General features: G+C 41.3%; 1 protein-coding gene across 1 annotated transcript; it reads left to right on the forward strand.

Annotated features, from left to right (window-relative positions):
- Window positions 1-244: 244 nt before the first annotated feature.
- Window positions 245-28,450, forward strand: LOC139700577 (glutaredoxin-1-like). The gene is made up of 4 exons (XM_071599107.1): window positions 245-371; window positions 9,682-9,795; window positions 9,884-9,988; window positions 28,167-28,450. Exons 2-4 carry the CDS (start codon window positions 9,700-9,702, stop codon window positions 28,260-28,262), a joined length of 297 nt encoding a protein of 98 aa, XP_071455208.1. The 5' UTR covers window positions 245-371; window positions 9,682-9,699; the 3' UTR covers window positions 28,263-28,450.
- The last annotated feature ends 43,639 nt before the right edge of the window (window positions 28,451-72,089 follow it).

The following is a 72,089-nucleotide window of genomic DNA, read 5'->3' on the forward strand; positions in this document are numbered from 1 at the left end:
TTGCAGAAGTTTTCGTTCCTGCGAGCATCGATTCAGTCATTTCCTGATGTCTGAGAATCGTTTTGGTAAGAAAATTAAATAATTGAAAAATGAGGGATATATGGAAGACGGTATTAAACGAATAAGATACATTTAAGAAGGAATATGAGCGACGGCGCCATAATGTGACGCCAGCGTTATCTATCAACCAAAATATAACGACGTAGTAGTTTCATTGTAAAACAACTCCCTCTTCGAACGGGGATCATAAAGAAAATGTGGTTGAAGGTCTAACACGGTAGGTAGCATTGTTGAGGAATTGTCCCTGCTCTGCACAAGCGTGAAAACTCGTGTACGCCGGAGAAGTACTTTATCAACCACTCATCTCTCAAGTAAGGACCTAGTAATATATATAGCTCATTTTACGCTGTTTTAATGTAACGTGCCAACGCGTGGTAGAAAATGTGTTATTGGGTATTTTTAAGTTTAAATTGAGCGTTCTATTCTCACATAAGCCTGTGAATTTCATTAAAACAACTGAAAGTATAAGCATTATTTGATTTGACAGGGGGTCTTAGTTCTTGCATGGTAAGGTAGATTATGATATTAACGTTAAAGGACTCACAAGGGTAAGATCAATCCACTTAAGCTACCCGGCACGCTCAAATTCCGGGGATAAGTGATCCCCACACTTGGCTAAGCTTTGATAGCCACAATTGTATTTTATTTTCCATATCAGATAGTATACATCACGATTCTTTCGCAGAAGGTAGGGTAGCATTTTGAATTCGTGAAATATTTTCACTTGACTAAGAAATAGACCGCATGGTTGGCTGATGGATGTGCATTTCGTTGGGATAACTTCTAATGTGCGCGTATGTTGATTAAAATAGATAACTAAACGTTCACCATAGTGTCCCATTCCTTTTTCCTGCCAATGGATCAGCAAGGTGAGAATCTTTACTTATTTACGGCCATAACACCTTGTGCGAGTACTATTCATTAGTGCTAGTAATAAGTGTTTCTGACTTTTAACATGCCTCAAACATTCTGATGTAAGTTCGTAGTTTTTTTGACTTCCAATTTAATATGTGGCCCAAACTGTCGAGATAATTCCAGAAGACAATAGAACTACAATGGCAATAATTCACGTAAGCACATTGTTGTCAACATATTGTATGGTGAATGACGTGGCCATGTTACTTAACCCTTCAGTGTTGTCAGACGTGATTTTGAAACCATTCACATGTCGTGTTCGACGTACTTCATCCGGAGATAATGCTTTACATTGATATCTATTGCAAGTATGTTGCGATTTAATTTAAACATTGTTATATGTATAATCCTTATCCCGTTCCTATCCCGTCCCGTAAATCTATTTTCATGTGAATTAGTATATGTACGCCATTTGGCGGGTTTTCGTGTTTGTATGTGTATTTGGCTAGTGTGGCTCGTCTCTTCTGCTATGCGTTCCACGAAACGCACTGTTCCTATCCTTTATGATGTTGTATGATTGCTTTCCTATTGTCCTTTCCCATTGTCTTTCGTGTATTGCTCCTATTGTGGGTGAAACAGCTCCCTAACTCCATCTCTTGGCCAAAGAATCGGGGCACTTCGTTTCAGAAATCTCAGATTTTAGTACAAATTACGTTTCCTCGATAGCTCAAGTGTTTTTAGTGATAATATACTGAGACTCGTAGTTCCTTTCTTCTCTTCCTTGAGAAAGGTGGCTCCACCACCGAAAACGAAAACGTGTGACTTTCTTTTCTTTTTTGTGTAACTGTGCTTTGTTCGCTAGTGATGACTTTATATACATAATTATCAAGTCCAGAAGACTTTCATTTTAAATTTTCATGTTTAATAAACAGTAAACTCAGTAATCAACCCGAAGGTTGGTTTGGTTGGTGATGGTAGAGTTCACTCAGTTCTAAGCCCGACAGCCTGTGAAATTAACTCATCAGGGTAGGGGGGGCAGTTCCTTTCCCTGTGCCGGTTATGGTTTCCGAGGTAGATCTAGAACCCCGGCCCTCCGGTCTGTAGTCCACCGCTCTCCCCCTGGACTACCGCTACCGACATTATAAAGCAGTTGAGTTCTGCAGGAGACAAGGGTTAGTCATCACCAACACTTGGTTTAGACACCACAAAAGACGCAGGTATACATGGAAAATGCCAGGTGACTCAGAAAGATATCAGCTAGATTATATCCTGGTTGGACACAGGTTTAGGAACAGTGTGATAAATTCGCACAGCTTCCCGGCAGCGGATGCGGACTCTGACCACAATTTAGTTGTTATGAAATGTAGCGTCCGTTTCAAAAAGATAAGGCGGGGGCAGCGAGTTAGAAAATGGAATGTGGAAGCATTAAATGGTTTGAAAAGGAAGGAATACAAATAGGCGGTAGAGGAAATCATGGAGGATGGTAAAGAGCTAAGTACTATCGAAGAAAAATGGGAAAGTTTCAAGAAAGGGTTGTCTAAAGCCGCAAAAGACACTATTGGAACCATAAACGCTAAAGGACTAGGAAACCATGGATCACGGATGAGATGATTACAAAGATGGGTGAGCGGCGAAAATGGAAGAATGTAAATACAGAATTAGGCAAAATGAAGTACAAAGAATTAAACAATAAATTGAGGCGGGCGACAAATAAAGCAAAAGAAGCATGGTGGAAGATGCAGTGCGAGGATATGGAAAGTCTGCAGAGGAAGGGTGAAATCGGTGCGCTGTACAGCAAAGTTAAATTGTTATTGGGAAGTAAGAAAGGAAGATCAATGCTAACAGTTAGAGATAAGGCGGGTAAGGTAATAGTTGACGCAGGAAAGATCCAAGAGAGATGGAAGGAGTATATAGAAGAACTGTATAGTAAAGAACTTAGACCAACAAAGTTAGACGTTGAAAAAGAATATGACGTAGAGGAAGATAGCTTAGGTCCAGGAATACTCTACGATGAGATGGAAAGGGCATTAAGGAAGATGAAGCTAAATAAGGCCGTGGGGGTGGATAACATTCCTGCGGAACTACTGAAATGTTTAGGAAAATGTGGGAGGAAGAGGCTATATGGGCTGATTCGTAGTATTTATGAGGAAGGGATTTTAGTTTACTTAGGGGATGATCAGTTTGGGTTTAGGAAGGGGAGAGGTACGCGTGATGCCATTGCAGTAATGAGATTATTAATCGAGAGGAATATAGAACACAACCAGGAGGTATTTGCCTTTTTCGTAGATTTCGAAAAAGCGTTTGATAGAGTGAATTGGGAAAAACTAATGAGTATATTGCAGAAAATAGGAATAGATTGGAGGGAAAGGAGGCTAATCCGCAACCTGTACATGTCTCAGACTGCTCAGGTGCAAGTGGGGAACGGGGAGTCCGGTTGGGCAGTGTTAGGAAGAGGTGTAAGGCAGGGTTGCCCATTATCACCGTTGCTGTTCAACCTGTTTGCAGAGGAAATGATCAAAGAGGCATGGGAAGAACTCGAGGTAGGAATGAAAGTGGGCGGGGAATTCGTAAAATCAGTTAGGTTTGCTGATGACCAAGCTTTAGTTTGTCAGTCAGCCAAGGGGTTGCAAGCATTGCTGAATGAATTGGAAATTCAGTGCGACAGGTATGGGATGAAAATCAATATTAATAAAACAAAGGTTATGCAAGTTTCTAGAAAGAAAAAGGCTAAGCTAAACATTAAAATAGGAGGGCAAAAACTAGAGCAGGTAGAACAGTTTATGTATCTCGGAAGTGTTTTGGACCAAGATGGTCAAAGCAGTAGGGACGTAAGGAGAAGAATTGCGCTAGGCAAAGAGGCTTTCACAAGGAGGAGGGAGTTGATGACAGAGACTTTGAGTAAGGATGTTAAGAAAAGACCCGTAAAAACTTTGATATGGAGCGTAGCTATGTACGGTGCGGAAACGTGGTCATTGAAGCAGGAGGATAGACGTAGATTGGAGGCTTTTGAAATGTGGGTGTGGAGAAGAATGGAGAAGGTGAAATGGACAGAGAAGAAAACAAATGAGGAAGTACTTGGTATGGTGGGCGAAGAGAGGGGTTTGTTGGGAGCAATCCTATGGAGGCAGGAAAAGTGGATGAAGGGGGTATTGACCGGCAGTGGGATGTTGAAGACTGTAATTGAGGGGAGAATGTTAGGCAAACGAGGAAAGGGAAGGAACAGGATAGGGATGTTAGACGGGATGAAGGGAGGAAGAAAGTACTCAGAGCTGAAGAGGGACCTGATGTAGAGTGGGATTTTGTGTTTTGCTGGGGGTCACAAATTGTTGAATTAGTAATTTTGTCCATCCAAAAACCTACCTTAACCAGTAGATTACCTGATAAAAAAAATAAATATATGCATTAAAAAAATTTATATATATATATTTAGTAGTTTGTTGCTTTAAGTACGTATTATTTAAAGAAGGCTTCTTAATGACTGGTATTGTTCGTTATCATTTGTCAAATTAACATTTGCAATAATGGTTTTGGTTACCAGTGAAAAACAAGCACGTCTATCCATTCCTTCTCTCTTATAATCACTGCTTTCTTCAAAGTGCATATGCATTCAACAGTCAAGGAGTGCATTTGGTAAGTTTTCACTGCCCTGAATCTAATTAGTATTCTTTTTTTGGATACTAATCATAGGTATGTGATTTTCACCGATCTGAAAGAGGAATTAGCTTCACTACCAATCCCATGGAAATCTTAGTGACAACCATGAGTGGGAAATGGCAGTTAGTCAATTAAGTGATGGTAGTCTTGCTAAGGCAGTGAATTGGAGCATAAGTTGTCCCTTTGAAAATAAGGTTTATAATTAGTGAGAAATTGGCATGAAGTACTTAGGTAATGATAAATATGAGGATGAAATGTTTAATTCCATCTGGGTGGTCTCGAAATATTGCATTGAGCATTGTCAAAATTGTTTTGGTGGACTTTAAAAAGAGGCATATAATTGGATTGACATTGTATTTTCAATTATTTCTTTGTGCTAATTTTTTTCAACAATCATAGATGAAACAAATCAATGCACAGTGCATTGTGGTACTGTGATATCATCAAATAAAATTAACTAACATTCCTGGAAATCAGTGACACAGGCAGAAATGTACATAGTATTAAATTTATTTATTTATGCTAATGGCATTGTTCATAAGACCGCTTTCTGTTAATATTTTAGCACAAGAAGAGCCATATTGATATGAGGTTTTGGTGAGATTATTTGCAAATTTATGTATTTTACATGTAGCAAAATAAAGACCTAGGATACATAAGCTTTTTCTGCCAATATCTCCCATAAAGAAAAAATTTCAGATGCTGTATTTACCAAGTTTTTCTATTGATGAGCATTTCACATTGTAGTAGTAAGTAGTTTTAGGGGAGGTGACCGACTGCTAAGATCATTTGTGCCATTAGGGATGGATAGGAAAGGAAGGGTGGAGAAAAACCTGTCGTCAGCATTAGCCTACTCTTATCAAAAGGTGCCAAGGGGTACGCAGTTAAACATCCCATCTGATGGACGTCGTGCTCACTCAAAGTGCTCTCCACAAAGCACCTCAAGTAGAGATTGGGATACCACTGAAAAATATCTGCCGCCTCAGGGATTTAAACCAGGACCCTCTCGGTGGGAAGCCTGTACGGTAGCCTCCGCACCATTCTGATCTGTATAGTAGGGTCTCTTATCATTAAAATAGTTTTTTCCCCTGAAATCATCTAAATTTGGCTTCAAAACTTCAAGCTGTTGGAAAGGAGTAGTGAATATTTGTTGTCATTCTCGGTCTAAACTAGCGAGGGCACCATTTTATAGTAAACATTTAAAAGCCCTTGCTAAGTTAAAATGTGCAAATTGTTTAAAATTACTGTAACCCCCGCTGAATCTAGGATGAAAATAGTGGCTAAAAAAGTATTGTAGAACTCATCTTCTCACAAAAATATCTGAAAAATTGCAGGCATTATTTTCCTGGAACGATGCAACTAAATCAAGAGAACATTCTCCAAAGAGATAAAATCAAAGAAAAAAGCCTCAAATTAGAAGTCATTGCATAGCATTGACGTCTGATGGTGGTGATTCAATGCAGTGACAAGAAAATTGTTACAATGGTTTCCATGTTTTATAGTAATGAAACTATTTCTGTTCAAAAAAGTTCAAGGAGATGGCTAAGCCAAACTGTTTGTTGAACTATAGTCATTGATCACATAAGATGGCATAAATCTCAAAGATCAGATGCTGCTGACATCTACTAAATAATCTCACAGTAAATGGTAAATGAAGTTTGCAAATGCACTGAATTCAAAGATGATTAGTTTCATGATTTTCTACCGAGAAAATGCTGGCATTAACACTAATCTAGTGTTTGTATTTTTCCGTTTCCTTAACACATTCATATTTCTAATCATCTTGTCCATAGTCCATAGTTGCCTTGTCCTTTTCTTATTTACAGTTCCTATCTTTTCGTATGCGACCCTCATTAACCCTTCTGTGATATGGTCCCAGTTTTTATCTACAGTACCCAGCTCTCTTTTCTCATTCATGATTTTCTTGGCAGCCCACTGATACTCATTCCATATCAGTCCAGTTAATACTTGTACATTACATTTCCTAATCCATCTTCCCTGTTTTATCTTTTTGAATTGAATGCTGCAATTCATAAATACTAAATTAGAATGAGTCTGCATCTGCTGTAAATTGATCTTGCTGTTCCTAAATCTGTGCCTAACTGTAATATAGTTGACCTGATACCTTTTTGAATCCTCTGGCAATTTTCATGCATGCATACACCTTTGTGGTGGCTAAACTAAGTGCTGGTGCTAAACATATTCTGGAAATACCAAACATATAAAGGCATTATAATTAAAACCTAATATAAGGGTAATCAGGAATTGATTAATGAAGGCTCTTCATTGCAACAATTTCAGAGTGTAAAAATCATTCGCCTTGACTGGGATTCGAACCCAGATCCCTCAATATCCGGTCGAGTGCTTTAGCCACTTAAGCTACCGAGGCGTCCTCTTAAAGTCTGAAATTTTGGCAATTTTAAGAGGACGCCTCGGTAGCTTAAGTGGCTAAAGCACTCGACCGGATATTGAGGGATCTGGGTTCGAATCCCAGTCAAGGCGAATGATTTTTACACTCTGAAATTGTTGCATTGAAATGCACATTAGCGGATGACTCCGTTAAAAGTTACTGTTGCGGCATCTCCCGTGGTTTCTTTGGAAGGCTCTTCATATTGGTGCTGTAAAATTATGAATAAAACAGCTCTATGTGTAGTGAATGAATTTTGAATATTTTGTTTTCACCTTTGGATTTGTGAAGTCATCTGTTAAAATTTGGCATACAAACTAGTCTGCAATATGTTAAGACTGAAATAATGTTGGCAGGTTCAGAATTATGTTATAGGTGTGTTGTTTGCTAAATGTTGGGTTGTTCATTGCTCGCCTATAGCATGGGGTTTATGATTGTTTAAGAAATTCTAGAATGGTTAACATTGTAACATTACTTAAGTTGTTCATAGACTGAATACGATTACTATTGATGGTAGGTATTATATTAGTGCAATCTATTAAAGTTCCCCACTGGGTCAAACTGCATTTCTTACAAAGTTTCGATGTATGAGTCATACTTAGTCTTCAGGGCTAGATGTTGTGGTTGTCAATTTATCCAGTATATATACACTGCAGCATGGATTTAGGTGCTTTCAGGTGTGTCTGGTTCCCACCTTTTTCTATCTTCATGGATACTCTTCAGCTTGGGTTTCTAATAATCATTGAGAAAGTATTCTAAGTATCAGTTAAATTATATTTTCGTAAAGCTGCATTTCAATGACCTCCTTCATGAGCCTTTTCCAAAATTTGTCCATGCAGCGGAGAATTTTTATATGGCCCAAAAAATGGCATGGTCGAAGGATTGCTGTGTTCAGCTTTGGTAGGTTTGCCAGGCTGGCCAAGTCTGAAGTGCCCAGTGAAGTTTCTTGCTTCTCATGGTAATCATCCTTCCCATCTCTCCCATACCATATCCCTCTGACAGCTCCTGACCCCAGGCCCCAAGGTAATATGCTAGGCAAATTGACAACCGCAACATCACTGATGAAGACCTTGAACAGAATTTAATAAGAGCATTTGCTGGGAAATTATCTTTTTTGTAGTTACCTAATAACAAAGACAAAAATTCTTGCAATTTTCCACTTATAAGATTTATTTTAGACTCAGTTTTTCATGGCATCTTTGTTCAGTGCAATTTTTAGTTATGCAATTTTTCTAGTCCTATTTTTCTGGTACTGTTTTTCAATTCTAGTGAGGATACAGGTCATGAGATAGTGGGGAAATCAGTGAGCTACATATATGCATTAGAAGTAAATATACATTTGTAATTCTTGAGTTTTTCAGCTTAAAGTGGGGACAAATTGAGTAGCTTCAGGCGTGATGTGGTGGAAGTCGAACATAATGAATAACCGAAACACTTTTCCACTTGATAAAAATTTTTTTTTTAATTTTACGACTGGGTTTTTATGTATTGCATCATCATCAGGTGATGAGGATGTAATGCATCAAAATGGTGTAATACATCATCGGTGACCACCTGATGATGATGTAATATATAGAAACCCGGTTGTAAAATAACAAAAAAATTTATTAAGTGGAAAAGTGCTTCAATCTGTTATTCATTAAAGTGGGGACATTGAAAGTAAAACTTTGATAGGTTTTAATAGATGTGGCCTGCATTATTCTTATATTTAAGAAACATTGTAGTTGTAATATGCATGTGCCTGAGGGATTCTCATTATTTCTTACGAGGGCGGTTCAATAAGTACCCGTGTTAGAAATGAAGAAACCATTTTTCCAAAAACATTTTCTTTATTTTTCAACATAGCCCCCTTTTAGAAAGATACACTTCTCCCAACATTCTGGCCATTTTTTTAACCCCTCCAAAAAATAGGATTTGTCGAACTCTCCAAAATACGCCTCTGTCTCGGTGATAACTTCCTCGTTTGGGCTAAATTTTTTTTCCCGTGAGCCATTTCTTCATGTTAGGGAATAAGAAAAAGTTGCAGGGAGCCAGATCGGGTAAATACGGGGGAGCGGCAGCAATTCATAATGTAGTTCATGCAATTTGACAGCCGGATCAGCTTGTTGTCCACCGTGAGCAATCGCGGCACCCATCGGGCCGACAATTTTTCATCGCCAACTTATTATGTAAAATATTAATTGCTGTTCAGGTCGACACACCCACGGCCTCTGCTACTTCGCGCATTTTTGATCATTGATCATAGAGAATCATGGCGTGGACTTTTTGAATGATTTCCTCCGTAACCACGTCTGCCGGGTGTCCTGGCCGCTCCTCATCAAAAACAGATGTTCGCCCAAGTTTAAATTCGTTGAACCAATATCTAACTGTGGTCATAGATGGTGAAGTGTCCCCACAAACAGCATCCAACTTTGCTTTTATCTCCTCGCATTTCTTCCCATCCAAAAACAAAAAGCGAATTACCGAACAATGCTGCTCTTTTTCCATCTTAGCGAAAATCACGAAACACGTCTTACTCGAATGGCTGCCAAATCCAAACTAACTTTTAAATCAGTCTGAAATTATTTCACAGTCGTTTGATAGATGGCAGCACACAATGATAACATAAACTTCCCTCAGGAACACCCTTTGTTGTCAAACACGGGTACTTATTGAACTGCCCTTGTATAAATGTCTCGATTTTAATCCTTTTTTCTGTTTGGCAGAATATACAGCATAAGGTGATGGCTGCTGAGAAATTTGTAGAGGAGAAGATTCAAGGAGATAAAGTAGTTTTGTTCTCAAAATCAACATGCCCATACTGTGATCAAGCGAAGGATGTAGGTTTGAAATTATATATACAAATAATAACAAACACTTCTGAAGTGATTTGTTTTTGAAATTATTTTCTTTTTTCGTTCTTCATAGTTATTCACTTCGCTGGGATACAAATATACTGCATATGAATTGGATACGATGCCGAATTGTTCTGATATTCAAGATTATTTGAAGGAAAAAACTGGGGCACGAACGGTAAGTTCATATGTATTTTTGAATGATACAATGTTAATGGTTATTCTTGCATGAAATAAAATTATGGTGATGGTTCATTTCATGAAGTTAAAAGAAAATGATAGTAAAGGGGAGCTCTTGAAGAGCATGCGATGGTTTCTAACCAAAGTTCATAACTTGTTCCTGGGTAAAAATGAGATAACTGGGTAATTTTGGAAGAACTGAAATTTTCCATGCAATCCTAGATGCATGCTGTAGCTTCAATTTAGACATCTTAAAATTCTAAGCATTTTTATCTTGCTGTGAATTTGAATGTCTAAGTCTTTCATTTTCTTGAAAATGACATTGTTTACATATTTGTATGAGAAATGGAAGCACTTGTAGTTGAATAAGATGTTTATTCCTTGAATCCTTGCTCTACCTATCAAGTGGAGAATGCATAAAATTATTAACCCAGTAGTACTATTATTACTAATTAATCTACTGGTTAAGGAAGGTTTAGATGGACACAACTATTAAATAAATTTTTTGTAACTCCTAACAAGACACAATCTAGCCACTTACTTTACATCAAGTCCTTCTTCATCTCTGTGTTCTTCCTTCCTCCCGCCCAACATCCCTATCCTGCTCCTGCCCATTCCACATTTGCCTAACATTCTCCTTTCCATCACAGTCTTCAACATATCCCACTGCCTATCAACATGCCCTTCATTCATATAATAAATCTACTTTTCCCAGAGAATGCACACTACTTTCATAGTGGACCTTGTAGAGTTGATTTATTTTTCAAAGTAATGTATTGTTTAAGGTAGATTTTGGAAGGACTCAGCTACCAAATAAATATTTTGTTACTCCTAACAAAAAACAATCCAGCAATCTACTCTACATAAAGTCCTTCTTCATCTCTGTGTACTTACTTCATCCCGTCTAACATCCCTATCCTCTCCCTGCCCTTTCTACATTTGCCTAACATTCTCCCTTCTATCACAGTCTGCAACATCCCACTGCTGTTCAACACGCCCTTCATTCATTTTTCTTGCCTCCTGAGGATTTCTCCCAACAAATCCCTCTCCTCGCCTACCAAATGTAGTACTTCCTCGTTTATATTTCTTTTGGTCCATTTCACCTTCTTTATCCTTCTCCACTACCACATTTCAAAAGCCTCCATTCTGCATCTATCCACCTGCTTCAATGACCATATTCCCATGCCGTACATAACGACGCTCCATGTCAAAGTTTTGATGAGTCTTTTCTTAATATCCTTACTCAATATCCCTGTCATCAACTCCCTCCTCCTTGTGAAATCCTCTTTGCTAGTGCATTTCTTCTCCTTACGTCCCTACTACTTTGACCGTGTTGGTCCAAAACACTTCCGAGATACGTAAACTGTTCTAGCTGCTTAATTTTTTGCCCTCCTATTTTAATAATTAGCCTTTAGCTTAGCCTTTTTCTTTCTAGAAAATCACATAGCCTTAGTTTTATTTATTTTGATTCTCATCACATATCTATTGCATTGAATTTCCAATTCACTCAGCACTGCTTGCAACCCCTTGGCTGGCTGACACACTAGAGCTTCAATGCAACAATTTCAGAGTGTAAAAATCATTCGCCTTGACTGGGATTCGAACCCAGATCCCTCAATATCCGGTCGAGTGCTTTAGCCACTTAAGCTACCGAGGCGTCCTCTTAAACTCTGAAATTTTGGGGCTTTTAAAGGAACAAGATGTTGTGACGAAATACCGTACATACAATGTCACAGGCATTCGTGGCTAAGTGGCTAAAGCACTCGACCGGATATTGAGGGATCTGGGTTCGAATCCCAGTCAAGGCGAATGATTTTTACACTCTGAAATTGTTGCATTGAAATGCACATTAGCGGATGACTCCGTTAAAAGTTACTGTTGCGGCATCTCCCGCAGTTTCTTTGGAACACTAGAGCTTGGTCATCAGCTACCTAACTCATTCTATGAATTCTCCTCGGGACTTTCTTTCCTACCTCCAGTTCTTCCCAAGCCTCTTTAATCATTTCCTTCACACATACTTTGAACAGCACTGGTGACAATGGACAACCCTGTCTAATACCTCTTCCTATCATTGCCAATCCAGACTGTTCTCCACTCCCACCTGAGCATTCTGAGGCATGTACAGGTTGCAGATTAGCGTCCTGTCCCTCCAATCTATTCCTATTTTCTGCCATATACTCTTTAGTTTTCCCAATTCACTCTATGAAATGCTTTTTCAGAATCTACGAAACAGGCAAATACCTCCTGGTTGTGTTCTATATTCCTCTCGATTAATGATCTCATTACTGCAATAGCATTGCGTGTTCCTCTCCCCTTTCTAAATCCAAACTGATCTTCCCTTAAGTAATCATTTGCTTAGCTCTCTATTCCCTTGTTGATGACCCTGAGAACCACTTCAACTGCATGGGAAATCAAACATGTTGTTCTCTAGTCCTCACATGATGTAGCCTTCATATATTTCAGAGTAGGAACTAACCCTAGTCTCACAAAATCTTCCAGTTAGATTCATTCCTCATTGATGCTACAAATCAGTCCATGTAGACTCTTCCTCCCACATTTTCCCAAACATTTCAGTAGTTCCGCAGGAATTTAGTCTACCCCCATGGCCTTATTTGATTTCATCTCCCTTAAAGCTCTTACTATCTCATAGTCGAGTATACTTAGAACTAAGCTATCTTTCTCCACGTCATGTTCTCTTTCTATGTATAACCTTGTTGGTTTAAGTTCTTTAACATAAAGGTCTGCTTTATATTTCTTCCATCTCACTTGGATATTTTCTGTTTCAACTATTATCTTACCCGCCTTATTGCTTAACTGTTAGCATAGATCTTCCCTTCTTACTTCCCAACAGTGATTTAACCTTGCTGTATAGGGCACTAATTTCACCCTTCTTTTGCAAACTTTCCATATCCTCGCACTGCGTCTTCCACTGTGCTTCTTTGCTTTATTTGTTGCCCATCTTAATTTATTATTAAACTCTTTGTAATTCCTTTTGCCTAACTCTGTGTTTACATTCTTCCATTTTGTTTTTCTCATCTATCTTTCTAATCATCTCATTGGTGATCCATGGTTTTCTTGTCCTTTTTCCATTAACGGTTCCTATAGTTTCATTTGTGGCTATCGATATCCCTTTCTTGTTACTTCCCATTTTTCCTCGATAGTACTCAGCTCTTTATTGTCATCCATGATTTTCTCTACAGCCTGCTGATACTCCTTCCTTGTCATTCCCTTAAATGCTTCTTCATTCCTTTTCCTAATACCCTGCCCCTGCCATATCTTTTTGAAGTTGGACCCTTCACTTCATAACAGCAAAATTGTGGTCAGAGTCCTTATCTGCTCCCGGAAATCTGCGAAGTGAACACATTGTTTCTGAATCTGTGCCTAGCCACAATATAATCTAACTGATACCTTTCTGAGCCACCTGGCATTTTCCATGCATGCGTATGTCTTTTGTGGTGTCTAAACCAAGGGGTGCTTATGACTAACCCCTTTCTCCTGCAGAACTCAATTGCTTCCTCCCCGTGGACATTCCTCGAGCTTAAACCATAGTTCCATACCTCTTCACCGTATCTTCCTTTGGGTACAATGGCATTCCAATGTTTCCCTGCAGGAATACTTGTGATTATGTGCTATAACAGGTTGTATATCCTATGGTCTTCTTCCTCCTTATGATTGCTTGGTGGCATGTATACCTGAACAATGACCAAGTTCATCTGTTCTGCTTTTTTCTCTACTAGTAATATTCTATCCATTACCTGTTCTATGTTGACTACGCTTCTTCCTACCACTTTATTTAATACTATGGCAACCCCTCGTTGGCTCTCATCCCCGCCGCTGTATATTACTCTATAACCATCACTTAGTCTCATCACAGTATTTGTTGCTATCCTGCCATCCCACTTCTCATGAACCTGAAATATGTTTCCTCTTTCCACATATGGATTGATTTTTTAAAATTATCCTGTCCTAAACATCGTCCTAACATTCCAAGTTCCTATTCTAACTGATTTGGTCTTCTTCTTCTGCGTCTTCTGTCCTGCTGCTGTTGGTTTTCCTTAGCAAGGGTTTCATGAGATGATGACAGCGGAAGCCTTGCGTGTCCTGCTGCCGGGCACGACATCTGATTGGGCCAAATCCCATAGTTCCAGGACTCATTTTCTATATTGTCAATCATTGGTTTCTTGGGAATGATAATAGTGGTGGTTTCCTGTTGCCTTCCTCAATAGTGTTTTTACCGTGACACCATCACTCAATGGCCGTCCCACTGGGGTCAGACGCCATTGCAGCCGCCTCACTGAAGAACAGATGCTGCGTGGACTACCTTTCGTCTGGGTCCTAACCTTCGACCTATCTGGCATGGGTGACCCTACCAGGTGCAATTACTATTACTCCCGCCAGAACAGCTCTAGGGAACTAGTCATTGGAACGCACAAGCCCTTCCACCACGTCAAGGTTGTAGTCCGGGGAGGGGGTAAATACGAATATAAAATAAAAAATTCCTTCGACCTATCTGGCATCGGTGACCCTACCAGGAGTAATAATCATTACCCACACCAGCACAGCTCTAGGGGTCATCGGAACAGACAAACCCTTCCACCATGTTAAGGTTGTAGTCCATGGGAGGGCCAGTAGTACTGCTTGTTTAAAGTCATTTCTTAAATGAAACTTACTGTTGCTCTATGCCCATATTGGTACCAACTATGGGTCATAATAGAAACATATAAAGCATGTACGATGGTTGCTATTTATATTTGCAGCTAAATAATGAAAAGACAGCAATTTATTTTTGAAAATGGCTGTATTATTTTTCTAATAATTTTCCTTGATAATCAATGTAAGAGGGTGGTCCCAGAAGTACCCGACCCAACAAAGAAAACACAAAACTTTGGGGGGAAAAAAATATTAATTTTCAACAATCTCCTATCAGCTCTATGCAGTTTTCCCAGCAATGTTCAATAAGTTCTATACCCTTTGTATAATAAGAATTGTCTTTCACCTCAAAATAGCCATTAACTGCCGACATCACTTCACGGTTGTAAAATCTTTGACCACATAGCTATTTTTTCAAGTTTGCAAACAGGAATTAATCCGAGGGGGCTAAATCTGGTAGCAATCATCAGGTAGCAATGCAAACTTTAATTCATAAATTTTGGCCATTGAAATAACTGATTTGTGAGCTGGTGCATTGTCTTGATGAAACAACACCTTCCTAGCCAAATGCGTCCACTTTTGCTTGATTTCTTCGCTTAAACATTGCAATAATTATGCATAATTCTCACCATTGATAGTTTTTCCTTTTTAATATAGTCAATGAAAATTATCCCACGTGCATCCCAAAAAACCAACGCCATGTCTTTGCCTGCAGATGAAACGGTCTTGCTTTCTTTAGAACCGGTTCTCCCTTTTAAATCCATTGTTTTGGTAGTTCTTCTGTCTCTGGTGTGAAGTAGTGGACCCATGTTTCATCCATGGTTATGAAACAGTGCAAAAGTTCTGCTTTGTTGCTGTGAAACTTTGCAAAACAAACAATTGAAACATCTTCACGAAACATTAAATAATATGCATTTATCATTATCAGATAAGTGGCCTACCTCAAATGTTCGCGGAAAATATGATCTGTGTTTCATCCTACAAGCAACTGGTGGATCACATCCTAATTGTTTCAATAGTGTTGTGACCCTGCTACCTTGTTCGTAACAACATTTCACCAGCTCAGCTGCTCTTTGTTGCCCTTGATTTAGTTCTATAACTAAGCCTACCTCGTTAGGATGCCATATGCTTGCAACATGTGCAAGGTGTGGCCTAGCTAAGGTAATATAACAGAGCTCTTTTGACCTCTCATTACATTGCCCAAATATTCTTTTTTTGAATCCTTTTATTTGATGTTCATCTGATTTCGCGAATGTGTTTTCCCCAGGGCATGTCAGTAATTAACGTAATACACAAATTTTACCAATTTTACGTCTGTTATGATGGTTTTTTGTGTGCTGTAATTGTTTTTGGGTGAAATGCTTTTCCTCCAAAAGTTCCTCGAAACACAATTCTTAAAATTTAATTCTGAATCCCATATCTCGCACACATTTTCGATCACATATAGGTCAATGGATAATGATTCTTTATCTTCATGATTGGATATGTCCCTATATATTACTGCATCATCATCAAAGGAGCAAAAATTACTAGAAACCTAAGAACTGTTGTCCATAATGTATAAGAGGACCAATGGCGGACCCATAGCTCTTCCTTGTAGAACTGCTGATGTAATCCTTACTGTGTCGGGTTATAATCCATCTATTACAACCCTTTGCGTGCGGCCTGTTGATAATTGATGAATCCAATCTATTACACATTATCTCTCCTCCATCTGAGGAAAGATAAGTCTGCAATAGAGCTTGTCGTTGGAACTGGCCACCCTATGATGGGGTATAGCCATTTGGAGAAAGAAAACCAAAGTCCACCAGGTAAATATAAAATTGACTTAGTTAAAGCACTTTTCTTTTCCACAATAAATGTTTATTGTAAACCGCTTTTTGGTGCGCTATAGAACCTCAACTGAGAAATGTGACCAAACAAGTATTTCTACATATACTTACACAATGAGCGTAGGCAAGAAGAAGGAAGTATTTTATGTCGAGTGATTTGACTGGGAGGCGTGTTCTTCTTCTCATTGTGTTCACACACAAGGGTCAAGTTAGGTGCTTGATTCCTTTGTGTCACCTATGCTGCGAAATATTGGTCATGATGAACCAATGAAGCAAATAACACTGTAACAGCAGTGCGACACAATATTTTTTTTAATGACTACCAACACCTTCCTGCCACCAATTTTAATCCTCGTCAAATGTTTATAAGGGCCCTTATATTTCAATCGCAGAACTCTCCGTTGAATATGAAATTACCACTGAAAATTGTTCCGCAAATAATAATTTATTATCTTAAACACACATTGATTTGTGATATATCATGGACGAATAGGAAAAGACCTCATTATAATTTTAGATAATTAATCACTTGTGTAGTTGTAATAATGTGTATAAAGCTTCTACAAATTATATTACTTCACCATTTAACCTTAGTGCTGCAAGAAGAAAAGAAATTAGATTAGAATAAATGAATGTAGTTAAAAGGTGAAAGGGCATTTAGTCAATTTTCCTGGTCTTATTATATTCAGTTAATGCATTAAACAGAACCAGTTGATGAGAAATACTATGTTTGAGTCTATGATCGGTGAAGTAAATAGCCGAGAAATAAAGGTACAGTTTCTTTGTCTAACTGTTGACATCGTATCTAGTGCCATCCTAAGTGTCACTGGAGGGCTCTGATCCATTTGAAGCCCCTCCCGTTAACGCTTTGCATCACCTAATTTCTCCTCGCACAACTTCTCTTTCATACAGCTGTGCAGGTGAGGTTGCTTTGGTGGGATTGCCACTACATTTAGGCGTTTTCCCCACCTACTGCCCAAAGCTGGTGTATTAGAGGGGTCAAGAGGTTGGATTGGAAGTTAGGAGTAGGCGATGTTATTCCATGGTTAAAAGCAATGGACTGTAGGGGTGAGGTACATCACGTCGCCTCTGAGGGTGGTAAAGGAGCGTTAAAGTGACCACAAACTGAATTATTATGGCAACTCATGTTCTGCGTGACATATTATAACAGTAAATAACAAAAAATAGAACAATTGTACATGAATTCAAATAATTGCACTGACTTAACCTGTGTCTTTTGTCAGCCCAACCATCAGACAAACATGTGGTTCCTAAATGAAACTATTTAACCCAGGAGAATGTATCTGGCAGTATGGCAATATACGCTAATTCTGGCACCACGCTGCACCTACATTTTAAATGGAGACGTTGCACTAAGGTTACCAGGTTTTCCTGTATATATTTAAAAGAATTTCAAAGCATTTATATATGATTCATGGGAAAGAAATCATGAAGGACAAAAAATAATTTAATTTGTTTTTTAATAAAAATGTTCACTTCAAATTCCCTCTCCCCGTAACACTTGTTTAGTTTTCCAGGGAGTTCCAAGGGCGGTCTAGTGGTTGAGAAGCTATTTTTTGGGCGAGAGAGGATTTTGGGGAAAACGTCAGTTCTCTTTCCCCAATTCCAGGCAGTATTGGTTCCATATCGATATAATTGCTGATTCAAGGTATTCAAGTCCACCTTACACTATTGAAAAATACCAAACAACAAAAGAAACAAGAAAAGGGATGCAAATTTGTTCTTAGTTCAAAAAGTAATACAGAATTACGGTTGATAACGCTCATGATAAATAGCTTGAGTGAGAGGTGTGGTAATTCAGTAGGTAGAGCACTGGGCCACTGACCAAAGGATCTGAGTTGGATTCGGAGTGAATTCATTGAGTACCCTCAGCTTCACCTAAATGGTTTGACTTTTTGGGTACCAGATCTTCTTGGGCAATTGAAGGTGGCTTAGGGATACGATCTGTCTGCACCTACTCTGAAATGTGAATTTCATATGCCATTGAGTCAAGAAGTAGATGCATATCCAATCAAATCAACCATTGGGTTATTTCCCATGGTTTTAATATAACCGGAAGTCAATCGCTAAATAGAAGCCAAGGCTGGTGGCATTCTTTGTGAATTTATAATGAGCTCTCTTGATGTATTGCAGATCTTACCTGCGCCAAATTTTAAGAAACATTTAAAAACTACAATATAATAGCTTGAACTATTTTTAAATATCTCAAAATCTCTATAAATTCAATAGTAAAGGGTGCTTTTGGTTGAAAGAAATATGATTAATCCATCAAATGCTTTTTTCTCAATTTCTTGAAAGCTAAGTCATTCAGTAACACCGAAAATTAAAACTCTTTTATTGAGTTAATAAATAAATTTATGTTTATAGTGATGGATAAGTCAATATTTCGGGAAGCCCTTTTTATTGCGATTTGGTAAAAATTCTTTTAAATCTTGAAAATGATATTTATGGCATTTTTATTAGTGATGGAGATTTTTCTGTCTTGGGTGTGACTTAGCTGAACACTCAATTGAAACATCTTCACGACACTGGTTTTGCCTGAGTGTGAGCAAATGTGGCAACCACATTGCACACAGCTTTCTCATGTCCAAGTTTTCAGTTAATAAGTAGAACCTAGGCTTCGACTTACAAAGTCATGATGAGTCACCTGATGATGACTTTGTAAGTCAAAACCTAGGTCTTGTATATGCTCTTAATGGCGCATACACCCTCACAAATTCAATCACCATCCTTGATCATCATCCTTCGCCAGATCGCACCCCCTGTAACTTTTTCCTGTTCCCAAAATGCAAAAATGTGATGAGGGGACAGCACAGGGAAAATGTGGACACAATAAAGCAAGAAATGACGAGGAAACTAAAATGCCTAACTGCTGAGGACTTCTAAGGGTGCTTTTTAAACAGTGGAAAAGAAGATGGAATAAGTACATAGCAACAAATGGAGAGTACTTTGAAGGGGGACAAAATTGATGTAGACCGAATTTAGCAAAATAAAGTTTTTATGGTCTCAGTTTGCCCTTGGACAGACCTTGTATACCTGAACAATGACCAAGTTTGTCGGTTCTGCTTTTATCTCTTCTAGTAATATTCTATTGGTTGCTTGTTCTATGTTTACTATGCTTCTTCATTTAATATTATGGCAACCCCTCGTTGGCTCTTGTCTCCGCTGCTATATATTATTCTATTTCTATCACTCCAGTAATTCCCACTTCCTTCTATCTTACCTCGGATAACCCTAAAATATCTATATTTCCTCTTCCCATCTCTCACTTAATACTCTTTAATTTTTCGTGTTCTAAACATCATCCTCACATTCCAAGTACCTATTCTAACTAAATTGGTCTTCTTCTTTTGCGTCTTCTGTCATGCTGTGGCTGGTTTTCCTTTGCAAGGGTATTGTGAAAAGATGAATATGGAAGCCATGCCCCCTTGGGCATGACACACGGCCGGTTTAGCCGAGTCCCGTTGTTGCCATGACTTATATTCTCCATATGTTCATCATTGTTTTCTGGGGAATGATAATTATGGTGGTTTCCCGTTGCCTTCCTCAATAGTGTTTTTAATGTGACACCATCACTCAATGGCACCCAAATAAAGACCTCTTATCTATCTATCTATCTATCTATCTAATGGCGGTCCCACTGGGCCCCCCTTTGCAGCTGCCTCACTGAGGAACAGACGCTACGTGGACTACATTTTGCCAGGTTCCTAACCTTCGACCTATCTGGCATGGGTGACCTTACCAGGAGCAATTATCATTGTTCCCACTAGCACATCTCTAGTGGTCATTGGAACGTACAAGTCTTTCCACCTTGTCATGGTCGTAGTCCATGGGATGGGTACAGTACATATATTTGGTATTTTTAATTACAGTATTTCTCAGCTCATAAGATGCACCCTGATTTTATTTAGGTCATAATTAATGTAAAATACTTGGAGCAGACATAAAATATCCAATTAGTTTGATGTTAATACTTAATGCGAAGAAAATTTAATTGTTACATTGAAGATTAATGGATACATAGATATCAAAGTTTATTTGCTGTTGAATCCCGGGAATTCATCATTTGTTTATTGTAGGAGATGCAATGTATGTATATTGGGGTGACATTCCCATTAGCCCTTGGCATATTAAGTTTAGCAGCACGGCATGTGAGATGTAACTAAATGGGCTACAGAGTACACATTTATAAATTGTTTGGTAATTTTTTAGTAAGTACTTTCAATTAAATATTAAACCTCAGTTGTTTTCTACCAACTCAAAACAGAAATACTATAGACATATGTAATAATGGCAACTATTTCCTATGCCTGATGTGAGGAAAAAAATACTTGATAGTTTTTTCTGGGGAATTCAGCTTGCGCTAGTAGGTCAAAATTGTTTTTTCTGGGAAATTCAGCTTGCGCGAGTAGGTTAAAATTATAAGAGCACATTTTGAAGTAAAAAAAGTGCATCTTATGGGCAGGGAAATACGGTAATCTCTTAAGACCTGGCAAATTATAATATTCATCCATAGGGAGTGTTTACCTTCAATATATAAGAGGGTCTGTTAAGTTTAAAACTATTACAGCTATTTTGTTTTCATTTATGGTAAGGTATGCAGTCCAGTTTAGACAAGAAATTTCCATTTATCTGGTTTATGAATTACATAAATGAAATGGGGGATCGAGATGCGGTGGCTATCGTACTGGCTTCCCACCCAGAGGGCCCGGGTTCAAATCCTGGCGGTGTTGAATATTTTTCAGAGGTATCTCGATACCTTCTTGAGGTGCTTTGTGGAGGGAACTTCGAGTGAGTACGCCGTTCGTCGGATGGGACATTAAGCTGAGGACCACTTGGCGCCTTTTGTAAAGAGTAGGCTAATGCCGACGCGGGGTTTCTCTCCACCCTTCATCCTTTCCTGTCCATCCCCTAGGGTGTGTAAATGATCTCAGCTGTCGGTCACCTCCCCTAAACACTACTACTACTACATAAATGAAATGCTTCTGTTCCAAAAAATGGAAGATTCAAAGGGAGGAACTCCTTAGAAAGCAAATTGCTGCACTGTAATGGGAAGTTATGGTAAAAAAACTTTGTACTGTAACTTCTTACCATTCCATACTGTCTGAATGACAAACAAAAACTTGATAACTTGTATGGTTGACTTCATCGGTTATTTTCATGCCTACCCCTAGTTCGTCCAATGTCTTTCCTCAAAATATTTATTATTTATTTATCGACTAATTAGGTCGAGGTTTAGACTTATAGTCCCTTCTTCCACATAACCTTCAGACATTACATTGAAGTCAATTATGTGCAACCAATTCCTAGATGGAGGAAAATCCCCTGAGGAGGGGAATGGAACCTGCGACCTCTGGGTTGGCAGGCAAGGTTATTACCCTGCCACCACTGGGGCCCTTAATATATGGTGGAAAAAGTAAGGGAGACGTGGGATGGACTAGGGGTAGATTTGTAAGAAGACAGAGAATGTAATAAGCCACTTTTATATCAATACTACACCTATCCTGATTGATATAGCTACTAGCTAGAATGATCTTCAGGGAAAATTGTACTGCTATTAGAAACTATAATTCACCAACTGATTTGGGAAGACCACCCCTCCTCCTACCTTGGACAATGTACCACAAGACTCAATATCCGCATTAACAATGACCTCCTACGGCCACCATATACAAACAACCTCACTACCAGCTCTCGAATATGCCCCTCTCAGCAATTTTCCTTTCAATCATTGTCTTTAACAGTTTAAGTATCGCCTTCCTCCACCCCTCAGACATACCTCAACAGTTCAAACCCCTTGACTGTTTAGTTATGTTTTTAACCAGAGTTTATATCTGTGGTGATTTAAGATGATTTCAAAACACAAGATATGAAGACACTATTAAGGACTGGGGCACAAAGGAATTTCGAAAAAGGAAAACAGTTCAGGAGAGATGGAAGGAAGAACAGACCAGAAGTTAATTTTCATGAGTAAAAATATCTCGCAGCTGGAAACTGAACTGAAAACCTATCACATGGCCGATGAATTCTCTATTACTGAATTAACCCTCTTAGTGCGGTGGGGATTCCAGGGCTACTAGTGAGAAGTGCGAAGGGTAATTTAAGAAAATGTATCACCTTAGGAAAAAAACATTATGAAGTTATTTGTTTAGATATCCATTTGCAGTTTTTTTATTTTAAAATAAAATATTGTAGTTATTAATGATGTTATACATTTACATCATCTGATAAATAAATGTAATTATTACAGTATTATAGATTTGAAGAATATTTTTTTAGCAATAATATTTCGATTTTTAGACACAATACTAATATTTTTTTTAACATTTTTCAATAAAACTACCATATTTAAATATGAGAAAGAATTAAATAGACATATAGAAAAAATTATAAATAAAGAAAAACCAGTGAATTGTAAATTTTTTTGTCAGCCTCTGCATAGTTTGAATTTTTTGAAAAGGCTGGTCAGAGTCAAATTGGGACTTTTCCCCTTTCCTTGAGACTGCAGCAATGTGCTTACAATCTAAAGGCAGAAAAAAAACGAAGTTCTAACTCACAGAGAACTGCTGACAATGTAGTCCAATACACAGGGCGAAAATGATTAGATAGGATGGATGGCAAGAGAAACCAAAATGATTACAAAGCAGTGCTCTCATTTCCATCATATCAACAAAGTCTGAATAAGCAGTTATATATCAACACCACCACACTATAACACATTCAAGAGATTACAGATGAAAACAGATTAGTAGCCTTTCAGTGGCTTTTCATAGTAGAAAGACCACTCGGAAAAAAAAACGAGCAGAGAATTAGGCTGAGCTTCCTGACATGTACAAAACTGAGCATAAAATTATTGTAAGAATTATACTTTTTGAAAAGCATTTAAAATTGCTAATAAAAATTTAAAAAATGTGTTATATAATTGTATGGAATTCACCCTATCGATAGCACAAAAACCATAAATTATTAAAGAAAAAACCATAAGTTACAGCAATTTAAACAATAGCCTAAGAAGGAGCCGATATATCGGCCCGCCGCACTAAGAGGGTTAATGTGACATCGAGTTACTATGGAAATACTAATGAGTAATAATTTAGAAAGTGCCAATGTTCATGTCATATGCTCGCCTGTGCTGCTATGACACACTCTCGTGAGAGGGTTTATCGGGGAAGAAAAGTGAAGGAGAAAGGTTCGATGAAACAATTCATGTCCACCTAGGAACTCACACACAGAGACATGCAAGGGCAACACAGAAAGATGTAAGATGGCAACTTGTGCCAAATAATATATTATTATTGGTAGCCTGTCGTTTATGGTAGGTTTTGGGGAACACAGGCTATACAACAGTACAGCGATTATTCCCTTGCTTCTCCAACTAAACACAATCTGCCATCCAATACTTCTTTTATATTAAACCTCGCTTCATATTTATATATTTGATTATTTTTATGTATATTAAACCTCTCTTCAATTTGGCATATTGTCTTCCTCCCTTCATTCTAGCATGCCTGTCCTATTCCTACGCCTTGCTCAGTTGCCCAATTTTCCCCTATCAGGGTCTTCAACATCCAATTGCTGATCAATGTGCTCTGCTACTTTGTATCTCTCCTGCCTCCTTAGGATTTTTCCCAGCAATCCTTTCCCCTCCTTCACCATTACTAGCACTACTTCGTTTGTTTTCCTTTCTGCCCATTTCAGCTTATACATCCTTCTCCATACCCTCATTTCAAAAGCCTCCAATCTACACTGATCGTCCTGCTTCAATAATCATGTTTCTGCTGTGTACATAACTATATCAAAGTTTTTAAGGGCCTTTTCGTAACATCCTTGATATCCCTGTCATCTATTATTTCCTCCTTGTGAAAGCATCTTTGCCTAATGTAATTTTTCTCCTTATGTCCATATTACTTGCTGACCTTGATACTGGCAGACCATTTTTGGCTGAAATACTTCACAGATACTTAAACTATCTCACCTGCTCATTTTTTGCCTCCTATTTTAACGTTAACTCAGCCTTTCTCTTTCTGGAAAACTGCATAACATTTGTTTTATTAATATTGATTCTCATCCAATTTCTATCGCACTGAATTTCCAATTCACTCAGCTATGCTTGCAATCCCTTGGTTGACTAACTAGAACTTGGTCATCAGCCAACCTAACTGATTTTAAGAATTCCCCGCCGACTTTAATTCCCAACTCCAGATCTTCCCATGCCTATTTAATCATTTCCTCCACATACTACCTTGATCAAAAAGTTCCCGGAATAACCACCGTGTGGCGCTCCCATCGTTCCGATTTGAGTTCTGTTTTTTTTTGTTAAATTGGTACATCTGTTGTTGATATTCCCTTTAAATCTTAGTGTCATAACTTGACATTTGCAAAAGTTACGTAGCCAAGAGTACATCTATCTCTGTGGGTGTTGGCGATTTTTAACAATTTCAGAAATGGATTTAAATTTGCAACAACGAACTTGTATTAAATTTTGCGTAAAAAACGGATTTAGTGGCGCACGGACGTTGGAAATGTTGGAAAAGTGTTTCGGCAACGATTCTCTAAAAAAAACGGTCGTTTACCAGTGGCACGAGCGGTTCAGAAGTGGTCGTGAGTCAATCGAAGATGATGAACGCAGTGGCAGACCATCGACATCGAAAGTCGGTGAAAAAATTGATAAAGTAAAAGAAATGTTGGTCAATAACCGCAAATTAACCATCAGAGAAATAGCGGAGGACTTGAACATTGCCTATGGATCCGCCCAAGACATTGTGGTTAATGATTTGGGTTTCCGTCGTGTAGCAGCAAAGTTGGTGCCGAAAGACCTCAATTTCATGCAAAAAAGAGACCGTGTTGACGTCGCAAAAGACATGATTTGCGAGGCTGAATCCGATCCCACATTCATCAAAAGGATCATTACTGGAGACGAGACGTGGGTTTATGAGTACGACACGCAATCCAGACATCAGGCAAGTGAATGGCGTTCACCAAATGAGCCGAGACCAAAAAAACCACGTCGTTTTGAGTCAAAAAAGAAGGCAATGCTGACGGTTTTCATGGATTACAACGGTGTAGTGCATCATGAATTTTTGCCAGAAGGCCAGACAGTAAACAAAGAGTATTATTTGGGCGTTATGAGACGTTTGCGTGAAGCAATTCGCCGAAAGAGACCAGAAATGTGGGCAGAAAACTCGTGGATTTTGCACCATGATAACGCACCGTCGCACAGTGCTATCATTATTCGTAATTTTTTGACGAAAAATGCAACAAATACCATCCAACAGCCACCGAATTCACCTGATTTGGCTCCCTGCGACTTCTTTCTGTTCAATCGAGTTAAAAAACCATTACGGGGAACGCGTTTTAGCAGCCGAGAGGAAGTAATGGAAAAATCGCAGGAAGCACTGATGGACATACCGAAAACCGACCGTAACTTTTGCAAATGTCAAGTTATGACACTAAGATTTAAAGGGAATATCAACAACAGATGTACCAATTTAACAAAAAAAACAGAACTCAAATCGGAACGATGGGAGCGCCACACGGTGGTTATTCCGGGAACTTTTTGATCAAGGTAGTATATGTTGAATAGCACATGATATTGGACAGCCCTGTCTTACTCCTCTTCTTAATACTGCCCGTCGGAAATCTCCATCCCCCAGTCACACCTGAGAAGTCTGCATCATGCCCAGGTGGTGGATTAGTGTCCTATCCCTTCAATCTATTCCTACTTTCTTTTTTATTTATTTATTTGGCATTAGTCTGAAAACAGCACTTTTTGGCCTTTGCTTTGGACTATTAGCAATTATAACAATTGAAATTACAAACACCCAAGCCCTAGGTGAAGGAAAACCCACCAAGGTGGGAATCTAATCTGTGACCTTAGGGTTGGCAGACAAGAGTGTTACCCAACCATCACCGGGATCAGCAGTCTGCAATATATTCATTAGTTTTCCTAATTCTCTGAATTAAATACCTTTTGGAAATCTTTGAAATAGTTAAATACGTCCTGATTGTATTCTATTTGTATTCCTCTTTATTCTTCTTAAATGTCCTCATTACCTGATGGCATTGTGCATTCCTCTCCTCTTCCTGAACACAAACTGATTATCTCCGAAAGAATCATTTTCCCTAATCTCTACCCTCTTGTTGATGATGATTCTGAGAACCACTTTGACTGCTTGCATAATCAAACTTATTGTTTTGTAGTCCTCACATTATATAGCTTTTACCTTATTGGGAATTGGAACTAACACTGATCTCACGAAGTCTTCCGGCCAGATTCTTTCCTCATAGATGTTATGAATCAGTCCATATGGATTCTTCCACCTGCATTTTCTTAAGTCTTTAAGTAGTTCCATAGGAATTTTGTCTACCCTATAAACCTTACCTGATTTCATTTCCCTCAAATGCCCTTCCTATCATATCATCGAGTAAACCTGGAGCTAAGCTATGTTCATCAATGTCATATTCTCCTTATATTTGTAAGTTGCCTTCCTAAGTTCTTTGTCATACAGCTCTTCTATATACTCCTTCTGTTCCTCTTTTATCTTTTCTGTTTCAACAATTATTTTACCTGACTTATCTCTATTGACACATCTTCCCCTATTACTTCCCGATAGTGTTTTAACCTTCTTGTATAGCGCACCACTTTCATCCTTTTTCTGTAAACTTTCCATATCCTCCCGCTGCATTTTCCTCCGTTTCTTTTGCTCTCTCTGTTACCATCTCAATTTATTATTTAGTATAAATTAATCTAAAATTTATTAATGGATTCCATGCATGAAAAATAAGTTATATGAAAGGTTTATTGAAAGAAAGTTACATATACATTGTTTAGGAGATACAAGATTTAGTAAAAAAGTTGGAAATTACAAGTTGAATTGAAGTCAGCATTCACTATGGTTAAATGATATCCGTTCACCAAATTGATGAAGCAAGAAACAATTAGGCCTGTTTTCATACTGATCTTATATTTAGAGCCAATAATTCCTCATAAAAGCTAACCTTGGGGTGTTAAGGGAATTGGAGAAATGATTCTTGTCACGTTCATGGTTTTAAAACTAATAATTATTGGTGAACAACCATGGGTGGATGAATTGCTGACATGTATTGTTTAATCTATTTTGTTTATTTTGCAATTTTAGAATTGATACACACTAATGTTTTTGCATTCCGTATATATGGAAAACACCCAGGAATTAAATTATAATTCATGGCAATTCCTAAATTTGAGAAATTATAGTAATTAACTTTTTACAAATGCTCAGTGTTTTTAATCATATATATTCTGGATCTACTTTATTGCTGAGACTTATTTGGGTATTCTAGTTAACCAATATTTCATTGGAAAATAGTATGTTTCTGTTCAATGGTGTTTGTTTTAATTTTCTGGTCTGGGTACACATTAGGCTATAGTTGAATTTTCAATCCCTTATGGTTGTTATCATAACTCTTGGCCTGATACCTTGAAGTTCACAAGTATTGAATTCATAATGTTTGTAGGTGGCAAGTAGTACTATCCTTGATAAAAAATGGTAGTTAATCCAATGTAATTTGCTGGATGCTCATTTTAATGATTGCTAATCTTTTCTTGGTCGATTGAACTTAAAAGTATATTGTTTTTACTTATCTTTTTCGAATATTGAAGTTGAATTATGCCCAGTGATATTATTTTTACAGGTGCCTCGAGTTTTTATTGGTGGCAAATGTATTGGAGGTGCATCAGATACGAAGCAGCTGCATAATGCTGGGAAATTAAAGGCCTTACTTGAATAAATATGCAGTTGAATGGCAAAAATGTATTGGGTTCTTTTGGGGGGCAATGACAGTTAAATGCTTGCTGACATGTTGCTTATAGGAACATTTATTGTATTGTATCTGTCAATATAAGTGTTTGGCAGGTTGAAAAATCTTTCGGTTATCTTTGCATTTTTGAACTAAAATAAATTACATATTCATGCTTTTGTCTGCCTAAATATATTGATTAGGTCTACTTAAGGTAATATTTATGTAATGGGTCCTGTTTTTTGTCAGAATGTTTGAATACCCTTGAATCCATTGAAATGTTATTTCAACATTACTTGAGTGAAGCAAGTAATTTATTACTTTCCTTCATTTGTCAAAGCTGGATATTTGTTGAAACCTAATCCATAGTTTATTGGTTAATTATGTGGTTCAATGTTAATAATGGAATAAGGATAACATGCCGGCATACCCATTCACATAGAAGGTCCAAAGTGTACTGATCTATATCTTTGCTGCAATGCACTGCACAACCACTGCCTGTTGTTGCTGGTGGCATTTGGGATTGGTGCTAACTGACACTACCAAAATTTTATCTTCCATTACGCTATTGACTATGGATATTTATTTAATATCGTTCATTATTAATTTAATAATCCCATTATTTTCTCTTAGGCTTTACTCCAGGTGTGTGCATTCAAATTGTTAAATGAATTTCCTGAGTAAAAGTATGTTAATACTGTAAAAATTAAGTATTCTGTTGAAATGGTCATGCTTAAATCTTCAAAGAGTGCAATTATTGGATAAAATTTTTAGATATTACTCACCATTTTGGCAAAATATGTGAGAGACAAGACAGTGTAAGAGCGGGAGAAAAATTTAGGAAAAAGGCTTTTGTGATGTTATTGAAGTGAGTTGAATAATGGTTGTCATTTTGTTTGATGGCTGATATCATCCTCAGTGTGTTAAGGATGATGGCAAAGTAAATCATTCAGTAAAATCATTACCTGATGGAAATCGTTTGAGGCCTTCATTACCAGCATTCGTTAGAAAAGTATGAAATTTTTAAGCCAAGGAAAATTTTGTGTTTGATGTGGTATTCTAATAACAATGTTGATCTCCACTTCAAATGCTATAGAACTGTGTGCTGTGAGAAGAATCTGACAATTGTTTAGCAATAATGTTATGCAGAAGCTGCTGGAATGCATATGGTTTGGAGGTTGGAAAAGTATGGCGGAATCAATTCTATGTCAAATTAAGTGGTAGTGAAAAAGGGTAATTTTTGAAAATGTCGAAGTATTGCAGCCAAGGAGATAAGGGATTATGTAATCCTACTGATGTAACCTGTAATGAATGGACAGATTATCCTGGTACTTCACACTTATTTGGAAGGGGATTAGCTGGGATGGTAAGAGGGTGAAGAATACTCTCATAGTATCTCTGATTTTTGTAGGAAGCAACTACAGGGTGTGGAGAAAATCCTGAAAGCAAATACATAGTTCAGTGAGGGTGTTGTCAGAGCCTAGTGTTTGTGAGTGGCTGTACTAATGGGTGCACAATCTATGAAGGTATTTGTTGTGCTTGGGAGGCCTGGAACTGGGAGATTGGGATCCTGTTGTTTGAGTTACTACGGAATGAAATAGTGTGGTGTAAGCTAAGTGGTCACTGGGCCTTATCCCGTCCTGTCCTGTAAGCAAGCAATTTGAGGCAATGACTGCCATATGGTTTAGCTGAGAATGCATGCAAGATCACCTACTTGCTGTCATCTGATGCACTCTAGCAGTTATCAGACCTTGAATAGTAGTATATATTCCATAAAAACACTGGAATTATCAAAAATCTAGCAAAACTTTTCAGACCATAGGAGTTAAAAGGGATGAGAACAAAGGGAAAATGAGGAATTGAATGAATATCCAATAGATTCTTGTGCCTCTTTGGAATCAAAACTCCATCAGTGTAAGGCGAAGGTTCTAAGCTTCTGATGCAATCTGAAAATGGAATGGGGAACTTTGTAATTAGTGCTGTCTGTGAAATGCTTTAAGAAACATGATTAATAAAGAAATATTAAATGTACGGGACTACTGATAAGGATGCATTAATTGGGATCAGGATCACAGTAGGCTGATTGATTGAGCTTTAAGGATTGCCCATTTTTCTGGGGCTGTGTGGGTTAGTGGTATCAAGAAAATGGGATGCGCAAGGATGGGCGTGGGTCATTTCCCTCTTTCTTGGGGCAGATTCGTCGGAGGAACATCTGTGCTTTGCTGGGAGATGGGATGGAGGAGAAAGTCTGAAAAGCATTGACACGAAGCTGAGTCTCCCACTCTGCATGGGGCGATTGGGCTCTGAGAGAGGTTAGTTTTTCGCTCAAGGGAGCAGTGAATTCGAAGGATATGGGATATGTGGCTGCAAAGGCAGTGTGGTCCAGGGACGTGAACTTAGGAGGGGTTTGGACCTTAAGAAGTCAATTGTTCAAAGATCAAGCGTAGGCCCAAGTAGGGGTTATCTAGTGGAGCAAGGTTGGAGCTTGAATGCTTGCATTGGTGGAAACAGGTTACAAGATTTTTTCCACTGGTGCTGCTTTCTCTCGTTGCAGCGTGAATTCGCCCAAAGACAGGGAAAACCTTTAATATCATCAATTGCATAACTGAAAGCCAAAATGGATGTGCGCTGTATTCTTTTTCCACATTGCTGACAATTCGTTCAGCTTGAGGCAGTTAAGTGTGGGAAAATGAACTAATAATTAAGTGTTCGTCTTGTTTAATAACAATAGAATGTGGGTGGGACCAGGAGTGCTTTAGTTATAATCAAGGAAAAAGAAATTGTACTCATGCAAATCTTAATTTGAGAAAAACTTTTTTCTTTCACTGTTTATTGGATCATTTGTTTGACTAGACACGAAGGAAATATTGGCCTAACAAGAAGTAATCGCGATGCGGAGAAGGTAAAACGCATTTAACATCGTTCAAAACCTAAATTTTATTGGTAGAATATCTCGAAGGAAATAATAATTTCTTCTAATAATTGTCCGTGTTGTAATTTTGGCTTCAATTTGGTGATTAACGTAGTATATGTATTTAAACTTTTTCTTGTTGTATACAGTAGGTATTTAGTTTATCCTTTGGTGGTAATTGGTATTATTTACCTAAGGCTGGTATTGCCTGTGTGTGTTCATTTATTAATAGTGTAATGAGATTTTGAAAGATGTCTGATCAAAGTTTATAATATGGATTTATATACTATAATTAATTGTCTAGATATTAGTTTTGTAAGCAGCAGTGAAAATTTGGTTCACGTTTTCATTAATTTGTGTAGTTTTTCTTGGTTGCAGAGTAGTTAAGTATTTTTGAATTTCGATTTACCTTAATCTAATTAGGTAGCGCAGGGTTTTGTGGCCAACTGCATCATCCATGGTCCGTCCCCACCTGCGGGTAGGATGATGGAGAACACTGCCGCAGTATCCCTGCTTGTGAGAGGTGACTAAAAGGGCGGGAAGGAAGCCTAGAAAACAAACTCTGTACTAGAAATATCAGCTAGCTTGTGCGCCTGGGAATGGTTCGCTGGCATGTTTGCCTTATGCAGACTTAGGCTTAAAATTCACTTTAAACCTGCAAACTGTAGTTAGCCTATTTAATTTTATTCTGTGGCATTCACATTGCTTCAATTTTAATATTAAAACCGTTTGGTTAGTTTTATGTTTCTTAAAAACATATTAGTTGTGGCAGCTGCTTAATGACCTCAATATTAGGCAAACAAGCTAATGTGGGTACTAATATATGGGCATGCTTGGGGAAATTTCATCTCGAGGTGATGCCGAAATTACTTTAAAATATCTGTCAAAGAAGGAGAAAAAATGTTATTGTGACTTTCAAACAACCCCGCCATGGTTGGTACTGCTTGTATTTCACACTTTCTAGTACATGGGACTATGGCGTATCATTATGGTGTCGATCTTGGAATCAACTTTCCCTAAATGCAGGTGGCTAAGTTTGCACCCTGTATGTCCAATAAGCTCAGACAACTTTAAGATGACATTCTACCGTCATGCTCTGGAAGTTCCGAGACAAGGCCTGGGAAAACAATTTCATCCCTCTCCTAGAAGGACGGATCCATATGGAAACTCTCCTGAGCCCAGAGAGCGGGTAGAAAATCCACAACTCCGTTCTCAGCCAATTGCATCATCGCCATAATAGATGACAAATGCAGCCTTTTCGCGGACATCATGGAGGAAAAACTCACAAACACAAACAGCTCTCCGCACCAAACGGAAGCCAGCGTATGCTGGAAAAGGAGCCTTTGCCTGCCAGCGTACATGGCCCACTCTCTAAGGAGGAATTAACAGCAATTTAATTTGCGCACGACTAGCTCATTTTACTTTTCCATGTAAGCCATTTCAGCCAACATATCTAAAAACCAAAATGCTTAAAGCTTACATTCGACCTCTGCACAAGAACATCGCAGTACAAATAACATTCGCAGACAATATTTATCATGTGCCATAGTAGTTTAAATAACTAACCGAGTCAATTCTGGCATGACAGCTTACACATAAAAAGATAGATATAGAATGCTGCAATTATACACTACGTGAAGTTCTACGCCAAGCCCTAGTCCCTTCATTGTAATAATCAGCCTTTTATTCTCCACTTTAGAGAATACTTTTACAGTACTATGCTAAAATCCTTTTATATTTGAATTATAAAAGGAGGTGGAGTAACTGTTTAATTTCCTCCTGCCTTGATTTGAAACATTTTTTGTTATTTGATTAATATACCTGAGTAGCAATTACTTATTGGTGGATCCGTCAAGAAATCCCTAAGAAGATCGATAGGAACTTGGAAAAATCAGAAATATGGAGTGAGACAAGAAAGTTAGTGTAGGAGCATTTTTCCCTTCGGGTTAGCGCTTCGGCTGAGGGCTCTTACACTTGATTCACTTGGGAACTTGGCGGGTGAGGCTAAATCAGCCCCTCCATCTGACCGTCAGGTTGTGCCAAATTATTAGATAACCCCAAGGTCGTCCTGACTCTGCAACCTTGGAAAGAGGCCTTGCGCCTCATAGCACTCCCTGGAAACCGAGTGGGTCCACTACATAGGGAACTAGGTGGTAGGATAGGGAAAGCTAGGCAAAGACCGACTGTGCCCTAGCGGCTTGCCGCCTGGATCGGTCGGATTGCTGTCGCTTCCACCATTGTCACCCCATCCTCCGTTAGGGAAAATGAGTCACCCCGAAATCAACGGCGTGAGTAGCAAACTCCCAGAAAACTACGAGAAACCTATCTTGAAGCTTAACATGGCTCTCCAAACGCTGCTTTCAGTGCTGCCGAAACAAGTTGGAACAACCCGTTCCCCCGTAGCTAATTGTCGTTCAGATGTCTGATCACCTCCTTTACGACCCAAGGTTGAATGCCCTGTAACTCATCCATTAAAGGAAGAATCCTTTCTTGCCTAACGGGGCTACTTCACAGGCTTATGAAAACACAACCTCCAGAACAAAACATTTTGTAAATGGGCTTTATGTTCGGAGACGATAATTATGATATGGGGCGTCCCAATTCGTGAAGACCACTCGACTGGTATTCTCCAGAACATATAGTAATCCTTATATATCCCAACTTTCAACTGAAAGAGTACAAAGATACTCTTGGATTGTCTCGGTAAGCATTGAAGCGTGCTGAATTAGAAGTTTCTGATCCTGTGAACGCTTCATTCCTTTTTCGTCGCTCTTGAAGGAGCAACAGCCGTTGACGCAGACAACGGAGTCGTTACTGTCGACCCTATTCGTGGACTCGGGCTAATTCGTCTTTTAGATCTTGAGCCCTGCAGTTACTTTTCTCTTAGGACGATAGGGATTCCTTCTCCTGGTTGGTGAACGTCCTTTGAAGGTTTCAAACCTTACGCTCTAAAAATAAATATTGTTTCTTTCTTCTATCCATTCTACTGATTTTATGAATGCGTTATTACCTCTGGTTCACGGGCGAATTATCTGATCCTGGATCTTTGCAAAATGCATGATTGGAAAAAATACTTATTCTATTTTGCCTGGAAAAGGGGCGAGACATTTTCTAACACTGTGTGGCACAAAACTCAGATAAGTTAATAGGTGGGTGCCAGTCGGTATAACATTTTCCTTAAAAGTCGTTTGGACTTTTAAAGTTTATTGAAAATGTTCGTAAGATCTTCACGTTCCAAGTCTGAATATTTGGGGATTGATAAACCCTTGCAGGGCCTCTTGTGCTCTGAGACAGTAAAGTAATTGGTGGGGAGGATTCATAGATCCTGGTGCTTTTGGCGGCTGAGTGTATTTACTTCAGCGAAGATATCTCCAGTGGCGCAATGTTTTTTGAAAGGGGGCCGGAGCGGATGTGGGTGGAAGCGTCGGCTGGAGTAGGGATTGCAAGAGTTTGGAGCTCTGGTTTGCATTTCCCGGGGGCGCATTTTCTCTGGAGGAAGATGGAGATTCATAGCTCCATGAGTAAAAATATCCTAGAATTTTATGTCCGTCACAACCATCGCTGATCGCATCGTTGTAGTCTCTAATTTGAACCCATAAGAAACTTTGGAGGCTAGCGTGTTGGGTCATTGTGAATATATATATTTGTGACAATCAAGTGCGTGATAAATTATGTGACAGATGTATACTTTTCTAGACAAGGAAGGAGAGAAAGTGACATGTAGTTCACGATCCGCTGTCATCCTGGGTACATGAATCCAGGGAGGTAACGGGAATTCACAGGATTCTGTATTGAGGTTCGTTTTCCCTCGAGGGGAAGAGTGTGGAGACAATTTCTTGACATTGTTGTCCCAAAAAATGAAAGGTTTGAGTGTCGAGGTGGGCGGAAAATGTCTTTGGACCGTGTAATTAATTTTGTTAATGAAACGTTATCCCAACCGGGAATCAAGGAGCCATATAGGCGGGTTGGTTTTGCTTAGAGGTTGGTTTGAGGCCCGGAAATTGAGAAGGATTCCAGAATGGGCACAATGTAAAATTTTGTAAGGGTGTTTTATGTTCGGAGACGATAATTATGATATGGAGAGTCGTAATTCGTGAAGTCCCCTCGACTGGTATTCTGCAGAACATTCTCTATACTTTCAACTGAAAGAGTACAAAGATGCTCTTGGATTGTCTCGGTAAGCATTGAAGCGTGCTGAATTAGAAGTTTCTGATCCTGTGAACGCTTCATTCCTTTTTCGTCGCTGTTGAAGGAGCAACAGCCGTTGACGCAAGCAACGGAGTCGTTATTGTCGACCCTATTCGTGGACTCGGGCTAATTCGTCTTTTAGATCTTGAGCCTTGCAGTTACTTTTCTCTTAGGACGATAGGGATTCCTTCTCCTGGTTGGTGAACGTCCTTTGAAGGTTTCAAACCTTACGCTCTAAAAATAAATATTGTTTCTTTCTTCTATCCATTCTACTGATTTTATGAATGCGTTATTACCTCTGGTTCACGGGCGAATTATCTGATCCTGGATCTGTGCAAAATTGCATGATTAGAAAAAATAATTATTCTATTTTACCTAGAAAAGGGGCGAGACATTTTCTAACACTGTGTGGCACAAAACTCAGATAAGTTAATAGGTGGGTGCCAGTCGGTATAACATTTTCCTTAAAAGTCGTTTGGACTTTCAAAGTTTATTGAAAATGTTCGTAAGATGTTCACGTTCCAGGTCTGAATATTTGGGGATTGATAAACCCTTGCAGGGCCCCTTGTGCTCTGAGACAGCACAAAGTAATTGGTGGGGGAGGATTCATAGATCCTGGTGGTTTTGGCGGCTGGTAGTATTTACTTCAGCGAAGATATCTCCAGTGGCGCAATGTTTTTTGAAAGGGGGCCGGAGCGGATGTGGGTGGAAGCGTCGGCTGGAGTAGGGATTGCAAGAGTTTTGAGCTCTGGTTTGCATTTCCCGGGGGCGCATTTTCTCTGGAGGAAGATGGAGATTCATAGCTCCATGAGTAAAAATATCCTAGAATTTTATGTACGTCACAACCATCGCTGATCGCATCGTTGTAGTCTCTAATTTGAAGCCATAAGTAACTTTGGAGGCTAGCGTGTTGGGTCATTGTGAATATATTTTTGTGACCATCAAGTGCGTGATAAATTATGTGACAGATGTATACTTTTCTAGACAAGGAAGGAGAGAAAGTGACATGTAGTTCACGATCCGCTGTCATCCTGGGTACATGAATCCAGGGAGGTAACGGGAATTCACAGGATTCTGTATTGAGGTTCGTTTTCCCTCGAGGGGAAGAGTGTGGAGACAATTTCTTGACATTGTTGTCCCAAAAAATGAAAGGTTTGAGTGTCGAGGTGGGCGGAAAATGTCTTTGGACCGTGTAATTAATTTTGTTAATGAAACGTTATCCCAACCGGGAATCAAGGAGCCATATAGGCGGTTTGGTTTTGCTTAGAGGTTGGTTTGAGGCCCGGAAATTGAGAAGGATTCCAGAATGGGCACAATGTAAAATTTTGTAAGGGTGTTTTATGTTCGGAGACGATAATTATGATATGGAGAGTCGTAATTCGTGAAGACCCCTCGCCTGGTATTCTCCAGAACATTCTCTCAACTTTCAACTGAAAGAGTTCAAAGATGCTCTTGGATTGTCTCGGTAAGCATTGAAGCGTGCTGAATTAGAAGTTTCTGATCCTGTGAACGCTTCATTCCTTTTTCGTCGCTCTTGAAGGAGCAACAGCCGTTGACGCAGACAACGGAGTCGTTATTGTCGACCCTATTCGTGGACTCGGGCTAATTCGTCTTTTAGATCTTTAGCCCTGCAATTACTTTTCTCTTAGGACGTTAGCCATTCCTTCTCCTGGTTGGTGAACGTGCTTTGGAGGTTTCAAACCTTACGCTCCTAAAATATTTATTGTTTCTTTCTTCTATCCATTCTACCGATTTTATGAATGCGTTATTACCTCTGGTTCGCGGGCGAATTATCTGATCCTGGATCTTTGCTAAATGCATGATTGGAAAAAATAATTTTTCTATTTTGCCTGGAAAAGGGGCGAGACATTTTCTAACACTGTGTGGCACAAAACTCAGATAAGTTAATAGGTTGGTGCCAGTCGGTATAACATTTTCCTTAAAAGTCGTTTGGACTTTAAAGGTTTATTGAAAATGTTCGTAAGATCTTCACGTTCCAGGTCTGAATATTTGGGGATTGATAAACCCTTGCAGGGCCCCTTGTGCTCTGAGACAGCACAAAGTAATTGGTGGGGGAGGATTCATAGATCCTGGTGGTTTTGGCGGCTGGTAGTATTTACTTCAGCGAAGATATCTCCAGTGGCGCAATGTTTTTTGAAAGGGGGCCGGAGCGGATGTGGGTGGAAGCGTCGGCTGGAGTAGGGATTGCAAGAGTTTGGAGCTCTGGTTTGCATTTCCCGGGGGCCCATTTTCTCTGGAGGAAGATGGAGATTCATAGCTCCATGAGTAAAAATATCCTAGAATTTTATGTCCGTCACAACCATCGCTGATCGCATCGTTGTAGTCTCTAATTTGAAGCCATAAGTAACTTTGGAGGCTAGCGTGTTGGGTCATTGTGAATATATTTTTGTGACCATCAAGTGCGTGATAAATTATGTGACAGATGTATACTTTTCTAGACAGGGAAGGAGAGAAAGTGACATGTAGTTCACGATCCGCTGTCATCCTGGGTACATGAATCCAGGGAGGTAACGGGAATTCACAGGATTCTGTATTGAGGTTCGTTTTCCCTCGAGGGGAAGAGTGTGGAGACAATTTCTTGACATTGTTGTCCCAAAAAATGAAAGGTTTGAGTGTCGAGGTGGGCGGAAAATGTCTTTGGACCGTGTAATTAATTTTGTTAATGAAACGTTATCCCAACCGGGAATCAAGGAGCCATATAGGCGGGTTGGTTTTGCTTAGAGGTTGGTTTGAGGCCCGGAAATTGAGAAGGATTCCAGAATGGGCACAATGTAAAATTTTGTAAGGGTGTTTTATGTTCGGAGACGATAATTATGATATGGAGAGTCGTAATTCGTGAAGACCCCTCGCCTGGTATTCTCCAGAACATTCTCTCAACTTTCAACTGAAAGAGTTCAAAGATGCTCTTGGATTGTCTCGGTAAGCATTGAAGCGTGCTGAATTAGAAGTTTCTGATCCTGTGAACGCTTCATTCCTTTTTCGTCGCTCTTGAAGGAGCAACAGCCGTTGACGCAGACAACGGAGTCGTTACTGTCGACCCTATTCGTGGACTCGGGCTAATTCGTCTTTTAGATCTTTAGCCCTGCAATTACTTTTCTCTTAGGACGTTAGCCATTCCTTCTCCTGGTTGGTGAACGTGCTTTGGAGGTTTCAAACCTTACGCTCGTAAAATATTTATTGTTTCTTTCTTCTATCCATTCTACCAATTTTATGAATGCGTTATTACCTGTGGTTCACGGGCGAATTATCTGATCCTGGATCTTTGCTAAATGCATGATTGGAAAAAATAATTTTTCTATTTTTCCTGGAAAAGGGGCGAGACATTTTCTAACACTGTGTGGCACAAAACTCAGATAAGTTAAAAGGTGGGTGCCAGTCGGTATAACATTTTCCTTAAAAGTCGTTTGGACCTTTAAAGTTTATTGAAAATGTTCGTAAGATGTTCACGTTCCAGGTCTGAATATTTTGGGATTGATAAACCCTTGCAGGGCCCCTTGTGCTCAGAGACAGCACAAAGTAATTGGTGGGGGAGGATTCATAGATCCTGGTGGTTTTGGCGGCTGGTAGTATTTACTTCAGCGAAGATATCTCCAGTGGCGCAATGTTTTTTGAAAGGGGGCCGGAGCGGATGTGGGTGGAAGCGTCGGCTGGAGTAGGGATTGCAAGAGTTTTGAGCTCTGGTTTGCATTTCCCGGGGGCGCATTTTCTCTGGAGGAAGATGGAGATTCATAGCTCCATGAGTAAAAATATCCTAGAATTTTATGTACGTCACAACCATCGCTGATCGCATCGTTGTAGTCTCTAATTTGAAGCCATAAGTAACTTTGGAGGCTAGCGTGTTGGGTCATTGTGAATATATTTTTGTGACTATCAAGTGCGTGATAAATTATGTGACAGATGTATACTTTTCTAGACAAGGAAGGAGAGAAAGTGACATGTAGTTCACGATCCGCTGTCATCCTGGGTACATGAATCCAGGGAGGTAACGGGAATTCACAGGATTCTGTATTGAGGTTCGTTTTCCCTCGAGGGGAAGAGTGTGGAGACAATTTCTTGACATTGTTGTCCCAAAAAATGAAAGGTTTGAGTGTCGAGGTGGGCGGAAAATGTCTTTGGACCGTGTAATTAATTTTGTTAATGAAACGTTATCCCAACCGGGAATCAAGGAGCCATATAGGCGGTTTGGTTTTGCTTAGAGGTTGGTTTGAGGCCCGGAAATTGAGAAGGATTCCAGAATGGGCACAATGTAAAATTTTGTAAGGGTGTTTTATGTTCGGAGACGATAATTATGATATGGAGAGTCGTAATTCGTGAAGACCCCTCGACTGGTAGTTCAGAACATTCTCTTACTTTCAAATGAAAGAGTTCAAAGATGCTCTTGGATTGTCTCGGTAAGCATTGAAGCGTGCTGAATTAGAAGTTTCTGATCCTGTGAACGCTTCATTCCTTTTTCGTCGCTCTTGAAGGAGCAACAGCCGTTGACGCAGACAACGGAGTCGTTATTGTCGACCCTATTCGTGGACTCGGGCTAATTCGTCTTTTAGATCTTTAGCCCTGCAATTACTTTTCTCTTAGGACGTTAGCCATTCCTTCTCCTGGTTGGTGAACGTGCTTTGGAGGTTTCAAACCTTACGCTCCTAAAATATTTATTGTTTCTTTCTTCTATCCATTCTACCGATTTTATGAATGCGTTATTACCTCTGGTTCGCGGGCGAATTATCTGATCCTGGATCTTTGCTAAATGCATGATTGGAAAAAATAATTTTTCTATTTTGCCTGGAAAAGGGGCGAGACATTTTCTAACACTGTGTGGCACAAAACTCAGATAAGTTAATAGGTTGGTGCCAGTCGGTATAACATTTTCCTTAAAAGTCGTTTGGACCTTCAAAGTTTATTGAAAATGTTCGTAAGATCTTCACGTTCCAGGTCTGAATATTTGGGGATTGATAAACCCTTGCAGGGCCCCTTGTGCTCAGAGACAGCACAAAGTAATTGGTGGGGGAGGATTCATAGATCCTGGTGGTTTTGGCGGCTGGTAGTATTTACTTCAGCGAAGATATCTCCAGTGGCGCAATGTTTTTTGAAAGGGGGCCGGAGCGGATGTGGGTGGAAGCGTCGGCTGGAGTAGGGATTGCAAGAGTTTGGAGCTCTGGTTTGCATTTCCCGGGGGCGCATTTTCTCTGGAGGAAGATGGAGATTCATAGCTCCATGAGTAAAAATATCCTAGAATTTTATGTCCGTCACAACCATCGCTGATCGCATCGTTGTAGTCTCTAATTTGAAGCCATAAGTAACTTTGGAGGCTAGCGTGTTGGGTCATTGTGAATATATTTTTGTGACCATCAAGTGCGTGATAAATTATGTGACAGATGTATACTTTTCTAGACAGGGAAGGAGAGAAAGTGACATGTAGTTCACGATCCGCTGTCATCCTGGGTACATGAATCCAGGGAGGTAACGGGAATTCACAGGATTCTGTATTGAGGTTCGTTTTCCCTCGAGGGGAAGAGTGTGGAGACAATTTCTTGACATTGTTGTCCCAAAAAATGAAAGGTTTGAGTGTCGAGGTGGGCGGAAAATGTCTTTGGACCGTGTAATTAATTTTGTTAATGAAACGTTATCCCAACCGGGAATCACGGAGCCATATAGGCGGTTTGGTTTTGCTTAGAGGTTGGTTTGAGGCCCGGAAATTGAGAAGGATTCCAGAATGGGCACAATGTAAAATTTTGTAAGGGTGTTTTATGTTCGGAGACGATAATTATGATATGGAGAGTCGTAATTCGTGAAGTCCCCTCGACTGGTATTCTCCAGAACATTCTCTCAACTTTCAACTGAAAGAGTTCAAAGATGCTCTTGGATTGTCTCGGTAAGCATTGAAGCGTGCTGAATTAGAAGTTTCTGATCCTGTGAACGCTTCATTCCTTTTTCGTCGCTCTTGAAGGAGCAACAGCCGTTGACGCAGACAACGGAGTCGTTATTGTCGACCCTATTCGTGGACTCGGGCTAATTCGTCTTTTAGATCTTTAGCCCTGCAATTACTTTTCTCTTAGGACGTTAGCCATTCCTTCTCCTGGTTGGTGAACGTGCTTTGGAGGTTTCAAACCTTACGCTCCTAAAATATTTATTGTTTCTTTATTCTATCCATTCTACCGATTTTATGAATGCGTTATTACCTCTGGTTCGCGGGCGAATTATCTGATCCTGGATCTTTGCTAAATGCATGATTTGAAAAAATAATTTTTCTATTTTGCCTGGAAAAGGGGCGAGACATTTTCTAACACTGTGTGGCACAAAACTCAGATAAGTTAATAGGTTGGTGCCAGTCGGTATAACATTTTCCTTAAAAGTAGTTTGGACTTTCAAAGTTTATTGAAAATGTTCGTAAGATGTTCACGTTCCAGGTCTGAATATTTGGGGATTGATAAACCCTTGCAGGGCCCCTTGTGCTCTGAGACAGCACAAAGTAATTGGTGGGGGAGGATTCATAGATCCTGGTGGTTTTGGCGGCTGGTAGTATTTACTTCAGCGAAGATATCTCCAGTGGCGCAATGTTTTTTGAAAGGGGACCGGAGCGGATGTAGGTGGAAGCGTCGGCTGGAGTAGGGATTGCAAGAGTTGGAGGAAGATGGAGATTCATAACTCCATGAGTAAAAATATCCTAGAATTTTATGTCCGTCACAACCATCGCTGATCGCATCGTTGTAGTCTCTAATTTGAAGCCATAAGTAACTTTGGAGGCTAGCGTGTTGGGTCATTGTGAATATATTTTTGTGACCATCAAGTGCGTGATAAATTATGTGACAGATGTATACTTTTCTAGACAAGGAAGGAGAGAAAGTGACATGTAGTTCACGATCCGCTGTCATCCTGGGTACATGAATCCAGGGAGGTAACGGGAATTCACATGATTCTGTATTGAGGTTCGTTTTCCCTCGAGGGGAAGAGTGTGGAGACAATTTCTTGACATTGTTGTCCCAAAAAATGAAAGGTTTGAGTGTCGAGGTGGGCGGAAAATGTCTTTGGACCGTGTAATTAATTTTGTTAATGAAACGTTATCCCAACCGGGAATCAAGGAGCCATATAGGCGGGTTGGTTTTGATTAGAGGTTGGTTTGAGGCCAGGAAATTGAGAAGGATTCCAGAATGGCCACAATGTAAAATTTTGTAAGGGTGTTTTATGTTCGGAGACGATAATTATGATATGGAGAGTCGTAATTCGTGAAGACCCCTCGACTGGTAGTTAAGAACATTCTCTTACTTTCAAATGAAAGAGTACCGAGATGCTCTTGGATTGTCTCGGTAAGCATTGAAGCGTGCTGAATTAGAAGTTTCTGATCCTGTGAACGCTTCATTCCTTTTTCGTCGCTCTTGAAGGAGCAACAGCCGTTGACGCAGACAACGGAGTCGTTATTGTCGACCCTATTCGTGGACTCGGGCTAATTCGTCTTTTAGATCTTGAGCCCTGCAGTTACTTTTCTCTTAGGACGTTAGCCATTCCTTCTCCTGGTTGGTGAACGTCCTTTGAAGGTTTCAAACCTTACGCTCTTAAAATAAATATTAATTCTTTCTTCTCTCCATTCTACTGATTTTATGAATGCGTTATTACCTCTGGTTCCCGGGCGAATTATCTGATCCTGGATCTTTGCAAAAGTGCATGATTAGAAAAAATAATTATTCTATTTTGCCTGGAAAAGGGGCGAGACATTTTCTAACACTGTGTGGCACAAAACTCAGATAAGTTAATAGGTGGGTGCCAGTCGGTATAACATTTTCCTTAAAAGTCGTTTGGACTTTCAAAGTTTATTGAAAATGTTCGTAAGATGTTCACGTTCCAGGTCTGAATATTTGGGGATTGATAAACCCTTGCAGGGCCCCTTGTGCTCTGAGACAGCACAAAGTAATTGGTGGGGGAGGATTCATAGATCCTGGTGGTTTTGGCGGCTGGTAGTATTTACTTCAGCGAAGATATCTCCAGTGGCGCAATGTTTTTTGAAAGGGGACCGGAGCGGATGTAGGTGGAAGCGTCGGCTGGAGTAGGGATTGCAAGAGTTGGAGGAAGATGGAGATTCATAACTCCATGAGTAAAAATATCCTAGAATTTTATGTCCGTCACAACCATCGCTGATCGCATCGTTGTAGTCTCTAATTTGAAGCCATAAGTAACTTTGGAGGCTAGCGTGTTGGGTCATTGTGAATATATTTTTGTGACCATCAAGTGCGTGATAAATTATGTGACAGATGTATACTTTTCTAGACAAGGAAGGAGAGAAAGTGACATGTAGTTCACGATCCGCTGTCATCCTGGGTACATGAATCCAGGGAGGTAACGGGAATTCACATGATTCTGTATTGAGGTTCGTTTTCCCTCGAGGGGAAGAGTGTGGAGACAATTTCTTGACATTGTTGTCCCAAAAAATGAAAGGTTTGAGTGTCGAGGTGGGCGGAAAATGTCTTTGGACCGTGTAATTAATTTTGTTAATGAAACGTTATCCCAACCGGGAATCAAGGAGCCATATAGGCGGGTTGGTTTTGATTAGAGGTTGGTTTGAGGCCAGGAAATTGAGAAGGATTCCAGAATGGCCACAATGTAAAATTTTGTAAGGGTGTTTTATGTTCGGAGACGATAATTATGATATGGAGAGTCGTAATTCGTGAAGACCCCTCGACTGGTAGTTAAGAACATTCTCTTACTTTCAAATGAAAGAGTACCGAGATGCTCTTGGATTGTCTCGGTAAGCATTGAAGCGTGCTGAATTAGAAGTTTCTGATCCTGTGAACGCTTCATTCCTTTTTCGTCGCTCTTGAAGGAGCAACAGCCGTTGACGCAGACAACGGAGTCGTTATTGTCGACCCTATTCGTGGACTCGGGCTAATTCGTCTTTTAGATCTTGAGCCCTGCAGTTACTTTTCTCTTAGGACGTTAGCCATTCCTTCTCCTGGTTGGTGAACGTCCTTTGAAGGTTTCAAACCTTACGCTCTTAAAATAAATATTAATTCTTTCTTCTCTCCATTCTACTGATTTTATGAATGCGTTATTACCTCTGGTTCCCGGGCGAATTATCTGATCCTGGATCTTTGCAAAAGTGCATGATTAGAAAAAATAATTATTCTATTTTGCCTGGAAAAGGGGCGAGACATTTTCTAACACTGTGTGGCACAAAACTCAGATAAGTTAATAGGTGGGTGCCAGTCGGTATAACATTTTCCTTAAAAGTCGTTTGGACCTTTAAAGTTTATTGAAAATGTTCGTAAGATGTTCACGTTCCAGGTCTGAATATTTGGGGATTGATAAACCCTTGCAGGGCCCCTTGTGCTCTGAGACAGCACAAAGTAATTGGTGGGGGAGGATTCATAGATCCTGGTGGTTTTGGCGGCTGGTAGTATTTACTTCAGCGAAGATATCTCCAGTGGCGCAATGTTTTTTGAAAGGGGGCCGGAGCGGATGTGGGTGGAAGCGTCGGCTGGAGTAGGGATTGCAAGAGTTTGGAGCTCTGGTTTGCATTTCCCGGGGGCGCATTTTCTCTGGAGGAAGATGGAGATTCAAAGCTCCATGAGTAAAAATATCCTAGAATTTTATGTCCGTCACAACCAACGCTGATCGCATCGTTCTAGTTTCTAATTTGAAGCAGTAAGTAACTTTGGAGGCTAGCGTGTTGGGTCATTGTGAATATATTTTTGTGACCATCAAGTGCGTGATAAATTATGTGACAGATGTATACTTTTCTAGACAAGGAAGGAGAGAAAGTGACATGTAGTTCACGATCCGCTGTCATCCTGGGTACATGAATCCAGGGAGGTAACGGGAATTCACAGGATTCTGTATTGAGGTTCGTTTTCCCTCGAGGGGAAGAGTGTGGAGACAATTTCTTGACATTGTTGTCCCAAAAAATGAAAGGTTTGAGTGTCGAGGTGGGCGGAAAATGTCTTTGGACCGTGTAATTAATTTTGTTAATGAAACGTTATCCCAACCGGGAATCAAGGAGCCATATGGGCGGGTTGGTTTTGCTTAGAGGTTGGTTTGAGGCCCGGAAATTGAGAAGGATTCCAGAATGGGCACAATGTAAAATTTTGTAAGGGTGTTTTATGTTCGGAGACGATAATTATGATATGGGGAGTCGTAATTCGTGAAGACCCCTCGACTGGTAGTTCAGAACATTCTCTCAACTTTCAACTGAAAGAGTTCAAAGATGCTCTTGGATTGTCTCGGTAAGCATTGAAGCGTGCTGAATTAGAAGTTTCTGATCCTGTGAACGCTTCATTCCTTTTTCGTCGCTCTTGAAGGAGCAACAGCCGTTGACGCAGACAACGGATTCGTTATTGTCGACCCTATTCGTGGACTCGGGCTAATTCGTCTTTTAGATCTTTAGCCCTGCAATTACTTTTCTCTTAGGACGTTAGCCATTCCTTCTCCTGGTTGGTGAACGTGCTTTGAAGGTTTCAAACCTTACGCTCTTAAAATAAATATTAATTCTTTCTTCTCTCCATTCTACTGATTTTATGAATGCGTTATTACCTCTGGTTCACGGGCGAATTATCTGATCCTGGATCTTTGCAAAAGTGCATGATTAGAAAAAATAATTATTCTATTTTGCCTGGAAAAGGGGCGAGACATTTTCTAACACTGTGTGGCACAAAACTCAGATAAGTTAATAGGTGGGTGCCAGTCGGTATAACATTTTCCTTAAAAGTCGTTTGGACTTTCAAAGTTTATTGAAAATGTTCGTAAGATCTTAACGTTCCAGGTCTGAATATTTGGGGATTGATAAACCCTTGCAGGGCCCCTTGTGCTCTGAGACAGCACAAAGTAATTGGTGGGGGAGGATTCATAGATCCTGGTGGTTTTGGCGGCTGGTAGTATTTACTTCAGCGAAGATATCTCCAGTGGCGCAATGTTTTTTGAAAGGGGACCGGAGCGGATGTAGGTGGAAGCGTCGGCTGGAGTAGGGATTGCAAGAGTTGGAGGAAGATGGAGATTCATAACTCCATGAGTAAAAATATCCTAGAATTTTATGTCCGTCACAACCATCGCTGATCGCATCGTTGTAGTCTCTAATTTGAAGCCATAAGTAACTTTGGAGGCTAGCGTGTTGGGTCATTGTGAATATATTTTTGTGACCATCAAGTGCGTGATAAATTATGTGACAGATGTATACTTTTCTAGACAAGGAAGGAGAGAAAGTGACATGTAGTTCACGATCCGCTGTCATCCTGGGTACATGAATCCAGGGAGGTAACGGGAATTCACATGATTCTGTATTGAGGTTCGTTTTCCCTCGAGGGGAAGAGTGTGGAGACAATTTCTTGACATTGTTGTCCCAAAAAATGAAAGGTTTGAGTGTCGAGGTGGGCGGAAAATGTCTTTGGACCGTGTAATTAATTTTGTTAATGAAACGTTATCCCAACCGGGAATCAAGGAGCCATATAGGCGGGTTGGTTTTGATTAGAGGTTGGTTTGAGGCCAGGAAATTGAGAAGGATTCCAGAATGGCCACAATGTAAAATTTTGTAAGGGTGTTTTATGTTCGGAGACGATAATTATGATATGGAGAGTCGTAATTCGTGAAGACCCCTCGACTGGTAGTTAAGAACATTCTCTTACTTTCAAATGAAAGAGTACCGAGATGCTCTTGGATTGTCTCGGTAAGCATTGAAGCGTGCTGAATTAGAAGTTTCTGATCCTGTGAACGCTTCATTCCTTTTTCGTCGCTCTTGAAGGAGCAACAGCCGTTGACGCAGACAACGGAGTCGTTATTGACGACCCTATTCGTGGACTCGGGCTAATTCGTCTTTTAGATCTTGAGCCCTGCAGTTACTTTTCTCTTAGGACGTTAGCCATTCCTTCTCCTGGTTGGTGAACGTCCTTTGAAGTTTTCAAACCTTACGCTCTTAAAATAAATATTAATTCTTTCTTCTCTCCATTCTACTGATTTTATGAATGCGTTATTACCTCTGGTTCCCGGGCGAATTATCTGATCCTGGATCTTTGCAAAAGTGCATGATTAGAAAAAATAATTATTCTATTTTGCCTGGAAAAGGGGCGAGACATTTTCTAACACTGTGTGGCACAAAACTCAGATAAGTTAATAGGTGGGTGCCAGTCGGTATAACATTTTCCTTAAAAGTCGTTTGGACCTTTAAAGTTTATTGAAAATGTTCGTAAGATGTTCACGTTCCAGGTCTGAATATTTGGGGATTGATAAACCCTTGCAGGGCCCCTTGTGCTCTGAGACAGCACAAAGTAATTGGTGGGGGAGGATTCATAGATCCTGGTGGTTTTGGCGGCTGGTAGTATTTACTTCAGCGAAGATATCTCCAGTGGCGCAATGTTTTTTGAAAGGGGGCCGGAGCGGATGTGGGTGGAAGCGTCGGCTGGAGTAGGGATTGCAAGAGTTTGGAGCTCTGGTTTGCATTTCCCGGGGGCGCATTTTCTCTGGAGGAAGATGGAGATTCAAAGCTCCATGAGTAAAAATATCCTAGAATTTTATGTCCGTCACAACCAACGCTGATCGCATCGTTCTAGTTTCTAATTTGAAGCAGTAAGTAACTTTTGAGGCTAGCGTGTTGGGTCATTGTGAATATATTTTTGTGACCATCAAGTGCGTGATAAATTATGTGACAGATGTATACTTTTCTAGACAAGGAAGGAGAGAAAGTGACATGTAGTTCACGATCCGCTGTCATCCTGGGTACATGAATCCAGGGAGGTAACGGGAATTCACAGGATTCTGTATTGAGGTTCGTTTTCCCTCGAGGGGAAGAGTGTGGAGACAATTTCTTGACATTGTTGTCCCAAAAAATGAAAGGTTTGAGTGTCGAGGTGGGCGGAAAATGTCTTTGGACCGTGTAATTAATTTTGTTAATGAAACGTTATCCCAACCGGGAATCAAGGAGCCATATAGGCGGGTTGGTTTTGCTTAGAGGTTGGTTTGAGGCCCGGAAATTGAGAAGGATTCCAGAATGGGCACAATGTAAAATTTTGTAAGGGTGTTTTATGTTCGGAGACGATAATTATGATATGGAGAGTCGTAATTCGTGAAGACCCCTCGACTGGTAGTGCAGAACATTCTCTCAACTTTCAACTGAAAGAGTTCAAAGATGCTCTTGGATTGTCTCGGTAAGCATTGAAGCGTGCTGAATTAGAAGTTTCTGATCCTGTGAACGCTTCATTCCTTTTTCGTCGCTCTTGAAGGAGCAACAGCCGTTGACGCAGACAACGGAGTCGTTATTGTCGACCCTATTCGTGGACTCGGGCTAATTCGTCTTTTAGATCTTTAGCCCTGCAATTACTTTTCTCTTAGGACGTTAGCCATTCCTTCTCCTGGTTGGTGAACGTGCTTTGAAGGTTTCAAACCTTACGCTCTTAAAATAAATATTAATTCTTTCTTCTCTCCATTCTACTGATTTTATGAATGCGTTATTACCTCTGGTTCACGGGCGAATTATCTGATCCTGGATCTTTGCAAAAGTGCATGATTAGAAAAAATAATTATTCTATTTTGCCTGGAAAAGGGGCGAGACATTTTCTAACACTGTGTGGCACAAAACTCAGATAAGTTAATAGGTGGGTGCCAGTCGGTATAACATTTTCCTTAAAAGTCGTTTGGACTTTCAAAGTTTATTGAAAATGTTCGTAAGATCTTAACGTTCCAGGTCTGAATATTTGGGGATTGATAAACCCTTGCAGGGCCCCTTGTGCTCTGAGACAGCACAAAGTAATTGGTGGGGGAGGATTCATAGATCCTGGTGGTTTTGGCGGCTGGTAGTATTTACTTCAGCGAAGATATCTCCAGTGGCGCAATGTTTTTTGAAAGGGGGCCGGAGCGGATGTGGGTGGAAGCGTCGGCTGGAGTAGGGATTGCAAGAGTTTGGAGCTCTGGTTTGCATTTCCCGGGGGCGCATTTTCTCTGGAGGAAGATGGAGATTCAAAGCTCCATGAGTAAAAATATCCTAGAATTTTATGTCCGTCACAACCATCGCTGATCGCATCGTTGTAGTTTCTAATTTGAAGCCATAAGTAACTTTGGAGGCTAGCGTGTTGGGTCATTGTGAATATATTTTTGTGACCATCAAGTGCGTGATAAATTATATGACAGATGTATACTTTTCTAGACAATGAAGGAGAGAAAGTGACATGTAGTTCACGATCCGCTGTCATCCTGGGTACATGAATCCAGGGAGGTAACGGGAATTCACAGGATTCTGTATTGTGGTTCGTTTTCCCTCGAGGGGAAGAGTGTGGAGACAATTTCTTGACATTGTTGTCCCAAAAAATGAAAGGTTTGAGTGTCGAGGTGGGCGAAAAATGTCTTTGGACCGTGTAATTAATTTTGTTAATGAAACGTTATCCCAACCGGGAATCAAGGAGCCATATCGGCGGTTTGGTTTTGCTTAGAGGTCCGGAAATTGAGAAGGATTCCAGAATGGGCACAATGTAAAATTTTGTAAGGGTGTTTTATGTTCGGAGACGATAATTATGATATGGAGAGTCGTAATTCGTGAAGTCCCCTCGACTGGTATTCTCCAGAACATTCTCTCAACTTTCAACTGAAAGAGTTCAAAGATGCTCTTGGATTGTCTCGGTAAGCATTGAAGCGTGCTGAATTAGAAGTTTCTGATCCTGTGAACGCTTCATTCCTTTTTCGTCGCTCTTGAAGGAGCAACAGCCGTTGACGCAGACAACGGAGTCGTTATTGTCGACCCTATTCGTGGACTCGGGCTAATTCGTCTTTTAGATCTTTAGCCCTGCAATTACTTTTCTCTTAGGACGTTAGCCATTCCTTCTCCTGGTTGGTGAACGTGCTTTGGAGGTTTCAAACCTTACGCTCGTAAAATATTTATTGTTTCTTTCTTCTATCCATTCTACCGATTTTATGAATGCGTTATTACCTCTGGTTCGCGGGCGAATTATCTGATCCTGGATCTTTGCTAAATGCATAATTGGAAAAAATAATTTTTCTATTTTGCCTGGAAAAGGGGCGAGACATTTTCTAACACTGTGTGGCACAAAACTCAGATAAGTTAATAGGTTGGTGCCAGTCGGTATAACATTTTTCTTAAAAGTCGTTTGGACTTTAAAAGTTTATTGAAAATGTTCGTAAGATCTTCACGTTCCAGGTCTGAATATTTGGGGATTGATAAACCCTTGCAGGGCCCCTTGTGCTCAGAGACAGCACAAAGTAATTGGTGGGGGAGGATTCATAGATCCTGGTGGTTTTGGCGGCTGGTAGTATTTACTTCAGCGAAGATATCTCCAGTGGCGCAATGTTTTTTGAAAGGGGGCCGGAGCGGATGTGGGTGGAAGCGTCGGCTGGAGTAGGGATTGCAAGAGTTTGGAGCTCTGGTTTGCATTTCCCGGGGGCGCATTTTCTCTGGAGGAAGATGGAGATTCATAGCTCCATGAGTAAAAATATCCTAGAATTTTATGTCCGTCACAACCATCGCTGATCGCATCGTTGTAGTCTCTAATTTGAAGCCATAAGTAACTTTGGAGGCTAGCGTGTTGGGTCATTGTGAATATATTTTTGTGACCATCAAGTGCGTGATAAATTATGTGACAGATGTATACTTTTCTAGACAGGGAAGGAGAGAAAGTGACATGTAGTTCACGATCCGCTGTCATCCTGGGTACATGAATCCAGGGAGGTAACGGGAATTCACAGGATTCTGTATTGAGGTTCGTTTTCCCTCGAGGGGAAGAGTGTGGAGACAATTTCTTGACATTGTTGTCCCAAAAAATGAAAGGTTTGAGTGTCGAGGTGGGCGGAAAATGTCTTTGGACCGTGTAATTAATTTTGTTAATGAAACGTTATCCCAACCGGGAATCAAGGAGCCATATAGGCGGGTTGGTTTTGCTTAGAGGTTGGTTTGAGGCCCGGAAATTGAGAAGGATTCCAGAATGGCCACAATGTAAAATTTTGTAAGGGTGTTTTATGTTCGGAGACGATAATTATGATATGGAGAGTCGTAATTCGTGAAGACCCCTCGACTGGTATTCTGCAGAACATTCTCTATACTTTCAACTGAAAGAGTACAAAGATGCTCTTGGATTGTCTCGGTAAGCATTGAAGCGTGCTGAATTAGAAGTTTCTGATCCTGTGAACGCTTCATTCCTTTTTCGTCGCTGTTGAAGGAGCAACAGCCGTTGACGCAAGCAACGGAGTCGTTATTGTCGACCCTATTCGTGGACTCGGGCTAATTCGTCTTTTAGATCTTTAGCCCTGCAATTACTTTTCTCTTAGGACGTTAGCCATTCCTTCTCCTGGTTGGTGAACGTGCTTTGGAGGTTTCAAACCTTACGCTCCTAAAATATTTATTGTTTCTTTCTTCTATCCATTCTACCGATTTTATGAATGCGTTATTACCTCTGGTTCGCGGGCGAATTATCTGATCCTGGGTCTTTGCTAAATGCATGATTTGAAAAAATAATTTTTCTATTTTGCCTGGAAAAGGGGCGAGACATTTTCTAACACTGTGTGGCACAAAACTCAGATGAGTTAATAGGTTGGTGCCAGTCGGTATAACATTTTCCTTAAAAGTCGTTTGGACTTTCAAAGTTTATTGAAAATGTTCGTAAGATCTTCACGTTCCAGGTCTGAATATTTGGGGATTGATAAACCCTTGCAGGGCCCCTTGTGCTCTGAGACAGCACAAAGTAATTGGTGGGGGAGGATTCATAGATCCTGGTGGTTTTGGCGGCTGGTAGTATTTACTTCAGCGAAGATATCTCCAGTGGCGCAATGTTTTTTGAAAGGGGACCGGAGCGGATGTGGGTGGAAGCGTCGGCTGGAGTAGGGATTGCAAGAGTTTGGAGCTCTGGTTTGCATTTCCCGGGGGCGCATTTTCTCTGGAGGAAGATGGAGATTCAAAGCTCCATGAGTAAAAATATCCTAGAATTTTATGTCCGTCACAACCATCGCTGATCGCATCGTTGTAGTTTCTAATTTGAAGCCATAAGTAACTTTGGAGGCTAGCGTGTTGGGTCATTGTGAATATATTTTTGTGACCATCAAGTGCGTGATAAATTATATGACAGAGGTATACTTTTCTAGACAATGAAGGAGAGAAAGTGACATGTAGTTCACGATCCGCTGTCATCCTGGGTACATGAATCCAGGGAGGTAACGGGAATTCACAGGATTCTGTATTGTGGTTCGTTTTCCCTCGAGGGGAAGAGTGTGGAGACAATTTCTTGACATTGTTGTCCCAAAAAATGAAAGGTTTGAGTGTCGAGGTGGGCGAAAAATGTCTTTGGACCGTGTAATTAATTTTGTTAATGAAACGTTATCCCAACCGGGAATCAAGGAGCCATATCGGCGGTTTGGTTTTGCTTAGAGGTCCGAAATTGAGAAGGATTCCAGAATGGGCACAATGTAAAATTTTGTAAGGGTGTTTTATGTTCGGAGACGATAATTATGATATGGAGAGTCGTAATTCGTGAAGTCCCCTCGACTGGTATTCTCCAGAACATTCTCTCAACTTTCAACTGAAAGAGTTCAAAGATGCTCTTGGATTGTCTCGGTAAGCATTGAAGCGTGCTGAATTAGAAGTTTCTGATCCTGTGAACGCTTCATTCCTTTTTCGTCGCTCTTGAAGGAGCAACAGCCGTTGACGCAGACAACGGAGTCGTTATTGTCGACCCTATTCGTGGACTCGGGCTAATTCGTCTTTTAGATCTTTAGCCCTGCAATTACTTTTCTCTTAGGACGTTAGCCATTCCTTCTCCTGGTTGGTGAACGTGCTTTGGAGGTTTCAAACCTTACGCTCGTAAAATATTTATTGTTTCTTTCTTCTATCCATTCTACCGATTTTATGAATGCGTTATTACCTCTGGTTCGCGGGCGAATTATCTGATCCTGGATCTTTGCTAAATGCATAATTGGAAAAAATAATTTTTCTATTTTGCCTGGAAAAGGGGCGAGACATTTTCTAACACTGTGTGGCACAAAACTCAGATAAGTTAATAGGTTGGTGCCAGTCGGTATAACATTTTTCTTAAAAGTCGTTTGGACTTTAAAAGTTTATTGAAAATGTTCGTAAGATGTTCACGTTCCAGGTCTGAATATTTGGGGATTGATAAACCCTTGCAGGGCCCCTTGTGCTCAGAGACAGCACAAAGTAATTGGTGGGGGAGGATTCATAGATCCTGGTGGTTTTGGCGGCTGGTAGTATTTACTTCAGCGAAGATATCTCCAGTGGCGCAATGTTTTTTGAAAGGGGGCCGGAGCGGATGTGGGTGGAAGCGTCGGCTGGAGTAGGGATTGCAAGAGTTTGGAGCTCTGGTTTGCATTTCCCGGGGGCGCATTTTCTCTGGAGGAAGATGGAGATTCATAGCTCCATGAGTAAAAATATCCTAGAATTTTATGTCCGTCACAACCATCGCTGATCGCATCGTTGTAGTCTCTAATTTGAAGCCATAAGTAACTTTGGAGGCTAGCGTGTTGGGTCATTGTGAATATATTTTTGTGACCATCAAGTGCGTGATAAATTATGTGACAGATGTATACTTTTCTAGACAGGGAAGGAGAGAAAGTGACATGTAGTTCACGATCCGCTGTCATCCTGGGTACATGAATCCAGGGAGGTAACGGGAATTCACAGGATTCTGTATTGAGGTTCGTTTTCCCTCGAGGGGAAGAGTGTGGAGACAATTTCTTGACATTGTTGTCCCAAAAAATGAAAGGTTTGAGTGTCGAGGTGGGCGGAAAATGTCTTTGGACCGTGTAATTAATTTTGTTAATGAAACGTTATCCCAACCGGGAATCAAGGAGCCATATAGGCGGGTTGGTTTTGCTTAGAGGTTGGTTTGAGGCCCGGAAATTGAGAAGGATTCCAGAATGGCCACAATGTAAAATTTTGTAAGGGTGTTTTATGTTCGGAGACGATAATTATGATATGGAGAGTCGTAATTCGTGAAGACCCCTCGACTGGTATTCTGCAGAACATTCTCTATACTTTCAACTGAAAGAGTACAAAGATGCTCTTGGATTGTCTCGGTAAGCATTGAAGCGTGCTGAATTAGAAGTTTCTGATCCTGTGAACGCTTCATTCCTTTTTCGTCGCTGTTGAAGGAGCAACAGCCGTTGACGCAAGCAACGGAGTCGTTATTGTCGACCCTATTCGTGGACTCGGGCTAATTCGTCTTTTAGATCTTTAGCCCTGCAATTACTTTTCTCTTAGGACGTTAGCCATTCCTTCTCCTGGTTGGTGAACGTGCTTTGGAGGTTTCAAACCTTACGCTCCTAAAATATTTATTGTTTCTTTCTTCTATCCATTCTACCGATTTTATGAATGCGTTATTACCTCTGGTTCGCGGGCGAATTATCTGATCCTGGGTCTTTGCTAAATGCATGATTTGAAAAAATAATTTTTCTATTTTGCCTGGAAAAGGGGCGAGACATTTTCTAACACTGTGTGGCACAAAACTCAGATGAGTTAATAGGTTGGTGCCAGTCGGTATAACATTTTCCTTAAAAGTCGTTTGGACTTTCAAAGTTTATTGAAAATGTTCGTAAGATCTTCACGTTCCAGGTCTGAATATTTGGGGATTGATAAACCCTTGCAGGGCCCCTTGTGCTCTGAGACAGCACAAAGTAATTGGTGGGGGAGGATTCATAGATCCTGGTGGTTTTGGCGGCTGGTAGTATTTACTTCAGCGAAGATATCTCCAGTGGCGCAATGTTTTTTGAAAGGGGACCGGAGCGGATGTGGGTGGAAGCGTCGGCTGGAGTAGGGATTGCAAGAGTTGGAGGAAGATGGAGATTCATAGCTCCATGAGTAAAAATATCCTAGAATTTTATGTCCGTCACAACCATCGCTGATCGCATCGTTGTAGTCTCTAATTTGAAGCCATAAGTAACTTTGGAGGCTAGTGTGTTGGGTCATTGTGAATATATTTTTGTGACCATCAAGTGCGTGATAAATTATGTGACAGATGTATACTTTTCTAGACAAGGAAGGAGAGAAAGTGACATTAGTTCACGATCCGCTGTCATCCTGGGTACATGAATCCAGGGAGGTAACGGGAATTCACAGGATTCTGTATTGAGGTTCGTTTTCCCTCGAGGGGAAGAGTGTGGAGACAATTTCTTGACATTGTTGTCCCAAAAAATGAAAGGTTTGAGTGTCGAGGTGGGCGGAAAATGTCTTTGGACCGTGTAATTAATTTTGTTAATGAAACGTTATCCCAACCGGGAATCAAGGAGCCATATAGGCGGGTTGGTTTTGCTTAGAGGTTGGTTTGAGGCCCGGAAATTGAGAAGGATTCCAGAATGGCCACAATGTAAAATTTTGTAAGGGTGTTTTATGTTCGGAGACGATAATTATGATATGGAGAGTCGTAATTCGTGAAGACCCCTCGACTGGTAGTTCAGAACATTCTCTTACTTTCAAATGAAAGAGTACCGAGATGCTCTTGGATTGTCTCGGTAAGCATTGAAGCGTGCTGAATTAGAAGTTTCTGATCCTGTGAACGCTTCATTCCTTTTTCGTCGCTCTTGAAGGAGCAACAGCCGTTGACGCAGACAACGGAGTCGTTATTGTCGACCCTATTCGATGACTCGGGCTAATTCGTCTTTTAGATCTTGAGCCCTGCAGTTACTTTTCTCTTAGGACGTTAGCCATTCCTTCTCCTGGTTGGTGAACGTCCTTGGAAGGTTTCAAACCTTACGCTCTTAAAATAAATATTAATTCTTTCTTCTCTCCATTCTACTGATTTTATGAATGCGTTATTACCTCTGGTTCACGGGCGAATTATCTGATCCTGGATCTTTGCTAAATGCATAATTGGAAAAAATAATTATTCTATTTTGCCTGGAAAAGGGGCGAGACATTTTCTAACACTGTGTGGCACAAAACTCAGATAAGTTAATAGGTTGGTGCCAGTCGGTATAACATTTTCCTTAAAAGTCGTTTGGACTTTAAAAGTTTATTGAAAATGTTCGTAAGATCTTCACGTTCCAGGTCTGAATATTTGGGGATTGATAAACCCTTGCAGGGCCCCTGTGCTCTGAGACAGCACAAAGTAATTGGTGGGGGAGGATTCATAGATCCTGGTGGTTTTGGCGGCTGATAGTATTTACTTCAGCGAAGATATCTCCAGTGGCGCAATGTTTTTTGAAAGGGGGCCGGAGCGGATGTGGGTGGAAGCGTCGGCTGGAGTATGGATTGCAAGAGTTTGGAGCTCTGGTTTGCAGTTCCCGGGGGCGCATTTTCTCTGGAGGAAGATGGAGATTCATAGCTCCATGAGTAAAAATATCCTAGAATTTTATGTCCGTCACAACCATCGCTGATCGCATCGTTGTAGTCTCTAATTTGAAGCCATAAGTAACTTTGGAGGCTAGCGTGTTGGGTCATTGTGAATATATTTTTGTGACCATCAAGTGCGTGATAAATTATGTGACAGATGTATACTTTTCTAGACAAGGAAGGAGAAAAAGTGACATGTAGTTCACGATCCGCTGTCATCCTGGGTACATGAATCCAGGGAGGTAACGGGAATTCACAGGATTCTGTATTGAGGTTCGTTTTCCCTCGAGGGGAAGAGTGTGGAGACAATTTCTTGACATTGTTGTCCCAAAAAATGAAAGGTTTGAGTGTCGAGGTGGGCGGAAAATGTCTTTGGACCGTGTAATTAATTTTGTTAATGAAACGTTATCCCAACCGGGAATCAAGGAGCCATATAGGCGGGTTGGTTTTGCTTAGAGGTTGGTTTGAGGCCCGGAAATTGAGAAGGATTCCAGAATGGGCACAATGTAAAATTTTGTAAGGGTGTTTTATGTTCGGAGACGATAATTATGATATGGAGAGTCGTAATTCGTGAAGACCCCTCGACTGGTAGTTCAGAACATTCTCTCAACTTTCAACTGAAAGAGTTCAAAGATGCTCTTGGATTGTCTCGGTAAGCATTGAAGCGTGCTGAATTAGAAGTTTCTGATCCTGTGAACGCTTCATTCCTTTTTCGTCGCTCTTGAAGGAGCAACAGCCGTTGACGCAGACAACGGAGTCGTTATTGTCGACCCTATTCGTGGACTCGGGCTAATTCGTCTTTTAGATCTTTAGCCCTGCAATTACTTTTCTCTTAGGACGTTAGCCATTCCTTCTCCTGGTTGGTGAACGTGCTTTGGAGGTTTCAAACCTTACGCTCGTAAAATATTTATTGTTTCTTTCTTCTATCCATTCTACCGATTTTATGAATGCGTTATTACCTCTGGTTCGCGGGCGAATTATCTGATCCTGGATCTTTGCTAAATGCATAATTGGAAAAAATAATTATTCTATTTTGCCTGGAAAAGGGGCGAGACATTTTCTAACACTGTGTGGCACAAAACTCAGATAAGTTAATAGGTTGGTGCCAGTCGGTATAACATTTTCCTTAAAAGTCGTTTGGACTTTCAAAGTTTATTGAAAATGTTCGTAAGATCTTCACGTTCCAGGTCTGAATATTTGGGGATTGATAAACCCTTGCAGGGCCCCTTGTGCTCTGAGACAGCACAAAGTAATTGGTGGGGGAGGATTCATAGATCCTGGTGGTTTTGGCGGCTGGTAGTATTTACTTCAGCGAAGATATCTCCAGTGGCGCAATGTTTTTTGAAAGGGGGCCGGAGCGGATGTGGGTGGAAGCGTCGGCTGGAGTAGGGATTGCAAGAGTTTGGAGCTCTGGTTTGCATTTCCCGGGGGCGCATTTTCTCTGGAGGAAGATGGAGATTCATAGCTCCATGAGTAAAAATATCCTAGAATTTTATGTCCGTCACAACCATCGCTGATCGCATCGTTGTAGTCTCTAATTTGAAGCCATAAGTAACTTTGGGGGCTAGCGTGTTGGGTCATTGTGAATATATTTTTGTGACCATCAAGTGCGTGATAAATTATGTGACAGATGTATACTTTTCTAGACAGGGAAGGAGAGAAAGTGACATGTAGTTCACGACCCGTTTCATCCTGGGTACATGAATCCAGGGAGGTAACGGGAATTCACAGGATTCTGTATTGAGGTTCGTTTTCCCCTCAAGGGGAAGAGTGTGGAGACAATTTCTTGACATTGTTGTCCCAAAAAATGAAAGGTTTGAGTGTCGAGGTGGGCGGAAAATGTCTTTGGACCGTGTAATTAATTTTGTTAATGAAACGTTATCCCAACCGGGAATCACGGAGCCATATAGGCGGTTTGGTTTTGCTTAGAGGTTGGTTTGAGGCCCGGAAATTGAGAAGGATTCCAGAATGGGCACAATGTAAAATTTTGTAAGGGTGTTTTATGTTCGGAGACGATAATTATGATATGGAGAGTCGTAATTCGTGAAGACCCCTCGACTGGTATTCTCCAGAACATTCTCTCAACTTTCAACTGAAAGAGTTCAAAGATGCTCTTGGATTGTCTCGGTAAGCATTGAAGCGTGCTGAATTAGAAGTTTCTGATCCTGTGAACGCTTCATTCCTTTTTCGTCGCTCTTGAAGGAGCAACAGCCGTTGGCGCAGACAACGGAGTCGTTATTGTCGACCCTATTCGTGGACTCGGGCTAATTCGTCTTTTAGATCTTGAGCCCTGCAGTTACTTTTCTCTTAGGACGTTAGCCATTCCTTCTCCTGGTTGGTGAACGTCCTTTGAAGGTTTCAAACCTTACGCTCTTAAAATAAATATTAATTCTTTCTTCTCTCCATTCTACTGATTTTATGAATGCGTTATTACCTCTGGTTCACGGGCGAATTATCTGATCCTGGATCTTTGCTAAATGCATAATTGGAAAAAATAATTATTCTATTTTGCCTGGAAAAGGGGCGAGACATTTTCTAACACTGTGTGGCACAAAACTCAGATAAGTTAATAGGTTGGTGCCAGTCGGTATAACATTTTCCTTAAAAGTCGTTTGGACTTTAAAAGTTTATTGAAAATGTTCGTAAGATCTTCACGTTCCAGGTCTGAATATTTGGGGATTGATAAACCCTTGCAGGGCCCCTGTGCTCTGAGACAGCACAAAGTAATTGGTGGGGGAGGATTCATAGATCCTGGTGGTTTTGGCGGCTGATAGTATTTACTTCAGCGAAGATATCTCCAGTGGCGCAATGTTTTTTGAAAGGGGGCCGGAGCGGATGTGGGTGGAAGCGTCGGCTGGAGTATGGATTGCAAGAGTTTGGAGCTCTGGTTTGCAGTTCCCGGGGGCGCATTTTCTCTGGAGGAAGATGGAGATTCATAGCTCCATGAGTAAAAATATCCTAGAATTTTATGTCCGTCACAACCATCGCTGATCGCATCGTTGTAGTCTCTAATTTGAAGCCATAAGTAACTTTGGAGGCTAGCGTGTTGGGTCATTGTGAATATATTTTTGTGACCATCAAGTGCGTGATAAATTATGTGACAGATGTATACTTTTCTAGACAAGGAAGGAGAAAAAGTGACATGTAGTTCACGATCCGCTGTCATCCTGGGTACATGAATCCAGGGAGGTAACGGGAATTCACAGGATTCTGTATTGAGGTTCGTTTTCCCTCGAGGGGAAGAGTGTGGAGACAATTTCTTGACATTGTTGTCCCAAAAAATGAAAGGTTTGAGTGTCGAGGTGGGCGGAAAATGTCTTTGGACCGTGTAATTAATTTTGTTAATGAAACGTTATCCCAACCGGGAATCAAGGAGCCATATAGGCGGGTTGGTTTTGCTTAGAGGTTGGTTTGAGGCCCGGAAATTGAGAAGGATTCCAGAATGGGCACAATGTAAAATTTTGTAAGGGTGTTTTATGTTCGGAGACGATAATTATGATATGGAGAGTCGTAATTCGTGAAGACCCCTCGACTGGTATTCTCCAGAACATTCTCTCAACTTTCAACTGAAAGAGTTCAAAGATGCTCTTGGATTGTCTCGGTAAGCATTGAAGCGTGCTGAATTAGAAGTTTCTGATCCTGTGAACGCTTCATTCCTTTTTCGTCGCTCTTGAAGGAGCAACAGCCGTTGACGCAGACAACGGAGTCGTTATTGTCGACCCTATTCGTGGACTCGGGCTAATTCGTCTTTTAGATCTTTAGCCCTGCAATTACTTTTCTCTTAGGACGTTAGCCATTCCTTCTCCTGGTTGGTGAACGTGCTTTGGAGGTTTCAAACCTTACGCTCGTAAAATATTTATTGTTTCTTTCTTCTATCCATTCTACCGATTTTATGAATGCGTTATTACCTCTGGTTCGCGGGCGAATTATCTGATCCTGGATCTTTGCTAAATGCATAATTGGAAAAAATAATTATTCTATTTTGCCTGGAAAAGGGGCGAGACATTTTCTAACACTGTGTGGCACAAAACTCAGATAAGTTAATAGGTTGGTGCCAGTCGGTATAACATTTTCCTTAAAAGTCGTTTGGACTTTAAAAGTTTATTGAAAATGTTCGTAAGATCTTCACGTTCCAGGTCTGAATATTTGGGGATTGATAAACCCTTGCAGGGCCCCTTGTGCTCTGAGACAGCACAAAGTAATTGGTGGGGGAGGATTCATAGATCCTGGTGGTTTTGGCGGCTGGTAGTATTTACTTCAGCGAAGATATCTCCAGTGGCGCAATGTTTTTTGAAAGGGGGCCGGAGCGGATGTGGGTGGAAGCGTCGGCTGGAGTAGGGATTGCAAGAGTTTGGAGCTCTGGTTTGCATTTCCCGGGGGCGCATTTTCTCTGGAGGAAGATGGAGATTCATAGCTCCATGAGTAAAAATATCCTAGAATTTTATGTCCGTCACAACCATCGCTGATCGCATCGTTGTAGTCTCTAATTTGAAGCCATAAGTAACTTTGGGGGCTAGCGTGTTGGGTCATTGTGAATATATTTTTGTGACCATCAAGTGCGTGATAAATTATGTGACAGATGTATACTTTTCTAGACAGGGAAGGAGAGAAAGTGACATGTAGTTCACGACCCGTTTCATCCTGGGTACATGAATCCAGGGAGGTAACGGGAATTCACAGGATTCTGTATTGAGGTTCGTTTTCCCTCAAGGGGAAGAGTGTGGAGACAATTTCTTGACATTGTTGTCCCAAAAAATGAAAGGTTTGAGTGTCGAGGTGGGCGGAAAATGTCTTTGGACCGTGTAATTAATTTTGTTAATGAAACGTTATCCCAACCGGGAATCACGGAGCCATATAGGCGGTTTGGTTTTGCTTAGAGGTTGGTTTGAGGCCCGGAAATTGAGAAGGATTCCAGAATGGGCACAATGTAAAATTTTGTAAGGGTGTTTTATGTTCGGAGACGATAATTATGATATGGAGAGTCGTAATTCGTGAAGACCCCTCGACTGGTATTCTCCAGAACATTCTCTCAACTTTCAACTGAAAGAGTTCAAAGATGCTCTTGGATTGTCTCGGTAAGCATTGAAGCGTGCTGAATTAGAAGTTTCTGATCCTGTGAACGCTTCATTCCTTTTTCGTCGCTCTTGAAGGAGCAACAGCCGTTGACGCAGACAACGGAGTCGTTATTGTCGACCCTATTCGTGGACTCGGGCTAATTCGTCTTTTAGATCTTTAGCCCTGCAATTACTTTTCTCTTAGGACGTTAGCCATTCCTTCTCCTGGTTGGTGAACGTGCTTTGGAGGTTTCAAACCTTACGCTCCTAAAATATTTATTGTTTCTTTCTTCTATCCATTCTACCGATTTTATGAATGCGTTATTACCTCTGGTTCGCGGGCGAATTATCTGATCCTGGATCTTTGCTAAATGCATGATTTGAAAAAATAATTTTTCTATTTTGCCTGGAAAAGGGGCGAGACATTTTCTAACACTGTGTGGCACAAAACTCAGATAATTTAATAGGTTGGTGCCAGTCGGTATAACATTTTCCTTAAAAGTCGTTTGGACTTTAAAAGTTTATTGAAAATGTTCGTAAGATCTTCACGTTCCAGGTCTGAATATTTGGGGATTGATAAACCCTTGCAGGGCCCCTTGTGCTCTGAGACAGCACAAAGTAATTGGTGGGGGAGGATTCATAGATCCTGGTGGTTTTGGCGGCTGGTAGTATTTACTTCAGCGAAGATATCTCCAGTGGCGCAATGTTTTTTGAAAGGGGACCGGAGCGGATGTGGGTGGAAGCGTCGGCTGGAGTAGGGATTGCAAGAGTTGGAGGAAGATGGAGATTCATAGCTCCATGAGTAAAAATATCCTAGAATTTTATGTCCGTCACAACCATCGCTGATCGCATCGTTGTAGTTTCTAATTTGAAGCCATAAGTAACTTTGGACGCTAGCGTGTTGGGTCATTGTGAATATATTTTTGTGACCATCAAGTGCGTGATAAATTATGTGACAGATGTATACTTTTCTAGACAAGGAAGGAGAGAAAGTGACATGTAGTTCACGATCCGCTGTCATCCTGGGTACATGAATCCAGGGAGGTAACGGGAATTCACAGGATTCTGTATTGAGGTTCGTTTTCCCTCGAGGGGAAGAGTGTGGAGACAATTTCTTGACATTGTTGTCCCAAAAAATGAAAGGTTTGAGTGTCGAGGTGGGCGGAAAATGTCTTTGGACCGTGTAATTAATTTTGTTAATGAAACGTTATCCCAACCGGGAATCAAGGAGCCATATAGGCGGGTTGGTTTTGCTTAGAGGTTGGTTTGAGGCCCGGAAATTGAGAAGGATTCCAGAATGGGCACAATGTAAAATTTTGTAAGGGTGTTTTATGTTCGGAGACCATAATTATGATATGGAGAGTCGTAATTCGTGAAGACCCCTCGACTGGTAGTTCAGAACATTCTCTTACTTTCAAATGAAAGAGTACCGAGATGCTCTTGGATTGTCTCGGTAAGCATTGAAGCGTGCTGAATTAGAAGTTTCTGATCCTGTGAACGCTTCATTCCTTTTTCGTCGCTCTTGAAGGAGCAACAGCCGTTGGCGCAGACAACGGAGTCGTTATTGTCGACCCTATTCGTGGACTCGGGCTAATTCGTCTTTTAGATCTTGAGCCCTGCAGTTACTTTTCTCTTAGGACGTTAGCCATTCCTTCTCCTGGTTGGTGAACGTCCTTTGAAGGTTTCAAACCTTACGCTCTTAAAATAAATATTAATTCTTTCTTCTCTCCATTCTACTGATTTTATGAATGCGTTATTACCTCTGGTTCACGGGCGAATTATCTGATCCTGGATCTTTGCTAAATGCATGATTAGAAAAAATAATTATTCTATTTTGCCTGAAAAAGGGGCGAGACATTTTCTAACACTGTGTGGCACAAAACTTAGATAAGTTAATAGGTGGGTGCCAGTTGGTATAACATTTTCCTTAAAAGTCGTTTGGACCTTTAAAGTTTATTGAAAATGTTCGTAAGATGTTCACGTTCCAGGTCTGAATATTTGGGGATTGATAAACCCTTGCAGGGCCCCTTGTGCTCTGAGACAGCACAAAGTAATTGGTGGGGGAGGATTCATAGATCCTGGTGGTTTTGGCGGCTGGTAGTATTTACTTCAGCGAAGATATCTCCAGTGGCGCAATGTTTTTTGAAAGGGGGCCGGAGCGGATGTGGGTGGAAGCGTCGGCTGGAGTAGGGATTGCAAGAGTTTTGAGCTCTGGTTTGCATTTCCCGGGGGCGCATTTTCTCTGGAGGAAGATGGAGATTCAAAGCTCCATGAGTAAAAATATCCTAGAATTTTATGTCCGTCACAACCATCGCTGATCGCATCGTTGTAGTTTCTAATTTGAAGCCATAAGTAACTTTGGAGGCTAGCGTGTTGGGTCATTGTGAATATATTTTTGTGACCATCAAGTGCGTGATAAATTATGTGACAGATGTATACATTTCTAGACAATGAAGGAGAGAAAGTGACATGTAGTTCACGATCCGCTGTCATCCTGGGTACATGAATCCAGGGAGGTAACGGGAATTCACAGGATTCTGTATTGAGGTTCGTTTTCCCTCGAGGGGAAGAGTGTGGAGACAATTTCTTGACATTGTTGTCCCAAAAAATGAAAGGTTTGAGTGTCGAGGTGGGCGGAAAATGTCTTTGGACCGTGTAATTAATTTTGTTAATGAAACGTTATCCCAACCGGGAATCAAGGAGCCATATCGGCGGTTTGGTTTTGCTTAGAGGTTGGTTTGAGGGCCGGAAATTGAGAAGGATTCCAGAATGGGCACAATGTAAAATTTTGTAAGGGTGTTTTATGTTCGGAGACGATAATTATGATATGGAGAGTCGTAATTCGTGAAGACCCCTCGACTGGTATTCTCCAGAACATTCTCTCAACTTTCAACTGAAAGAGTTCAAAGATGCTCTTGGATTGTCTCGGTAAGCATTGAAGCGTGCTGAATTAGAAGTTTCTGATCCTGTGAACGCTTCATTCCTTTTTCGTCGCTCTTGAAGGAGCAACAGCCGTTGACGCAGACAACGGAGTCGTTATTGTTGACCCTATTCGTGGACTCGGGCTAATTCGTCTTTTAGATCTTTAGCCCTGCAATTACTTTTCTCTTAGGACGTTAGCCATTCCTTCTCCTGGTTGGTGAACGTGCTTTGGAGGTTTCAAACCTTACGCTCTTAAAATAAATATTAATTCTTTCTTCTATCCATTCTACCGATTTTATGAATGTGTTATTACCTCTGGTTCGCGGGCGAATTATCTGATCCTGGATCTTTGCTAAATGCATAATTGGAAAAAATAATTTTTCTATTTTGCCTGGAAAAGGGGCGAGACATTTTCTAACACTGTGTGGCACAAAACTCAGATAAGTTAATAGGTTGGTGCCAGTCGGTATAACATTTTCCTTAAAAGTGTTTTGGACTTTAAAAGTTTATTGAAAATGTTCGTAAGATCTTCACGTTCCAGGTCTGAATATTTGGGGATTGATAAACCCTTGCAGGGCCCCTGTGCTCTGAGACAGCACAAAGTAATTGGTGGGGGAGGATTCATAGATCCTGGTGGTTTTGGCGGCTGATAGTATTTACTTCAGCGAAGATATCTCCAGTGGCGCAATGTTTTTGAAAGGGGGCCGGAGCGGATGTGGGTGGAAGCGTCGGGTGGAGTATGGATTGCAAGAGTTTAGAGCTCTGGTTTGCAGTTCCCGGGGGCGCATTTTCTCTGGAGGAAGATGGAGATTCATAGCTCCATGAGTAAAAATATCCTAGAATTTTATGTCCGTCACAACCATCGCTGATCGCATCGTTGTAGTCTCTAATTTGAAGCCATAAGTAACTTTGGAGGCTAGCGTGTTGGGTCATTGTGAATATATTTTTGTGACCATCAAGTGCGTGATAAATTATGTGACAGATGTATACTTTTCTAGACAAGGAAGGAGAAAAAGTGACATGTAGTTCACGATCCGCTGTCATCCTGGGTACATGAATCCAGGGAGGTAACGGGAATTCACAGGATTCTGTATTGAGGTTCGTTTTACCTCGAGGGGAAGAGTGTGGAGACAATTTCTTGACATTGTTGTCCCAAAAAATGAAAGGTTTGAGTGTCGAGGTGGGCGGAAAATGTCTTTGGACCGTGTAATTAATTTTGTTAATGAAACGTTATCCCAACCGGGAATCAAGGAGCCATATAGGCGGTTTGGTTTTGCTTAGAGGTTGGTAGTAGTAGTAGTTTTAGGGGTTTGTAGGGTGCGTCGACAGCTATGGTCATTTTGCACCACTGTCATAACGTCAAACTTGTGTTCCTTTTTAACTAGGAATAAGTAAACAAATAAATACGAATAAATATATAAATAAATAAAATAAACAAAAAAAAAGGAAAATGCTAAAATCAAAAGCATTAAAATTATGAGCTCCAAAGCTAAAGGACCCCCATTAAACCGGTTGACCTTAAAAAACTTAAGACTCGGTTAATAAACCCAGAGTCATCCCCTAAAATATTTTTTAAGTCTCCCCTTATCTTCAACATGTCTCTGGCCCTTTGGTATGTTGTGCATTCCGTCAGGATATGTTTTACCGTCAGGGGTTGGAAACACTCATTGCAGCGGGGCTGTTCTTTTACCTCCGCAAAGAGGTACGAATGAGTGAGGGCAGTGTGTCCTATTCTCAGGCGCGTATTCATGACCTCTTCCCTCCGAATTTTCCGGATGGAAGAGGACCATGGTGAAACGACCGGTTTTATTGCCCTGAGTTTATTATTTTGCAGAGACTGCCAAGTCTCCTTCCACTGATGCAGGACCGAGTTCCGCAAGGCAGCCTTTACGTCCTCCATTGGAACCAAGGTGGAGTCGGTCTCGGGTTTTCGAAGGGCATCCTTCGCTGCCTGGTCAGCTTTTTCGTTACCTCTTATGCCGACGTGACCAGGAGTCCATATAAAGGAGACCCTGTTCCCCTTTCTCTGAAGGGACAACAGGGTATAATGGATCTCCTGGACTATCGGGTGCACAGGTGCAAAGACCGATATAGATTTTAGGGCGCTCAAAGAGTCTGTGCAGATGAGGAAAGAGCCATCGCTTTCTTTTATTTCTCCTAGGGCCGTCCTTATGGCTGACAGCTCGGCTGTGAAAATGCTGCAAGAAGTGTGCAGTTTTTTCCTCACGACTCCATGGTAGTGGGACACGACCGCATAGGCACATGCAGATTCTGACTTTGACCCGTCGGTGTAGACTGGGACAAAGTCAGAAAGTGAGCCGAGGACGGCACTGAAGAGCTGCTGGTATTCGGAATCGGTCGTCTTGGCTTTGCGGCGTGCACTGGCAATGAGTTTAATATCCGGCATTGGCGTTAACCAAGGCGGGTACTTAGCATAGGAGACGGGGCATACTTGAGGAAATATAAAATTTACCGCGTTAATAAAATCATTAAAACGAACGGCAAAGGGCCTAGTTGCCCTTCTCCGCCTGTTAAATAAGTCTAAAAACCGTTGGTTAAAAACTATGTTAAAACAAGGGTGGATTGTCTCTGATAAAATTTTACAGGCATAGTTGCCCATTAAAATCATCCTGCGGGTTTCCAACGGAGGCTCCCCTGCGTCTGCAAGTAAGCTTGGGACTGGGCTTGTTCTAAATGCCCCGGTGGCCAACCGTATCCCAGCATTGTGGACACATGTAAGTGGTCTCAAGTAAGACTCTCGTCCTGAGGAATACACTATGGAACCATAGTCCAGTTTGGATCGCACCAAGCCTCTGTACAATAAAAGCATGCTGGTGCGGTCTGCTCCCCAAGTGGAGTGAGTTAAAAACTTTAAAACGTTGAGGGTTTGGCGACACCTCTCACGTAACACGCGGATATGCTCCCGCCAGTTCAGCTTTTGGTCCAGGATCATGCCGAGAAAGCGGACGGACTCCACAAATGGAAGAATCCTACCCAACAGGGTTAGGGTCGGGGTAACGTGGTAACCGCGAAGACGGTGAAAGTGCACGCATTTCGTTTTCTCCATGGAGAAACGAAATCCGTTCTTTCGCGACCACTCTCCCAGTTTGTTTAGAGTCACCTGGGCTTGCCTGGAAGCGTTTGGCAGTCGTGTCGACCGGCAAAATATGGCTAGGTCGTCCACATAGAGCGATGCCATCACCGGGGCATTGATGCATTCCACCACGTCGTTGATGGCGATGGCAAATAACGTCACGCTCAGTACTGAACCCTGGGGTACCCCGTTCTCCTGTGTAAAAGATCGGGAAAAGTGCTTCCCAGTCCTTACTTTAAAAAGGCGGTTGGTTAAAAAATTTCTGATAAATAGGGCCATGTTGCCTCTAAATCCCCACTTGTGGAGCGTGTTGAGGATTCTCCATCGCCACACACTATCATAGGCCTTCTCCAGGTCGAAGAAGACTGCTATGACGTGTTGACGTTGGAGAAAGGCTTCCTGGATGAAGTTCTCAGTGCGAACCAGATGGTCTGTCGTGGACCTGCCACGCCGAAAGCCGCACTGAGCGTCGGAGAGCAGGTGTCGACTCTCCAAGCACCACATGAGACGTCGGTTTACCATCCGTTCCATCACCTTGCACAGGCAGCTGGTGAGAGATATGGGACGGTAGTTGTTCGGGTCATTTTTGTCCTTGCCCTGTTTTGGGATTGGTATCACGATGGACTCTCGCCAGGCATTTGGAAAACTGCCCTCGTTCCAGAGTTGGTTGAGGGTATTTAGGACCTCCCCAATCGCGGTTTCCGGAATGTTCCGGAGAAATGCGTTGTGGATTTCGTCCGCCCCTGGCGAGGTGTAATGGGAGTCTTCGATGGCGGATTTAAGCTCCCAGGACGTGAAAGGCTCATTGTAATATTCGCTTGTAGGACCTGCACCAAAATTGAGAGGGACTCTCTCGCATCGCCTCTTCCGGTTCGCAAAGTCCGCGGCATAGCCCTCGTCACTGCTATTGGCCGCGAACTGACTGGCAAATATGTTGCTTATTTCGGCAGGTGAATTAACCACCCGGCCAGCAACAAGCAATGGCGAGATGACAAATGAGCCCTTGGACCCGGAGATTTTCTTGACTTTGTCCCATACCTGACCAAGTGGCGTGCGATGGTTGATGGTAGAGACGTATTCTATCCAGGAAGCCCTCTTGGCCTCCTTCACGGCCCTTCGAGCTCGCGCTCTCAGGCGGCGGTACGATGCCAGATTAGTTGCCGTGGGATATTTTCTAAAAATATTCAATGCTTTTTTCCTCGCCCGAATCGCCCGGTCGCATTCCCCGTTCCACCAAGGGACAGGAGCTCGATTTATATTCCCGGACGTACGAGGGATACTTTTGGTAGCTGCCGCCAACAGCGTTGAACTTAGTTTATCGACGTTGTGCAACGCGTCGAAACTTGCGTCGTGTTTATATGTAAACGTACGCTTGAAAAGTGGCCAGTCCGCACGGTTAATACGCCACTTTTCCGGAGGTTTTGAAATGGTGGGCGAAGAGTCTTCTTTGACGAGTAGAAGAGGAAAATGGTCACTCCCACAGAGATCGTTGTGGGTGGACATTTTCAGCTTTTGGGCTAGACTTCTCGAGCATAGACAAAGATCTATTGCTGAGAATTCCCCATTGAAGCTGTTAAAACGGGTTTTTTCGCCGCTATTTAATAAAAACAGGTTAAAATCCTCAATAAAGTTGGATAAATTTCGACCTCTCCTATTACTTTGGGTTTCTGGCCCTCCCCAGAGAGGATCATGGGCATTAAAATCTCCCATCAAAATGAACGGCTGAGGAAGCTGGTGGACAAGGGCTTCAAGGTTCAGGCGAGTCACCGGTGCACCCTCTGGCAGATACACGTTGCATAACGTCATCCTCTCAGGGGTGTGCACCGTGACAGCGACGGCCTGGAATGGAGAGTTCAGTTGGACTCGCGAGGTGTAAAGGGCCTCACGGGCCGCAACTGCTACTCCCCCTTGGGCTCGTTGGCCACTTAGGTCATCCATTCTAAAAACAGTGAACCCCTTCAGAATACCCTTATCTTCAGCCTTAAAATGGGTCTCTTGGAGACAAATACAAGAGGGTTTAAAATCTTGGATTAAAATGGCCAGCTCCTCCTTGTGCCGATAAAAACCATTGCAGTTCCACTGCAGAATGGAACACATTTAAAATGTTAAATTAAAATAAATAAATAAATATATAAATAAATAAGTTGACTAAAAAGGGAGATGACCAACTCTATTGAGGTTATCGCTTGAAGCGATGTTTCCTCTTCCACTCGTTTGCGAAGACCTCTGTATCAGAGATACTCTGGTCCTCTTCAATTACCTCCGGCTTCTTTGGCTTCACTGGAGGCGGCGGGGAAGGTGTATTCTCACGCCCTTTTGGCGTGTTCCCCTTGGTGGTTTTCTGTGGGCTCTTCTTTGAAGGGCCCACAGGAGTAGGTGGCTCCTTGTCCACCTTACTCTTTCCATCCTTCACCCTTTTGGGTTTAGGCACTTGCGTGTTTTCCATTGGGGATTCTTTCGGTATCTCCGTCTGCGTGGCGATGGTACACTTTACACATGGCGTGGTTGCAACGGAAGCAAAGGACCGGGAGAAAGTTGGAGCGATTAGCGCCCTGTATTTTCTCCTCGCTTCCGCATATGGGATTTTTTCCAGTGTTTTTATCTCCATGACTTTCCTCTCTTCTTTCATCTTCGGGCAATCACGAGAGTACACTGGGTGTGTACCCTCGCAATTGACACAAAGAGGTTCCGAAGAGCACTCTTTATCCTCGTGCGCGTCTTTGCCACAGCGCGGGCAGGTGGCCTTGCCCTCGCAGCGCGACGCGACATGGCCGAACCGTTGGCATTTGAAACAACGCACGGGATTTGGGATGAATGGCCTCACTGGTACCGATTCATAGCCCACAAACACCTTGTCGGGTAGTCTATCACGCGCAAACGTCAAGATCACGGAGGTGCTGTTTACGTTTTCTCCGTTGCGCCTTGTGGTGAGTCGACGACAATCAGTCACTCCCTGAGAGAACATTTCTCTCTTGATTTCTTCGATGTCCACGTATAGGAGGTCGTAGTGACTGATGACTCCCCGACAGGTGTTAAGAGTGCGGTGCACCTCCACCTTAATCGGAATGTCATGGAGCATTCCCATAGCAAGTAGTTTTTCGCTCTGTGTGTCGTTCAGGGTCTCTATAAGTAGTGTACCATCCCGGAGCTTCTTCACGCTCTTTGGGTCCCCAGGCACAATCTGTGACAACACTCTGCGAATTAAGAAAGGAGAAACCTTTTTCAAGGTTTAACCTTCCTTTATGCACGACATAATTAAATAGCGCTTACATGCGCCAATACACTTTTCTCCCCCGCCGGTGTCCGGACGGGATCTTTTTAGTGGTGGAAAGGGTTTTTCCTCCATAATAGTAAATGATTCGTCCCTCGGCCTCCCCACCCACCACGGAGCCACACATTTGGGACGCCACTCCGCCAAACCGGAGCGGTCGCCAGGGCTAACTCGAGGGATATAGCGCTTCTGGAGTGGTTGTCTGTTTCGGGGTGGATCTTCGGTGCCAGGGCCCACCAAAACCCTTACATCTCCGACCTCCCTACGCAGACCCCCACAACCTTGGCACACGCCACCGGAGCGAAAACGCGACGGAAGCCGATTGACCGGGAGTGGCTAGCTCCCGGCCTCCCGTTTACACGAAATCCGGGGCCGAAGAGGGGTATCACTCCCCGGTCCATACAGGGCATCCGACACCCTGCTGGGAACCAGAAGCTCACCCTCCAGGATCCCCTTCTCTCCCTTACGGGTCTCCAGGCACGGCAAACACCTGGGCGGATCGCAGGCCAGATGGTATGGCCGCTCACAGACAGTGGATCCACAGCACTGTCCGGACGCATCCCTTGCTGGCTTGGGGTTTGTTTTCGGGGTTTTCTCCCCGCCCTTTTAGTCGCCTCTTACGACAAGCAGGGATACTGCGGGAGTATTCTCTATCCCCCTACCCGCGGGGGGGTAGAGGTTGGTTTGAGGCCCGGAAATTGAGAAGGATTCCAGAATGGGCACAATGTAAAATTTTGACAGGGTGTTTTATGTTCGGAGACGATAATTATGATATGGAGAGTCGTCATTCGTGAAGACCCCTCGACTGGTATTCTCCAGAACATTCTCTCAACTTTCAACTGAAAGAGTTCAAAGATGCTCTTGGATTGTCTCGGTAAGCATTGAAGCGTGCTGAATTAGAAGTTTCTGATCCTGTGAACGCTTCATTCCTTTTTCGTCGCTCTTGAAGGAGCAACAGCCGTTGACGCAGACAACGGAGTCGTTGTTGTCGACCCTATTCGTGGACTCGGGCTAATTCGTCTTTTAGATCTTTAGCCCTGCAATTACTTTTCTCTTAGGACGTTAGCCATTCTTTCTCCTGGTTGGTGAACGTGCTTTGGAGGTTTCAAACCTTAC

This window comes from Hetaerina americana, unplaced genomic scaffold, assembly GCF_022747635.1.
Source record: "Hetaerina americana unplaced genomic scaffold, ioHetAmer1.1.p SCAF_105, whole genome shotgun sequence".
In the NCBI taxonomy this organism is placed as follows: Eukaryota; Metazoa; Arthropoda; class Insecta; order Odonata; family Calopterygidae; genus Hetaerina; species Hetaerina americana.

What these genes read in the sequence shown, in the direction of transcription:
- LOC139700577 (XM_071599107.1), top strand. Translation starts at nt 9,700, where the DNA reads ATGGCTGCTGAGAAATTTGTAGAGGAGAAGATTCAAGGAGATAAAGTA. An exon ending in ACTGTGATCAAGCGAAGGAT is followed by an intron (nt 9,796 to 9,883) that starts GTAGGTTTGAAA and finishes CGTTCTTCATAG; the next exon opens with TTATTCACTTCGCTGGGATA. An exon ending in AAAAAACTGGGGCACGAACG is followed by an intron (nt 9,989 to 28,166) that starts GTAAGTTCATAT and finishes TTATTTTTACAG; the next exon opens with GTGCCTCGAGTTTTTATTGG.